The sequence below is a fragment of the Motacilla alba genome, chromosome 3 (assembly GCF_015832195.1).
Source record: "Motacilla alba alba isolate MOTALB_02 chromosome 3, Motacilla_alba_V1.0_pri, whole genome shotgun sequence".
In the NCBI taxonomy this organism is placed as follows: domain Eukaryota; kingdom Metazoa; phylum Chordata; class Aves; order Passeriformes; family Motacillidae; genus Motacilla; species Motacilla alba.
In genome coordinates, this window is record NC_052018.1 from 24,085,944 (window position 1) to 24,158,032 (window position 72,089).

The 72,089-nt window shown below is 41.9% G+C and overlaps 1 protein-coding gene across 3 annotated transcripts; it reads right to left on the reverse strand.

Annotated features, from left to right (window-relative positions):
• Nucleotides 1–17,494: 17,494 nt before the first annotated feature.
• Nucleotides 17,495–54,468, reverse strand: GCLC (glutamate-cysteine ligase catalytic subunit). 3 transcript variants are annotated; one of them, XM_038130498.1, is made up of 16 exons: nucleotides 53,686–54,460; nucleotides 39,563–39,675; nucleotides 38,608–38,790; nucleotides 35,922–36,035; nucleotides 35,129–35,187; nucleotides 34,906–35,042; nucleotides 29,520–29,594; nucleotides 28,506–28,622; nucleotides 27,543–27,681; nucleotides 26,919–27,031; nucleotides 26,157–26,249; nucleotides 25,332–25,436; nucleotides 23,177–23,258; nucleotides 22,976–23,079; nucleotides 22,763–22,883; nucleotides 17,495–19,196 (listed from the first exon to the last, which is right to left on the reverse strand). In XM_038130498.1, exons 1-16 carry the CDS (start codon nucleotides 53,833–53,835, stop codon nucleotides 18,991–18,993), a joined length of 1,911 nt encoding a protein of 636 aa, XP_037986426.1. In that variant the 5' UTR covers nucleotides 53,836–54,460; the 3' UTR covers nucleotides 17,495–18,990. The 3 variants fall into 3 exon arrangements, with proteins under 3 accessions (XP_037986426.1, XP_037986427.1, XP_037986428.1); XM_038130499.1 differs by having other exon boundaries at nucleotides 35,922–36,062; nucleotides 53,686–54,396; XM_038130500.1 differs by lacking the exons at nucleotides 26,919–27,031; nucleotides 27,543–27,681 and having other exon boundaries at nucleotides 35,922–36,062; nucleotides 53,686–54,468.
• Nucleotides 54,469–72,089: the final 17,621 nt, after the last annotated feature.

Below are 72,089 nucleotides of genomic sequence, written 5' to 3' on the forward strand. Positions count from 1 at the left end.
GGGAGGTGCCCGAGGGGCAGCTTGAGGTGCTGATAACATCCCAGCAGATGGGTAGGGACTAATTATTTATGTCACGCCCTCTTCACATTGCTTTAGCCTTAGCTGAGGTGCAAACGTGCCCTGCCCTGGCCAGGAGCAAGTGGCCCAGGCCTCAGCAAGCATCTCTCTGGTGTGCGTGAGATGGGAAGGCAGCACAGGGCTCCCAGAACCGACAGGAGGGGTGAAGTCCTGAGCACAGCTTTAAAAAAGAAAACAAGAACTGTAGAGGAGGTGTCTTGTGTCTTATGAGACTTCTTCAGCAGATCTTCTGGACCTTAAGGAAGAAAATCATTTGGCATTATTCGGAGCCCTCTCTCTGGGCATGGTATTTGTACAGTAGGTGTCATTAGCAGAAGCTTTGCTTGGTGAGATACCTACAAGTATCTCTTTATGTTTAGATGGTTCAGATTTTTGTTAAAATTTGAATTTATTTTTTAAATTCTAGCAAACAATGAGGGATGTGGCTGTCATGATGCCATGCCTGGCACAGCATCTCAGCTTGCACCACTATGGAGACTTGTGCTTATCTGTCAGGAAGGGTAGTGGGCTGGGGCATGTTCTCCCCTCACTGACTGTCCACTGGCTAATGTCTCTTCCAGTCTGTCAGTCTGTGCTCTTCTAACCATGACTACTGAGTGCAGCCTTACAGCCCAGCATGGGGATGTTTGGGCCTTGCTCACTAGAGGAGCACAGAAGTCTCTTTCTTCACACTGTATTTGCATGGTCATGTTGTCACCTTAAATCCTGTGGTTAGGACCAAAGTTCCTCCATCAGACCATGTTTCATCTTTCAGATAAATTCAGATCAGAAAAGCATTCACTCATTGCATATGGTATTTTTTTTCAATACCAGCATTGCTGGCATCTGTCTTCAGGTACTTTCAGAACATCCTCTTTTTCTTCTAAAAATATATACTTCCTTCCTGTACCTCCCTCCTTTTTACATGATATAGTATCACCAAAGTCACAAATATTTATGGTGTTGGTTATTCAGTTTAGTTAGCTGAGAAAAAGAATCAAAAGAGAAGGTCATAAGTAAAACTGAAAGCTAGTAGAACACTGATGAGAAAACAAAAGGAAGTTATCCTAAGGACAGGGCTGAGAAGCAGAAAGAAAGCATGGTGAGTGTGAAGAGATGGTAATGAGGAAATGCTGCCTGGAAAAAAGATGGCAGTTTGAATAGCCTAAATAAACTGTAGAACTATAAAGAATACATACATTCATATAAAATCCATTGTAACATTATCTTTTTTGAAATACCAGTGGCAAAACCCAGAACCATATCTTATTTTAAAACAGCAACAGAATCCATACACTTCACTTGCTTGGAAATATTTGCTAGCACCAGCAGTCCAGCCAGCTGAAGGTAAACCATCTCCCTGGCTTTGCCAAGTACCTGAACCTTCCTCCTGCTAAACAAATGCAGAAAATCGGAAGGGAAAGATGCCAGGGACTGTCAGCACTGCTGCTCAGCTCTCCAGCTGGTCATTGGGCAAAGGGCAAATGGCAGGAGAACCACTCAGCATGGTGGGAAACGCAGCACCCTGTGCTCCAAGCCCAGCAGCAGCTCATCAGATAGCCCCCATCATTACTGATCCCTGGTGCCTTTTTTTGTACAGTGCTAATAATCCTCTTGGCTGTTTTCCAGCCCACATGACTGCCTTCTGCCTGTTGAAATTATCTTCAACAATTTGAGTTAGGTTTGGAGCCTTTCTGCATGTCCTAGGAGTGCTAGGGAGATGTGTCCCCACCCTGTCCTTACTGCAGCTCCTGCCTGAAGGCATGTAGGTGATGCCCTCCTCTCTCTATCTCTGCCTCTTTTTCATGTCTTAGAGCAAGGTGCTTAATAATTTTGCTGGGTTTCACATCACACAACTGGAAATTGCTTTCAAGGTCTAAAATATGGCCCTAGCCTTATTAACAGCTATGTGCTTTCCAGACAGGAGAGACCCTGCATATAAGTGCCATCTGCTTAAGGAAGTGTATGGCCAGGCAGTTGAACAGAAGTGCCCTGTCAGCTTCCCAGGTGACAGCTGGCTTCCATTGCCTGTTTGCTGTCAGCCCACAGGATGATCATGTAAAACCTGATGGCTGCAGGGATGGAAATAACAAGTCTTCTTTCACAACTGCCCCAGGCCGAGAAAGGCAGAGCAGGACTCATCAATGTTAGAAGCAAGGCTGGGCAGCTGCCTGTGGGAGCTGGGGACAGGGGAGCAGTGGGCTGCCTACCTTGGCTGCACTTCCTCCCAAAATCCTGGCACCTGGTGGCTCTGATCCCACTTTGCTCTCTGACCTCTCCCCAGAACCATAAGCAGAGTCTCTTCATGCTTGAATTGTACTTATTCTGCTGAGAAATTTGGAGCCGCTGTCATATACCAAATTACTGAACTTCAACTGACAAACATAAATCTTTAATCACAGTAATTTACCCTCAGTGTGCCACTGCAAGAAAACGGATCAAATTATGCTCCCAGCTCTGTTTGGGCAGTTGCACAATTTCCAGGAGCTTAAGTGAGGGGAGGATTTGGCCCCTCATCTCCCACAAGAGTCACAGTTGCTGCTCAGAGTACCTCCTCCCAAATCCTCTGAGCTCTTGGGCAGTTTTCCTTTCAAATTGCCTTGGAAGTATAAAAAAAATAGAGTAATCTGTTGAGTCAAGCTTGGCTGAATGTTTCATTGTTCCTTTGTTTCTCAACACGTGGAAGCTGATTTACTTCTGCTGCTATCCAGTTAGAGAGGAACAACTGCTTTATAAAAATAACACTTGGGAAGCACAAGGGAAAACAATTGGAGTTTGGACATGCATGGCCATAAGCCCAAAGAGAGTCATGTCTGACAATGAAGAAAAACTAAACAGATTTATTCTTTCTATATATAAAGCAAACTATGTTTTTAAATCCATAAGAACAGATGCCCTTTGTTTCCAATGCATGATCAAAAGCAGTGGCATTGATAGCAGGGGAAAACAGTTTTAATGCTTTGCTGGGGAAAATGGCATTGGCACTTCCCATCTTTGTCAGTGAACTATTCCCCAGCTGTGGCAAACAGCTAGCCATGGCTGGGGCACATTTGAACTTCTCCTGAAAGCCATGTTTACCCTTTTCCCTCCCAGTTATAGAGTTCAGTGCTTGCTCCGAGGTCACTGAGTAAGCCTGTTCGACAAGCTCAAGGTATTATTAGCATTGAAATATTCCTGAGATGCTCTTGTGATTTTTTTTTTACAATACTACCAAAGATATGTGCCTGGTGCCCTCCAGCTTGGTTTGTTACCCGGTCTCACTGCTTCCCTGATTTATTGTCCGCTCCTCCGTTTATCCTCTGGTTTCCCTACTACCTCTGGACCTTGCAATAAATCAGTTGGAATTATTCAGGACTCGAGTGACCCTCCTTCTTCCTGGTGAAGAGAAACACCTAGCCGAGGTCGAGCAGGTGGGCTTCGGACCTCTGGCAATATGCTAGTGCAATATTTATTTCCAGGCAGCAACTGAAGAAGCCAAACATATGATGGTAAGTACAAATGTGTTTTTGCCATCCACAGAGGGCCTTACTGAAAGCACAAGAATGAGCTCTAATGTTTGCACAATCTTGTGCTTGATTTCTTACTCTTTCTTCCTGGATCCACAAGAAATTTAGCTTGCAGCAAGAGGAGATTTTGGTTTTGCTAGGAAAACAAAATAATAGTTTTCACATAAAATCTTAAAATGTGTGGTAATCCTAACTACCAGAAGATGAGAATAATTTAAGAGAAACCACTTAAAGCACTTTGCAACAGTTTTGTGTCCTCTGGTAGTAGGAAGAGACTTTAGAATGTGGATACACTGCAGGCTATTTTATCTTGCCAGAAAGATGTGTGCAGGTACATGTGTTAGCAGAGCAATAATCACTTTCTTCTCTTGCAGTAATTTGAAATTTTATGCCATTCCTTACACCTCCTGCAAAATGGACTGTTAAGGACAGGGCCTAAATGCAGCAGTCACCTACTGTCTCTTCTAGATTTTGTAAAGGATGAAGCTTTTATCAAAATCACCATTTTTGTGGTTTTTGTGTTGCTTTCTTTGTTCTTGTAATTGCACAATTCAAATGCAACATTCAAAAGAAGTAAATGCTCATCAGAAACAGCCTTCTCTCTCTACCCATTGGATACTAATAACTGCTGTAGTGGACAGGACTGGACACCAGGCATACTGTACTCTTGATCTGTCTTCCTCTCCTAAAAATGTTGAACAAAACTTTACCCAAAATATGTTCAATGCATTTGCAAAGGACTCTAGGGGTATTGCCTTCATACATTTAAATAAACCCTGAGTGCAGATTAGGTTATACAACATCACCAATGAGTGGATAAGCAGACAAGAAAAATTAAAGATAATCTGCTTACCCATTCCAATTGGAAAACCTTCCTGCTGGATGGCTCTCTGCTGTCATTTACTGTCTGTTAATGCCAAGGTAACCTCAGTGCTGTAACTCTGCATCCACAGCAACACAGGTGAGGGAACCCATCCATCTAGCAGCCCACCTTGAGTTGATTTTATATGCTCTGGACATGCCCTTCTGTCAGGCAGTGGTTTGCATGGCTCTGCATAGTCTTCATAAGTAACACATCTCTGCTCTGAGGTGTGATATCTTTTAAACAAATGCCATATGGGGTTGAAGTTGAGGAGTGAAATATGAGGTCAGTAGCATTGGAAATACGGAATATTGGTCTTGGAAATCTGTGAAGAATGAGGATATGTGAATTTGTGCTTAGAAGATCAGGAAAGTTTCTCCAATGGCCTGTGAAAAGGGCACCAAGCTAGAAGATGAAGGCAAGCATCAGCAGAGGTAAGGATATGAGGGCATTGTTCATCACAAATTGGAGATATGAGGAGATGTGCATGCTCTGTCAGCTAAAACCAAATTGTTGATGTGACTTCCTATCTGTCATGTGTTACCTGACACAGGTAATGACCTCATAAAACATTCATGGATACGATCAGGCTTTATGGCACAAATTTGAGGAAGCATAACACCTATTAAAACTCCTTTGGTGCTGTGTTTTTCCATGGATCCTGGGTATGCCCCAAAACGTAAGAGTGGATTGGGGAGTAGCAGGGAAACAGGAAGGAGGGATATCCTTCCAGGTGGTGTCTGCCTTCAGAACATCAGGATATGCTCCTTACATCCTGCCCAAACTTCCTGATGCAGTATTTAGAGCCCCAAAAAACTTCTATTTGGAGAAGATCCCCTTCTGCTTTTAGTGTTACACTCTTTTAGTCTGAGATACTCAGAGCAGACCTATGATGCTCCATCACACACAGCAACGTTCTGGCTGCTTAATCTCAAAAAGCAACATCACACTCTGGACCAACCATGATACATTTTCTGATCTTTTCCTCTCTTTTCCTTTCTTCCTCTCTTTTTTTCCTTGTGTGTATCTCTGCCACAACTCAATCATTGTCATTGGACTACATTCGAAACTGGCCTGAAGCTGAATGGTCATTCATTTTGTGCTAGTGAATAGACCTACTTGGGTTGTGTGTATCTTGTACAGATTACTGGATTGGAAAGAAGTAGTAGCTGAGGTCTTCTTCAGGCAAGTCGAAGAAGCCTTATTTGATCAAAGTGATTTGGAATAGTCAGCATGGATTTATAAAAGGGAAATTGTGCTTATCCAAACTCATGACCTTCTACGATGAGAAGAGTGGCTTGGTGGATGAGTGGATGTTCTCTTTCTTGGCATTAGCTGGGGTTTCAAAACTGTCACCTCTAACATCCTCATGGACTGGCAGAGCAGTATGTGCATGATAAGTGGACAATGAGGTAGACTGACAACTGTGGACTTGACAGGCTTAAAGGGTTGTGATCAGTGGCACAAAGTCCATCTGGAGGCCTGTTACTAGGAGTGTACCCAAAGGTGGATACTGAGACCACTATTACTTAACATCTTCATTAATAACTTTGGTGATGGGTGATGGGACAAGCTCAGCAAATTTGTTGATGATTCAAAATTGTGATGAGTAGCTGATTCCACTCAGAAGGACTTGGACAGCCTGGGGAAAGGGGCAGAGAGGAATCTCATTGAGCTCAGTAAAGAAAAATACAAAGTCCTACACCTGGGGAGGAATAGCTCCATGCTTCTGTACAGACAAGAGGCCAACCAGCTGGAAAATAACATGGGAGAAAAAGGCCCTGAGTATCCTGGTGGACAAGCGGACCACGAGCCAGCAAATCTCCCTCGTGGCAAAAAAAGGCTAATAGTACCCTGGGCTGCATCAGGCAAAGTGTTGCCAGCATGTTGAGGGAAGTGACACTTTCCCTCTGCTCAGCCCTGGCATGCTGTGCCAGTGCTGGGCTCTTCTGGATGAGAAAGGTATGACCTCAATGGATTGGGTCCCATGAAGTATCCGAGAGTTGGTTAAGGGACAGTAGCAACTGTCACATGAGGAAAGGCAGAGAGAGCTGGGAATGTTTGGACTGGAGAAGAGAAAGCTCTCTTCTTTTTATTGGATATAAATAACAGATGGGACGATATGAAGAAGGCAGAGCCTCTTCTCAGATATCAACAGGATGAGAGGCAATGGGCACATACTCAAGCACAGGAAATTCTATCTCAAATAAGAAAACACTTTTTTATTGTGAGGATGGTCTAACACTGGCACAGGTTGCCCAGAGAGGCTGTGGAGTCTCCATCTGTGGAGATATTCAAAAGCCATGAGGACATGGTGTTGGGTGGAGTGTTCTAGCTGACCCTGCCTTAAGAAGGGTGGTACGGAGTAGACTAAATGGTCTCTAGAGGTTCCTTCCAACCTCAACTGTTATGTGCTTCTGTTCCCTAATTTCCCAATTGCTATGCACTTGAACTGCACTCTCCTTTATCAGGAAAGCATCCTGCACACATTACAGGTAACAGGCAGTTATATTAGACCCCCTCCATGTATGAGAACCTCTCTTTCCTATTTCAGACACAAAGTGAGGATGTAGCTTTTAAATGTTTTAGAAAAAGTTGGACATGCAGACAGTGTATATAAAAAACATTTGCTATATGAGACTCAAATGCTGCTTGATTTATACAAGGTTGAATCATAAATTTCTGAGGCTTTGCTCTTGCCTGGAGCTGCGGTGCTTGACCAGCCTCTTCATCTGTGAAGGGCTCCTTTGGTCCTGTATAATACATGATTTATCATCAAGTAGTGCTGGATGTAACCCCAAAGGCGTAACATTCCTCTAGTTCTGTAGAGAGTCAGGTGACAAAACCAAGAAAATATTTGAGTACATGAATTTTCAGATTTCATCATGTCTAATTTACAGATATAACCTGATTTTGCCAATCGAAGTTGGTGGGAGGCACATAAGCTACACCTGTATTAGTAATTGAAATAGTCAGGGGAGCTGATTCACCTGCCAGCTTTACTTGTATCCATGTGCTGACTTTGGCTAGGGTAATTTTCTTTACAGTGGCTGGTGTGGGGCTGTGTTTTGGATTTGTGCTGAAGGCAAGGTTGATAATACAGAGATGTTTTTGTTGTTACTGGTCAGAGCTTACACAGAGCCAAGGCCTTTCCTGCTTTTCACACTGCCACGCTGGCGAGGAGGCCAGGGATGCATGGAAAGCTGGAAGGAGACACAGGTGACCCAAGCTGACCAAAGGGATATTCCAGATCATAGGGCATCATGATTGCTATATAAAGTGGGGGGAAGAAAAAGGATGGGGGGGCATTTGGAGTGATGACATTTGTTTTCCCAAGTCACCGTCACATGTGATGGGGCCCTGCTCTCCTGGAGATGGCTGAGCATCTGCCATGGGTAGCAGTGAATTAGTTCCTTGTTTTGTTTTGCTTGCATGTGTGACTTTTGCTTTTTCCATTAAACTGTCTTTATCTCAACCCACAGATTTCCTAGCTTCTACCTTTCTGATTCTCTCCCTGATCTCACTGGTGGGGGAGTGAGCGAGCAGCTGTGTGGGGCTTGGCTGCTGGCTTGGGGTTAGACCAAAACATCATAGAGCTAAATTCTACCTGCCTCTGAACAGTGTGGCTGCATGCTGCCTGTGTGACTTGTGGGCTGTGCCTGCAGAGTGCAGGGGAGCTTGAGCTAGGGCTGTGCAGGGAATAAACTAACCATATATTTTTGTACAAATATGTGACCAGACAGGTCGTTTATGCTTTCCTTAGACTGTATCTGAGCCCCAAATATTTTCTGCCTAATGGGTAGGGCTAGGTATCCATTCCATGATTCCAAGTAACAAGTAATTCCATCAAAGTGTCTAGTTAATATTAACAGGCTCTTAGAAGAGTGTTGCCCAGGATGTGGCCTGTACCCATTAATCAGGTTATAAGACATCATTGGGAAAGTAGTCAGGCTTGAGAAGGAGCAACTAGAGGCAGATTAATACATACCTTAAGTAGTTAGGGAGATGATGAGAATCACTCGTGTTCACCTAAAACAGGAGCATGGAGCAGAACAGCTGAAAATGCGGCTGCATAGCAAAGTCAGTAGGAAACAGCAGGGCTTTCTTTACATTCTACATAGTCAAGGCTGCTAGACAGGTCGCCCTGTGAGAGGCCTCAGTCATCTCAGGAGAGGCACCTGCCTGTTCTGTGTGACTGCTGAGAGGGCTGGGCAGGCTTCACCCTGCTGTCAAGGAACACAGTAACAGGGCTGCAGCTGGTCTGGCTGTCTCCTGGGCAATGCCACTGTGTTTGGAGGGCCCACCCAGAAAGCTGAAGACTTCAGTTCAGTTGCATGCTCAGCCATCTCCAAGGAGGAGCCCCCAGGCATGGACAAGGCTCCCACTGGAGTAGGGCTTGTGCATGCTGGTGACTGGGAGTTTACCTGCTAGGGGACCTCTTCTAAGTTGCTGATTCTCTTCTCTACTCTGCTAGTGACTGCTTGAATTCCAATCCAGCTTCCAATGTCTTCCTGATAGGCTGAAGTCTGTCCTTTCTACTATGCCTGCTTCCCAATTAGCATTGAATTTTGTAAGAACATAATTTAATCAGACCAGAAAGCCAATGTTCTCTCCCTGGCAGATGTGGATGCTTAGGGAAAGAACACAAGGAACAGCTGGTACAAAATGGTCCTTCTCTGACTTATTTACCCCATTCCAGCATCCCATGATTTTGGATTTCCTTGGCAATGGTAACCAGAACACTGAATATTAAGCCAGATAATAACAATAATAGCAATGGCAATGCTATTATCTAACTACTAGCCACATCTTTTCCATTTGTTTGGCTGATCACTTGGAAAACCCTTCTATATTTTCACCTCTTGCAGTGATCAGTTCCACAGTTTAGTTAGATGATTCAATTATGTTTATCCCCCACACACCTGTTTTCAGGAGAACAATTTCTAAATTATTTTGTCTGCATCGTTATGAAAGGCCTTCTATTTTTCTGAAAATTCCCCTTTGGCCTTGGCCATCTCTTGCTCTGTTTTATGTGTTTTGAGATTAGGCAGGAAGAACCCTCACACCGCGCAATGTGTATTATACAGAGGTTTGCAAATATGCGCTCTTTTATTCTCTGTGGTAACAGAGTCCAATAAAAAGGCTGGAGAATTTCCATCCTTTCTCTCCACCAGAGACTCTTTAAAAACTATGTTAAGGAATTGGTTTAGGTACTCTGTGTGGAGATTGTGTATATGTAAACCCTCAGAGGCATCAGCATATCTCTCTTGGGTCTGACCGAGACAGAGTTCACTTGTCCCTCACTGTGCTGTGCTTGGCATCGGTATCTGGAAGGGTGTTGATAACACACCAGTGTTTTGGCTACTGCTGAGCAGCACTGTCCCTGTAACATTCCTTCCCTTCCACTAAGGGGCTTCACCTGGAGCCTGTGGCAAAGAACCTCAGGAGAAACCCAAGGTCAAACATTAGGGTTTTGGAGCCGGAGTTATAGAAGATCAGAGGCCCACCATACTCCAGCTGAAAGGGCAATTTTATAAGGGGGTTTGAGCTGCCTCAGAAGTTGTTGGGGCAGAAGCTTGTCACCTCTTGGCACTGTGATTGCCCATCCTATGCTGGATATTTAAAGGAAACATCCCCTCAATACCTCACACAAGCAGCGCTACATGGAGTAAGTGGATAGCATTGATTACACAAATGGGAAAACCCTATTTCCCAGGGATCCTAGAAGAGCTTAGGACTGGCCAGAAGCCAGAGATTTTGGAGCATTGCTTGAGAAAGTGACTTATGCCCAAGAAGAACCACCATACAACTTCCACTTTCTGAGAAGTGCTCTAACCACAAGGGTCTCATAATAACTTTGAAGCTAAGCCCTTCTTGAAAAACAGAAAGTGACCACTATTGCACTCGGTGGATACCCTGTTGCTTTGAATCCCTCAGTCTGGAATGGGACTTGAGCATTGCTGATTTGGTCAGTGACTGGACCTACACAGGTGCACCCCTCTGTTTGGAGAGGTGTGTGCTGAGATGCCTGGGAGGTCAAAAGTGGGTCTGGAGGTCAGGCCCTTGTAGAGGACAATAAATGAGCAAGGGTCTGATGCCTCAACTCATCTTGGGAAAAAATGTCACCATAAATGGACTTTATCACTCCTGATCTCCACAAAACATTGCTGTAAGTCTGCAAAAGACTAAGTTCTTGTTAGAATCAGTGGCACAAGCAATGTGCCACTTGCCAAAAGCTTCACCTGCTGTCCCATGGCTGATAGCCATCAGCACAGTGAGCATTTGTCATGTTGGACCCAGCTGCTTCCCAGCCTCACCCTCTCTTCAGCACCAAGTCCTGATGTTTCGACTGAGGCCGTTCCTGTTTTACCTCAGTAATGTTTCACTCTTTTTTGGTTTCTATCTGCCACACAGAAAGAAGCAGAAGGAGGATGGAACCCCCAGCTTTTCTTGGGGAAAAGGAATTACTCGGCTTTCTTAGCCTAGAAAAGGGCTGCCAGCTGCATGTCCAAAACTGGTTCCACGGGAGCCAGACACAGAGCAGTTCCTGCCCGCCTCGCTGTGTGCCAAAGCTAATGAGGTAAGAATATTAAGGCATTCCTTGGCAATCACTTGATGGAAGGAGAGGCTCAAAATTAGAGAAGTTTTTTTTAATAGTTTTTTTAAAGATAAAATTCTGCAAACACAAAAATTACGTGCCAGATTTATCTTGCCTGGACCATCAGGTTTCACAGACACTACTAAACTCTCCCTGCTATCTATGTCTTCTCTGACTTTTTCCTGTTCTGCCCACTCTTAGGTTGCCTCCTGACTATCACCTCACTTTATTAGGTGGGTTAACCCTTTGGTGGGTTATTCTCAGCTTCTCACCACTGCTGCCTGTCCTGCTGGTCTCCATTTCAGCTGTCTATTCTCCTGTCTCTGAATAAATGCAGAATTTCCTTTGCCTGTCTCCTTGCAGACAATTTAGAACTCGCTCTCTACACCAGACCTGTCTTCTTCTGCCCACACTGAAATCTGAGCTGCCAGATAAACTGAACTTGGACAAACTGGAGCTCCTTAGCACCTCCCTCTTTTCCTTCTTCCTTTTTTTTTTTTTTGTTTTTGTTTTTGTTTTATTTTGTTTTGTTAACCATATACAAAAAAAAGCCACACACAAGCTTGTAACTTGTGCACTCTGTCCTCAAGTCTAGGCTGCATAAGCCTTGCAGTCTTCCTTTATGATGTTAAGTAATGAGGCATTTTAAGAGGACTGTTGTGTGGCTCATGCCCATGTCTGGCTTCTCAGGTTTTTGGTGTCTCTTCCACCACCTGGGTAGTGGAAGCAGGCACAGCCTCCCATTTTTCATCCCATGGATTGCTGACATGGAGCTGCAGAGGGGCAAGCAGGCAGGGTAAAATCAAGAGGCAGAGCTTGCTCAGGAACAAAAGAAGCAGTCAGTCAGACAAGAGACTCAACCATGAAGATGTGCTATCTGGGGAGAGGAGGGGGTGGAAAGGGTGTGGTCCTGAAGGAAAAGGTAAGGCTGGCAGAGAAGGAAGTAATGATGAAGCTAGCCTTTCCCCCTGGAAAACATCTTTTGCAGTTTCTCTTGGCCAGGTTTAGCTTTGCTTCTTGGAGCAGGCAGAGCTCCTGGGAACACTTGGACAGAGAAGCTGGGATATGCTAGGTGCTAGGTACATGTGATTCAGATTTTTTTCCTTTCCTATCCCACAAAAAACATCAGGCAAGTTTCGAAACTGGGAACTTGGTGTTACATCAATGCTTCCTGCCCCATTGAAAGAGTTTTTGAAATTAGCTGCTAAATCACCAGATCCTGTTTTAGGGCCTGTCATAGCTGCTGATCTCCAATTGGAGGTATGCCATGAAGACACAGCACTAGTGTTCAGTGATTTCTGAAGTGTCTATAACGTCCTCTTGGAGGCACATGCCACCTGCAGTGTCCCAGGACACAGCCCAGAGCTGTTTTTTCATGATAGGTATTGGAGAATCTCCAATCTGGCTGATTTTGAGCTAGTGGGCTCCACCAGTAACAGTTGTTTACGAGGAAGTAGCTAAGACAAACCAAGTATAAACATGCTCTGTATTTGTTGATGATAAAAGATAGGAAGTGGGTGGGCAAGGCTGTCACTATGTCATCTCTCTCAAACTCTAGGCACAGCTAAGGAAAAGTTGTAAAGGCAGTGCGGTTTGATGATAAAATTTATCATAATGCCTTACATGTTAATTACAATTAGAACATCAGAGTCACCGCCTCACATCATCCTGTGGGCACTTCTAGACCCGCACTGTGCCTTTGGTTGCTATATGTCAGCTGTGAGGTGTTGTAGCATGGCATTGCAACAGTAAATGTGCTTGGCACCAAAGTTTTGACACTACAAAACTCTGTTGGCTGCATCAGGAAAAAACGAGGTAACCCCCCCTTTCAGGATGAAAGCAGAGCTGGAAACAGTTAACCCTTTGGTGATGTCTTGACAACTGGTGTGCTAACAGATGATCCCCTCTGGACAGTGTGGTCCTGGAAGAAGTGTTCCTCTTCCCAGAGAGCAGCTTGCTGTGGTATATCTCAAAAACTAACACAGAGCTTTGTACAAACATATGAGTACAGAAGGCACTCAGTGAGAAACACAGCAGCCTGCTGGAATTTTCCCTGGATACTCTTGTTGCACAGTTGTAATCCTCTAAGTTTCCTTTCTGTTCTGTGGATTTTGATTTTCTGAGGCAGGAAAATGTCCTGGCACTGTGTTGAGGTTCAGGGTAAGCATCACACTTTATCAGTTAGAAGCAAGGCCAAACATGCCATGAGTCACAGCTGGAGGGACTGAAGTGGGATGCTTGGCTACCTTCTCCCTTCCTAACCATGCCACCTCTTTGAGTCCCCGTGGCCTGAGTGGGAATGGCCAGATACTGATGACATCACATGTGCTGTGATGAATGGAAAGTGGAAAACCAGAATGAATTTCCAGGGATATGTGGGCACTCCCTTCTGGAGCTCTGCTTTTCATATGCATCTCTAAAAATGGCTGCATTTCTCCCCCACAAGAAGCTGTGGGATGTGTGCCAGTTGGGCTGCACTGGAAGTAAAGGGAAAAAGACAAAAATCTGGAATATGTTGTTTTATGCCATTCTCTAAGGAGTACCAGGCAGATTTTTTTTTTTAAAGAGTGAGTGAAGTTTGTTGTCTGTAAATGATTATTTTAAGAACAAGAGCAAACTGCATTTTAAAGGGGAATTCACCTCTTCACCTCACACGGTTGTTCAGGATGTATCATGTCCGGAAGCACTGGAATGTTAAATGTTTTAATTTGGATCATGGCAGTTTTGCTCCCAGCAATTGTGTGGCTAAACCAAACGTTGGTCTGGACTGCTCTTCAAACACACACAGAGGTCTGCCCTGCTTGTAGGGCATTTACACAGCACCTCTGCCTGGAGGGCTCCCAGCTGGGTTGTCCCCAGCAGCCCTACCACTGGCTTAATCTGCCGTTTGCCCCTTCCCAGCGGGATTGCAGCAGGGATGGAGAGGGATAACCGCTGCTCTGCTGTGTGACCCCACCGGGAAGAGTTCATGGGTTAACCTGTGAGTAGCAACTTGGCCATAAATCCACAGAGGATTTGGACCAGGAATGCCGCTGTGGCTCTGGTTCCTTTTCCCCTTTATTCGGCCGAGAACAGCTGTTTTCTCTCCCAGCTCACTGCGGTGCCTCTTACCTTAGGAGGACACCTAGGGCTGGCTCTGGCCTTAGCAGCAATGAGCTTTGTTCAGCCTCATCCCGTGCCTCGAGCACACCCCAGCGAGGACCCTGCCTAGTTTCTGCTCTCTGTGCCAAGGTTATTTCATTTTGCTGGCAATGGTCAAGCTGCCAAAGCCCAGGGATCGCATCGGAATTTATATTGCATTGCTGTGGTTCACCCTGCCAGGGTGAGAAGTTATAGGCAGAAGTGGTTTGTGCTCAGTGGTCCAGTTTGTGTTTGAGACATAGAGTGCAACAGCCCCATCTCCTGCTCTTCTCAGTCTGGGGGGTCTGGAGAGCTGGCTGCCAGCTTGGCTTGCCTCCACTAACATCCCATGCCATCCTCTGTCCTACTGCTCTTTAGAATCAGATGCCTGTATCTGATGCCAGTGGGATGAATAACACACAGAAACGCTGCAGAGTGGGATGAAAGGTAGGAAATGTGGGTGATGCCAAGTCTTGCTTCCCCTCAGCAGAGAGGTATTTTTTTGCTGGAAGGCTTTCCTGTTTTTCATTAGGCAGCTGTGTGACGGTCTTTGGGCAAGGAGTCCCAGTCCCTTGTGGTGCCAAGAAAAACACTCTAAGTTCTTGGCCTCTGAATGCCCATGTGGTGAGTAAGCTGGCAAGGATTAGATGTCCGGCTCTGCCTGTGCATGCACAGATGGGAACAGACGGGAAGGAACATAGTCCAAGCTAGAAAATGGTTGAAGGGGTAGAAGAAACCGAACTGAAAAATGCTGGAGAACTTGAGGTCGTCTTGGCACAGATGCTTCCCCAGCACAAATCAAAGAGTAGAGAGAAAAATGGAACCTCTCAGGATGGTAATAGGCTTCTCTCCTTCATTCTTTCCTTTTCCCTGACCCCAGTCACCTTTTCTGAACATGACCTGCCAGAGCAACACACAGCAAGCAACTCCTCACTGCCACACAGACTGGCTGTAGTCAAGGCACTGACAGTAAGGCACTCCTTAAGATTTTTCATCAAAATCTGTACCATCCTGTACCATCGGATAAAAATTGCTTACTTGTGATAATTGCATTTAACAGGAGCTTGGACTTTTTCCAGAGTAAGAACAATTGTTGTTGCTTAAATATTTTATAAACTATAATTTTTATGGCCAGAACACAAACTCTTAGAAGTCAATGATGAGGAGCCGTCATGTACCAACACTATTTTTTTGGGTACAATGTGGCTCTGGGTATTATTTAACTTTCCTTCACCGGGAAGTGAAGGAAAATTTACTTTTTACTTTCTCACTGTCAGCATGATTTTAGTTTTCCCTTTGTGTCATGTCACAGGGTTGTAACTTTGGAGTAACTTTGCGATACATAACTAAATTCAATGGCTAAATTAACATTGTTTTCAAAGACTGAGAGAAGAGTTTACAGCCATTTCTTGCTTATCGTAAGCCATAGTATCTTGCCCAGTTATTCAATTCATAAGCCAGCATTTACAGTTACACTTTTCTTTGGGAAAGACATTGCTTTGTTCAAAGGGAGACACAATGCTGCTACACAAGCTGCAGAACCCTGCATTTACTGCTGTACAGAGTGAATCCTCATACTTGAGAGGGAATGTGTAAAAAGCGTTGTAGCCTGCAAAGCCTTCCTCACATTACCTGTGGAGGAGAACCTTATGAGGAGATTCCTATTTCTAAGGGAATCTTATTCCAGGGAACACTGTATTTGGTTTGCATGGAGCCGTTTTGGTATTGGGCGGGCTATAGGGGTGGCTTCTATGAGAAGCTGTTGGAAGCTTCCCCCATGTGCAACAGTCAATGGCAGATGGCTCCAAGATGGACCTGCTGCTGGCCCAGGTTAAGCCCATCCTCAACAGTGGTAGTGCTTCTGGAATAGTATTTTTAAGAAAAAGGGAAAAAACTGCACATCTGCACTCAGCTGGAAGAGGGGAATATGTGTGAGAAACAACTCTGCAGACATCAAGGTCAGAGAAGGAGGAGGGGAAGGTGGTGCTCCAGGTGACAAAGCTGAGATTCCCTGCAGACCATGGTGAAGCAGAGATCCACCTGCAGCTCCTAGAAGAACCCCCAGCAAAGTGGATGGATGCCCAAAGGAGGCTGTGATCCTGTGGGAAACCCACAAGTTTCTGCCCAGGTCCCTGGCACAGGTCCCTGGCAGGACCTTTGGCCCCGTGGAGGGAGGAACCCAGGCTGGAGCAGGCTTGCACCACTGTGAAAAAGGCAAGCTGCTTGCAGAGCTCTGTGCACACAAAAAGGGAGACATTTTAAGGATGCAGGCCATGATAAAAGCATGGCTATAATAATCCAGAAACAAAGACATTTGAACATAAATAGTCTGATGCAAGAGAAAACTGGAATTGGATTTCATAGCATCAAGACCACTGGAGATCACAATGGGATCTCCTAGCTAAAAACTGAGTGGAAAGCATGAAGGGTGTTATTGGGGCTGAACTGAGGCCAAAACAGTGATCACTGAAAGTGCCACAACTGAAGCACAGTTAGTCTTTGGGCAAGGAATCAATCACAACTCACCTCAGGTGCCTGATACTTCTTCCCTTTCCCTTTGCCCACATGATTGATGGGAAGGTCATTATTTCCATGGAAGCATTTAATGACTGCAGAACCAGAAGTCCTGTATGCACAGCCCAAAGAAGTTTCTCATGCTCTCTGCAAAAGGCCAGCCAGGGCTTGAGGCTTGGACTAGGGTTTGCTTCTCTACCTGAGAGTGGGCACAGATAGAGCAGAGCCACCTCTAAGTTGTATTCAAAGATAGTGGCAAAGCTCGCCCCCGTCCCTGCAGCAGCTCTGGTTTGTGCTGACAGCCTTCACCACACTATAACAAACAGGCTGGATCACATACCTGAGCTCTTCATCTAGTGAATGTACAACATTAGACACTGCAACCATGCACGTCTCAAAAAACAGAAGCAGCTCTGTGTTCGATCGCACTCATCCCTTCTGGAAACATGCACACAAGAAATCGGGAGGGAAACTTCCAGCCACAACTTTTAAGGCATCATGACAAAATGTTTTCTATCTTACAGGACACATAGCTGGCCAGAAGGGTGATTCAATGTCAGCTGAAAGGGAATAAGGACATGTATTGAAGCAGTACCAGCAGAAAAGCATTCCAACTATTTTTAAGGGTTTTCCAAGCATAGTGGCTCATGCTGTGCAATCAGACAGATGCTACAATTTTAACGATAGGAAGGACTTCTTTGCTGTAGGAGTGTCAGACCATTTGTCTGAGTCCTGAGAAGCTCCACTGTGAACAAAGTAAGTCTGGATGAGTTGTACCTGCCAGGTATGCAACTCCTCCTTTTTTGAATCTAAAACTGTGGGTTCAAGTCATGCAAGTGACCAACACATACTGCAAATTTTATTTTTATTTCCTTATTACAGAAACTAAATTAGCATATGCCTACATCTTAACTGAAACAAATTCACCACTGCAGAGAAAGAGTATTCTTTTTATTCTCTAAAGCACACCTATGAACACAGAATGAAGTGTAATTCAGTACATAAAAGCTTCTTGGTGTACCTCTCACTGCAGTTTCTCCATCAGTTCTTTTAAAAAAATCATTAGATCTTAGGGATTTTAATATGCTTCCATAAGCTTTGCATCTTCTACCCCTAATGCAATTCACTTTTAGAAATCAGTTAAGAAGCTAAATCAAAAAGGCCCCTTAAGTTTGCTTTATTTACAGATGCAATGGCTGAATTGAAATAGATTACAGTCACTCCCAGCACCAGCTTCCAATTCAAAGGATTAGTGCATTCCAAAATTTCTCTTTAAACTGTTTTCTAGAGGGGATTAAATTGTCCATAACTAGAGCTATGTAGGTAATCTCAGTCACCTACATAAATTACCTTATAGAAAATAAACATGCGGACAAAAATATTTATAATTAACAAAATGAGAAACTCAACCTTCAGGAAGAATGGACAGAAGTTTGGTTTTGTGCTGCAGTCATTGTTGAGTATGGGAACAGCAGCAGGGTGGGAGAAGAGCAGTCAAGCAGGCTGAAGTCCAGAGCAGGCGTCTCTGGTTCCTTTGTGAAGAGAGCTGTATGTCCAGCTCTCATTTCCACCTCCCTTGTGACACATCTCCAATTACTACTTTTTTGTGAAATCATCGGGCAGATTTTTTTGAACTGAGACAGCATGCAGCTTATTTCAGAGGGGAAGAAAATAACTGCATCTGCAGGCAGGCTGACTTGCACCATCTGACTAAAGACAGATCTGTTCCTCTGAGTTTTACAGTTTACAAGTGGATGAAGGTCTTGTGGCATCTGAGAAACTACTGTAAGATCAACAGCTCGGATGCACATATATTTGTCTGTTCTTACATACTTTCAAAACCAAATAGAAGGAAGAAGTATCTGTGATTCAGGTAGATCCAGAAGGATTTTTTTTTTCTTACACAATAAGGTAAATTAGCACATTCCAGGTTAAAAAAAATTACAGTAAACATTCAGTAACTGGAATGCATATAATATACAAGTACCATTACATTTACAAAGCTGTTCATGACAATTTTTCTTTCTATATTAAGCATAAAAAAGTTACAAGCTAATTCACAATAACCTTAGTTACAATGTTATTAAAATACATTGATGTTAATCATAAAAATATTTTACTATTTACATGTATATTGTATAAACCTTAACAATAAGAATATGCCTATTTCAGGATGCCTTAAATGATTATTTAGGCAGATTGGCCCATGTTATAGTGCAGTATCCCTGTTTTGGTCTTCACACCATGAAACTGTACCAGATTCACAGTATCTTTGCTAGTGCTTTGCTAAAAGGCTTAATCTTTTTATTATTTAAGAAGCATTCATTCATTCATTACAAAGAGTCAGTTTTATTTCCACTTTGTTTCTTATTAAATCCCACCCCCAGTAGTTCAGGACACTCTGCCTGGCCTTGAGCGATTTGGTTGCATTTCCACATAAGGCTGTAATTCATTTCATCAGTTATCACGCTGTCTTGCTTGTAGTCTGGATGCTGCGCGATGAATTCCCTCATCCATCGAGCAACTGTCATTAATTCTCCTGTGGGCAAGAGGAAATTAAATTTCACAGTTTCTACACCTAATTTAGCAGCAGAACACCTAGAGTTCTCTGCACTATATCCACAATTAATGAGTAGCCCATGCTTTCATGAGAAACAGATTCCTGAGAAACACATTCCTATACTTTTTGGTTTTCAAATATGGCTAAACTGCAGGCACAATTAAGCTGATCTATCCCTGACAGTCTAAAAGACACTTATCTGGTGCAATTTTCCAACTTTCAGATGTTCCAATGACATAATGCAGAGAGAAGAAGCAACTGGAACAGGTGCTACCAGCAGATTGTACAGCAAAAGGTCTTAAACACTTCATTTAACAGAGAATCTGGCTGAGATGAATCAACAGACACCTCTGCACTACTACGTTTATATAAAGTAAGTTTGTAGTTGATCCATCCAACTGAGCTGCTAGTTTTGATCAAGCAGCCTGGGCTTATTCTTTCTCCCTCTGGCAGCTACTCTAGCACAAAATAGGCTGGTTCCCAATTATACCAACTTCTGGTTTGTACACAGTGCCTCTGCTTCACTCCACAGTTCTTGGGTTGGTCAGCAGGTACCTCAGGGTCCCCAGCACCTCTGCAAAAGGTCACTGAATGACACACACCATTTGCAGGAGACTGGTATCCTCATGAAGCTGCAGCTGGGGGCTGGCTGGACACCAGTGTCCAGGCTGCTGAATCTTGCTCCTAAATGCAGCACATGCAAGTAAACCTTAACCTTAACTACTGCGAGTTTAAGGTAATTCCAACTGTTAAGACATTAAGATGGGCTGATGGGATGCACAAAGAGCCTAGAAAAACTTTCATGACTGGCTACCAGAACATCAGCTTCACTGTGAGAGTGGAAAGAGTCAAGGGCTTCCACTACATAAGTCTTCGGTTTAAGAATATTATAAAAAGCAAGAGGAATCAAGTTAGAGAAAGCATGAAGGAACACACAAATAAAAAGTAAAAATAGTCCAACACTATTTAAAAATATCCTAGCAGTGGTTTTGAACAGATGTACATGAAGACAATTCAGAAAAATTTCAGAAAGTACTGGAAAGAAAAACAGAATAAAAGAGGTTACTAGAAATCAAAATGCGCTTCAAAAACCAGAAGCAATGTTTTAAAGGAATGAGGCCAGAGTTTACACTTCTACATAAGAAGGCAGGAAAAAAATTACCCAAGAGGCTTTATTTGTTGAAGGCACTAAAAACTCAACATGAAAACTTTCTGACATCGGTGAGAAGCAGGGGGCCTGCAAGAAAGTCAGTGGAGGCGATGAGCAGAGTGAAGCTTAGGAAGAGACACATTTGAAGTGCAAGCCGTGCAGGCGCCAGTGCTGCAGGAGCCGGGCAGTGTCCAGTGCACAGCAACACAGACACCTAGTGGCCAGGCAGCCCAGCACTCCCCGTGCTCACCCTGCTGTACCCTGCACACCTTCACGGCAGCACAGCCTGCAGCCCTCAGAAGCACTTGTGGGAGTATGGCACCACTGACTGCCAAAAGGTGAGATACCTTCCAGGCAAGGAGAGGCAAAGGGAATTGTAAGTTCAGGAGCAACAATATATGGAGAGGTCCACACAATTATGAATGCTGATGACAAGTGAGTAGATAAACACGATCCTACAACACAGGAACTAGAAGGTGAATCATGGAGTAACTGTGAAGAGCATTTAAACACGAAAAACTACAGAATTACTTTTTTTTCAAAAACCATATAATAGAACTGTGTAATTTCTTATTATATGACTTTAAGAGCAGCAGAAGTGTAACTGCTTCAAGAAAGGTAAGGCAAAGATCATGGAAATCACATCTGTGAATGCTCATCAAGCTCTGTGATTACTGCACTGCAGGCAGCCAGGAGCCAGGAGAGCACACCAGGACAAGGACCACTTGATGCTGCTACCTCAGTACTGCTTGCATTAATAACTGGTGGTGGTCAGCAGCTGCTGCCTGCCTAGCAGATCTGTAGTCTCACTGAGTGGTGGCAGTCACACACCAGCTATACAGAGACCAAGAGGGTAATACCTTGCTGTGCTGCAGGAGAGGAGGTGACTGAAGCTCAAATCAATTATGCCAGAGCAAGGTTACAGCCACAGCAGCTAAGGTGTCACTGGTCTTAATTCATGAATGTTCACCATTTGAGAAATCTGAAAAATGGCCACTCTTTGTGGATATGACTCATACTAAACAGGCTGTGGACCAGAAACATTTGATTTAAGATCGAGAGTAAACTGGAATAATCCAAAGCTCACAGCTGAGAAATATTGTGGCACAGTAATACAATACCTAATGCTTTTTTATTCTGTGAATTCTAGTTCCTAAGAAGCTTCATTTAAAAGTCATTTCAGTTCGTAAGACCTGAACTATAAACCCTACACTCTTATCTACCTAACTCTCACAGCTTTTAGGTCTGTGTAAATAGAGGAGCTGACTTTTGCAACGACTGCAACTTTGCACCAGGTAGCAAAGTTTTTCTTTGGTGGGGAACACCTGCAGCTGGTCACTAGGCCTTAGGGAAAAGGCCTGCTACAGTTATGGATTCCCTGTTTTCTCAAGACCATTTCTCTGAAGGAAAAAAAAACCCCAAACAACAGACAAGGGAATGTTTAAAAACATGTTACCATTCTGAAGAACTGCTAAAGTAGTGAATTACCAGATAAGACAAAATCCTCATTTCCACCTCAGCTTTGGAAAGGTCTTTACCTAGAAGCTTCTACAGCAATTTTCAGGAACTAAAAGGGAGTGCAGCACTTTAGTTTAAAACTTGGGGGGGGGGGGGGGGGGGGGGAGAGGGGTAAGGAAAAAAAACATTCTTGACTTAGGAGGCCAAAATTAACCATCTAGCTAAGTTTACATCAATGCAGTTATACAGGGGATTTACACAGAAAAAGTTAAAAAGTTGGTGCAGACTGAGCTCAGCACACAGCTCTGAATTAAGTTTAGCCTGCATCTTTTACTCATTATACTGCTGCATTTTAAGAAGAAACATAAAAAGTCATTATGCACCTGTCTTGAAAAACATTGCAACGTGGGTAAGAGCCTGCTCTGCTGTGCCTTGAAGAAGTTCTGCTACTTACAGAAGGACTTTGTTATTAGTGAGCTAAAGTCTAGGTCCCAGGTCTAGCAGACCTGAGTTTACATTTATGAATGCTTTGGAGTCACACCAGTAGTACCAGGCAAGCATCAGATCCAGCCTCAAATACTCTTACAACACTCAAGTGACAGGGCAAAGTGGACTAGTGTATGTATAAACTACTACAAAGTGGACAATACAGTGGCAAAACAGCAGTAATTGGTGTTGAAAAGCAAAATTGAGGACTGGGTACATACCACCCTCTAAACCATGATTGTTACTCTCTATCAGTTACTGTGAATTTAAGTGGATCACTAAACATTAAAGATCCAAAATAGAACAAGATTTAAGCCAGAGAGCACACTCCAGTCCTTTGCTCTAATGAATCAACAGCTAATGAGACATCCACAGGTCCCATCAGTCTTAGCCAACTGAAAGTGGAAAAATGCCAAGAAAGTCAGTCAATGTCCAAAAATATCAAACATACCAGAGGCTCTCTTTTTTATTAGCTTCAGATAGTTTAGGATGGTGCATCTTGTATCCACATCGACTTCCATATTTTCAAGATAGGAATTCAAAATTGGGATCAAACCAGGAAAGACTCCTTCCTGTGTAAGAGAACAGAATCAGCATAAAACACACCCAGTCTGGTTTCTGGGAGGGTAGAATAGAATGTATTCCAGGTAGAAGAGGCTATGACCTTCCCATTGATAATTGTGTCAATGCTCATTAAGGTGTACTCTTCTGCGTCGGTGCCTGTCCCATTCTGTGCAGAGCCACATCCATCCAAAACAGCATTTCCACCTTCATGTGTGACAAAGAGAAAGGAAAAAAATGGTTAGAAGGCAAGACATGTGCTAAACATCCACAACCACGTTAGTCAGATTACTTGATGTGATACCTTTGCATATATCTTTTCTGAAGTAAAACATTCCCTGTCGTACAGCATCTCTTTTCTGGGCCACCTTCATGTTTTCATCCACCTGGCAAAAAAAAAAATTCAAGAGATCTGTGACATTTTAGAAAAGTTAATCTATCAAACTGTCACATTTGTGTTTCATAAGTTGAAATATCTACTATATTTCTTTCTATTTCATCACACAAGGTCAAGCTATGAAGCTAAGTTTTATTTCATTCTTCAGTGTCCAGGACATACCGACCAATAGATGACATTTTATGAAACTGGGTCTCCGGCAGAATAGGTAATGGTATCGTGTTAGAACATGCTATGCTAATTTCACTTTGGATGAAAACACAGGAACAGTTACAATTAACAGGTTATACCCCTTCTGGCAGTCTTCTTTGCATATTTAGATGCAATTGAAGTAAGTATGGAAGAAGAAAATTTCAATTTCCCTAGCCATAATTTGCTGCTTTTATTAACAAAATCATCACTGTCTTTAGAAGAATTATCACTGTATTAAACAAACTTTCAGAAACAGCATTCAAGTACTTAAGTTTGTATGGGAATTGTATCTATTGCATCCCAAACACATTAGATATTTAAACTTAGATTGCTAGCAAAAGAAGTTCTAAATTTCAGGCTACTCAAAAGTCCCCCAAACTACAACATTTGCTCTGCAAATGACATAAGCATTGCTCTGTCTTTCTGGATGGAAGATTTTGTCCAAGTTCTTTGGTTGGTGTGTTCTCAGGGAATTACTTAACATCATACAGCTTTTGGACATTAGCTTTACCATACTGTCTTCAGAAAAAGAGATATAATTTGCTGAATTCTTTGTCTGATATTTAACTAAAGGCTATGCAAAATCTTCACTTACTTCCTACCTTCCAAACCTTTGTTTTCAATTCACTTTATATTATGAAACCTATTTACACAACAGGTTGTTTTGGAAGTTTGAAAGAACTCCAGTCCCAGCTGACGAGTGTTCAACCACATTCAATCAGACAGCCAAGATTAGAGTGAGATTAGCCCCATAACCCCCTATTATTTTACTTGAAAGAGGCAGGCTTACCAATGGTTGTGCAATTCTGTGTTGCATTACCTGCCAAATTGCTTGGCAAGCTCAAGCAATTTTAAGCCCCCCAGCCCTCCAATTCTGTTCAGGTTCTTTCAGCACCTGACCTCTTATTTACTCTTAACTGGTAGTTAAAATTTTTGTGCTTTTGAGACACTCAAATAACAATGTAATTATGTAATCTAGCTGCTAAATTGCTGCATTATTCGTGGAGTCTGAACTCCCTGACATGTCCTTTTAGAAGTCATACCAAATCATACCATATATGTATGGTATGATTACTGTAAATTTACGACTTCAATATTTTTCTCCATTTTAATTGAAAAAGCTCTATGAAAAACCACAGGATACTACGGCTATGCTAGATTTTCCAGCGTAAAATCAAAAGCCTTCTGCCCTACAAGATCTTTTTAAAAGCTAACTATAACATGACAGGAATATCCATCTAAAAAGACATTTTTTGGTCAAGTGCCTCAGAAAAAGGACATGCAAGGACAGTTTCACACAGAACAGTTCAGCAATTGTGAGGCCAAGATTAAGGAAAAAGTACATTTTGCATGGCTTGTCTGTCTAAAGGCAAGCCACAGCTGTGACCAGAATCAACAGTATTTGTTTCCACTCAAATACTGTGTAACACTAAACATACTGAACTCCTCCTTTCCCTCCCCTCTACATACAAACAAAACACAGAATAAGAGCATGAGACACAGGCAACATTCATGTTAAATGAGTCTAAACCTTTTATTTTGAGTTCCACATATTTCTCCCCAGCATGCAAAATGGGGGAAACGTACCCATTCCCAGCCTCAGAACAGCCATGTGACAATGGTATTTCTCAACATTGCAGCAGTGCAATGCTAGTGCACTCTATGTTTAATTCCATGAGACAGCAGTAAAATATTTGTTTAATATTGTAGAGTTTAAATTAATTCAAAGTACTGGTACAGATGAAAACTGACTGGAAGATAAAAATGACTGTTCTGTAAGTGGACAAATATTATTCCCTAGCTTGCAGGGGATAAAAATCCCCTTGATCCATTGCATTTAGCTCTAACAGATCAGATCTTTCACACCTACCTTGGACAAAGGAATGAGAAAATCCAGTTTATATGACAGAATCACTCTGGTTAGCAATACCACAAACACAACATAAGCAGAGTTTTCAAAGTCTGTTAACTGGACCTAGACACGAAAGGAGCAGAGATTCAATTACTTTGGTGGGAACACACTCATGCAAGGACAGCCTGGAAGAGTTTGACTCAGATGTTCATGCTGGCACTTGTGCTCACACACGCTCTACTCGCCGAGGGGCGATCCACACGCGCAGTCACCAGCACTGACTTCCAGCGCACAAAGCACGCACAGGCTGCAATAAACGCAACCCTGCAATTCGATGCAAAGCACACTCGTGTTTCAAAAGACTAAGAACCTGCACCTTCAGGCTCTCTGATTACAGAAGTATAGCAGCATTTAAATTTCCACTCTAAAAGGATTAAATCCAGAGAGCTTAGAAACAGACAACTATAGAATAAAAGCACTTTGTGAAAAAACTAAAACTGTGACAGTGGAATTGTTCAGTACCAGGAAATGTCCTAGAGAAATACAGTCTCTAGAAGCTAAATAGGGCTTTGTTTACTGCTGCTTTAATACAAGCCTAATTCCTTTCCCCATCACCCCAAATCCATTAGCATGCGTTGATGTACTGCAGTGGATTCTCCTGTCAGTTACATTCCCACAGTCCATGTCTGATTAAATACTGCTGTCCACTTCACTTGCATCTAGCAAATCAAAGGGGAGAAAACACAGCACAAGTAATAGGAGTTTGATACTGGATGGCAGAATGCCTGGTACTTTTCCACTTAAAAGGAAATGTGCTCTTGTATATACTGATGTCTTCCTTACCTCCATAGGTCTGAATTCCACTCTCCATCCAATATCTGAATTTGGAGGTGGTGGCTTAAACCTCATTGTCTGCCAGTTTGTAGACTGAATATTCTGAAAAGCACATGAAATAACCTGTCACAATCACGATGCACATTATTCTATAATATAATTGAAGAAAAATGAGCAGATAACTAGAGCCCTAGTGTTTTCCGTGGAACAGCGTAACAGGTTAAAGAAGTGGTTCCAAACTAAGTGCTGTAATTTCCTAAAGCCCACAGTACAACTACCCAGCCTAGGAGCAAATATGTTGTGCCTTCTCATGCTATTTTGGTTGAGTATTATGTACAAGACACTAAGGGACTGGCATGCAGCTGACTTTATTTTTTCACGAGGGGCTGACACGTCCTGAACTAAAAAGGCCTAATATTACCACAGCTATTACCCCATAAAGCTGTAAAAGAGAGATTTCTACATAAATAAAATACAAACCAGGTTTCAGGAAGCTTTAAAAACTGACAGTTCCCCTTAACATTTATATACATAGCTATAATTTTGGCTCTTCATATTTTATTAAAGTATAAGCCATCACCTTCTAAATAAAAGATAAAATAAATAAATGAATGTGCTTATAACTGCAAAGTCATATGCTAAAAAACTACCTGAAGTGAAAAAAAAAGAAAAAATTCTTAGCTAATACAGCTATCCTCCAATTTAGTATTATGAAGATAAGCAATTATATATATATATATATTTATTAAATTCCTCTAAATTAGACATAACCTCAAAATGGTCGGATTCATTTGCATCATCTAGATGTATTTTCTCCTCAAACAAAGTCAATGGGTCTCGAATGAACAAGTGTGCAATATGCTGTGCCAAAAGGTGGTCAATACCTACAAAATGAAAATTCAAACATATCAAAACAGGCTCTAGGAAATTTTTTTTACAAGACTGAAAATATCTAACACTACAGTGCTACCTCAGCCCACCACATCCTGTTAAAGTGATGACTTCAGGAAGGAAGGAAATGATTAAAAACAGCAAAAAGCCAAAAACCAAACAGGTTCTTGTTTGGAAATGGCAGCTGAATATTGGTGTGGCTACCATTCTTCCTGTTTTCTGATGCATTCTGTGCCACGTTTCCTAAAGCAGTTTGTCTCTCTCCATAAAAATAAACCATGAATTCCAGCTTGAGAAACTCAGTTTGATGCATTAGGGACAGTTTCTGTTACAAATGAATCCTTTTAAAAAACCTCTCAAGACCACTCTGCACAGATACTTCCTGAGTAACAATCACTCTGAGGGCTGCACAATGTTTGTAACAAACAACAACAAAAACTATAAATTACCCCCACACACTGCAAACATAATTCTTAACCTGCTCATAATGAAGCAAACACTTACCTTCCTTTATTAGGTGCTCGTAGATATCTTTGTCTATTGTCAAATCAATGTCATTGTATTTTTCACCACATTCAGATAGATAACTGTCTATGGAATCATATCTGGATTTACTGATTCTATAATGGTTGTTCTTCAGTGGCTATATAATTTAAGAATACAATATTTTAACAGCTTGTTAAAAATGTTACCTAAGTTATGCTCACTAATGACACTTATGTTGAGAATTACTATCCTATTTAAAAAACCTTACAAGCTCAATTAAAATTATTAAAAGCAGGAGTCTTATATAGGCTCAATATAAAGTGATTCTGGAATTATGACTATTTTGTTTACAGACATATATATCTGAGCAAAAAATAAGTCATGACACATTTACTAGAATTCTCTAGATGTAGCAATGTTTTCCTGATGTAATACGCCATTACCCCCAAGCACCTGGAAAGCATTAAACACATACCAACAATTTCACTATGTGCACACTGTTAGAGATGCCCTTAAAATAGGTAGTTCAAGAAATATTTCAAGTAAATTAAAGAAATTATTTATTTTATGTAATTTTGTAAGTGCCTTGAATGGAAATTCCTGCTTAGAGAAACTCTGTAAGTTCTGATACCTGGCTCTCTTGATTTAGTTCTAGTTTATACTACTCAGCAGCACCCACTATTTAATCTAGTGCAATTTTTGCCTTTTGGGCTCAAGCATAAATTAGAAAGTTTCATCACTGAGGCTCTTTTCAGCCAGCTGTGGAAGACTGGGATTCCATACCTAATTAAAAATATGTGTTTGTTAACACAAACTGGCCAACCAAGGCGAGTGTTTACACCATCTCTCCTGTATTTACCACAAAGACCATCACATTCCCTCATTAGGGATTCTGATGAGCACAAGCAGAATTTGATACTAAAGGAGATTCAACTTTTTTGCCCAAAACCCCCCAGACACTTACTAGGTGCCATGACTTACCTCCAGCCCTCGCTCCTCGCGCGTTCGATCATCCACGGAAGCCGAGATCACTCCCCAGCGACAGTCAATGTCAGACACGTAGCCTCTGTAGAATGGAGACGCAGCACTCAACGCCATCTAAAATGGAACAGCCTGACATCAAAACAAAGGACAGGCCAAGCAACCAAAAGCAAAATACAACCCCACCAGAAAGGGATCCAGAAGGAGCTGAAGAAGTATATATATTTCAGTTTAACATCCAGCCAAAGCATGAATAACCAGAAATATCTCAACTGCTGCCTCCTGAAAAATGCCTGGGTCAAGGGTTAGCATTCCTGAAGAGGCTTCTGATACTCTCCAAATGTTTCACCTCTACAGATTAGCATTTAAGGAATGCAAAAATGACACTGGCAGAAGCACTTTTGAGACAAATCAGCAAGTATTCTGCTTGCTCACTTCCGAAGTTCACCTGACAATCATTTTATTTTGTTTATTTTTGTTTGGCCAAGCACCTTAGTAACACAGCTGGAACATACCTCACTCAGGGCAGGATCTACTCGACATTCAGACCAGACACTTTAGTTTCATAACTCCTGTTATAAACAGTTGTTTATGACAACATGCTTATAAAACGGACAGATTTAAACAACTTAAGCTGAAATCCTCTGTAGCACCAGAGGGTATTCAACACCAGTTGAAAAATTAAAAAATGTTTTAAGGAGCAAGCTTGTCTTGCTTTCATGAAATCTGCCCAAATCAATTTCTAAAATTATTCAACAAGTCTCACGCATGTGGGAGTGAGAGCAGAGGGGAAGAAATTGACACAAGGGCCAAGAAGGAACAGATATTATCTGTTTTATGGTGTCATTTGCACATTAAATAGGTAACACGCCTCACATGGCAACCTAATCTTCTCCCAGAGCACCCAATACATGAGCTTGCAATTTGGGTATTATTTTTTTAATATATTTCTGCAATTTTAATATAGTTTCTGCTACTAAGGAAGAGTTCATCTGACAGATGTCCATGACTTACCACAATGGGACAAATCGTAGCTAGCTGATCATAGAGATACCTTGCTTCGGAAATGCTGCAAGCCTGAAATGTTACCTGTTGGAAGATGTACAGTTGCTATCAAATTTCTATCATCATACAACAAGCACAGTCTTCCAAGATTTAAAATCAAGTATATAATGAAATTTTTCAAACACTAAATATTTTAGGGTTTTTTGGTTGGTTTTGTATGGGTTTTCCCCTAAGTCTTTGACACATTTCTGCCCCACCTATCAGTAGCATTTATATTACAAGCTTCTTTCCACACCATTTCCATGTTCATTAAAAGATTTCAGACCATAATGCTTCTATGGTGAGGCTGAATATACATACACTTGCCAGAATCAAAGAAAACTGAGTTAACATCTAGAATATACATGGGTGAGTAATGCACCTTCAGGAAGTAAGCCAGGAACCTACTTACTTAGAACAACAGTCAGACACTATTGTAGATTTAACATTTGTTTTATGTGACGCTAATCCTGTTTAAAAGAACATTTCAAGATGCCTTTGATCCTGAAAAACTGTGGGGGAAAAAAGAGTATCCCTGTGTCTACTGTAACTTCCATTTTAAAAAAAGTCCATCTTTTTCTGTATTGGAGGCTAGAACCCAGCAAAAAAATAGAAAAGAAATATTATTTGCAGAAGGCATTAATGCTTTGGAAGCCCTACCACAGATAGGCCACTGGGATAGGCAACTCCTTTGTAATGTTTTTGTGAAATTTACTCAGAGCAGCATCAAACAAAAGACACATTTCTAGTAGCAGACCTTACCCTCTAGACTTTGTAAACCAACACTTTATGAATTTAAAAAATGCCCAGAGTGATCAGTCTCAAAACTCCCTTTGTCTTAGCAGTTTATCTATTCAGAGATCAGAAGAAAACTTAGATGGGAATGTATGCCTGTACCACTATCATAACATTATACAAGAGGCTTCAGCTCTAAATCAACACCTCTGCTTGCTGTCCTGAAGATTTCCACTTGTACAGACTTTCCTTTTACAAGGATAGTAATTAGAATGACCCACAAAACACAAATTTTCTTCTCAACCTGCCACTAAACCAAACTGCACCTCAAGTAAGGACTAAAAAACAACCCAACCAACAAATCCCTCCAAAACTCCTGAGTTCACTGGTGCCTTCAGCGATGGATTTTTTGGGGGGTGTTGATGATGGTGATATAGGGGAAATATGGGATTTGTGTTTGTCTTTTTAAATCTTCATCCAATATTCATTGAAACACCGCAAATTAGAAAACAGCTGTGCTGTGGAGAAAATATTCCTTCGGTGTCTATCCTCCAAGTGGCTTGCTTTGTTTTTTCACCAAAAAACCAACCAACCAACCAAAAACCCAGGTGGTTAAAAGACAAGATTAAGTAATTATCTTGCAGAAAAGCAGCTAAGTATGATTCTGCATCATTAATTTTCAACATCCAGCACTAGGGAGCCAGCCTTGAAGTGGGGGTGGGTTGACAGGACACTTACACTCTTTCCCCAGACAATATTTGCCTCCCCTTTCCTTTTATGTTTATTCCAAACCACATTAAATCTGAGATTCAACATGGTTTCTAGGCAAATGTCCCATTAGAGAGGAAAAGGGCATGGCTGCCCTGCCTTCTCCAGAAGGGCTACAAGCTCTGCCAGTGGAGGCCATCCAAGCCCAAGCTCATCAGGACATTATTTTTACCTCTGGAAATGCATCAAACCAAGTTGCAGCTTAGTGTGCAGTAGAAAAAAAAGGAATATAAACCAAACCAACAAGACCACCCCCCTGCCCCAAACCAGAAAGGAAGTATATATACTACAAACTACCTTACAAAAATAGGTGGGCAATACATGTTTTCTTCTAGTCAGTTATCAGGAATTATCAGTTGATACAGAAGCAGCTGCCAGCCTTTTCATTCTCCCTTTAATGGTAACAGGACTACCAAATTTGAATTTGGCCACTTATTACCAGAATGTAATAATAAAATGTAGCAGTATGCAATAGTAAAATATTGCTTCTTTAATAATGTTTTTAAAGTTCATACAGTGAGTGAATAAGGTTGGATTTCTTTTATTGGTCTTAAGTATGAGAGATGGTATAAAACAAACCATGGCAAACTAACATCTTGTAAAACCACACAGTATTATGTATACTTTACTATCTCATCAGATTCACCCTAATTTGCCCTAGTGACAAGAAACCATATGTAGCACCTGCCAAGAACTTTTATTTATACAGCTTTTGTAGTTTCTCAAAGGGAATGCTTTTTATGAGGTTTTCTGTCCTTGCTATGAAACAAGAAGAGCCCAGAGAATTTCCTTTAATCCTACAGAGAGTTAACACTAGCCTCTTCCTAGCTCTGCTTCCAAGAGAGTGCCAGCAACAGGCACATTTTATCAAGAGTCAAATACACCACGATTACCTCAGGTGTTAGTGCCCAGCATCAGAGAAACATTTAAAGCAAACAGAAAATGAAAAGGATTAAAGCACTCTTAACATTCAGCACCTGGATTTCAAGGGAAGATACTGTAAAACAGGAATATTTCAGGCAAATGACTAAAAAACACAGAAAGTGAGCATGTTCAAATGACAGAAAACAGAATCAAAAACATCTTCCAGCACACAGTCAGAGAACATGGATTTGGTAGATTTGTGGTACAAGCAGTGAGAAGACAACTCCTTAGCAGATAGCTAAAAATACTTAAGAATGAGAAACTTTATATAGGAGTTGATGATGTTTGTAAATGAAATAAAATTGTACAAAAGGAGAAAGTTACTTATTTTTAAAACTATTCCCACAACCTCTTGCCACTCTCTGCTTTTTCTGCTCTAAGGGTGCAGAAGAAGGAAAACACCCAAATGAGTAACTAAAAAACCTCTCCCATTCCTACAAGACAGCTCAGTTTCCACCTCCACAGTGTCCTTTGGTCATGCCTAAAAGATGACCGGAGTGGAGGATGACCTTTCACACTCAAAAAGTGCTGGAGTTTCAGGAGCAGGTGCTCAATGAAATGTGGCTTGACCAGTTTAGGAAACACTCTCAGCAAATCAACCAATTATGTTTGAATATTAGCAGAAAAAAACTCCATAAAGCAAGAGAATAAACCTGATGTACTGGACTGACCCTGGCTGGATGCCAGATATCCACCAAAGCCATTTAATCACTCCCCTCTTTTGCTGGACAGGGAAGAGAAAACATAACAGAAGGCTTAAGGATCAAGGTAAGGCCAGGGAGAGAACACAGAATCAATTAGATTGGAGAAGAGCTGCTCCTCACAGGACTTGTGCTCCAGACCCTTCACCAGCTCCATTGCCCTTCCCTGGACTCACTCCAGCCCCTCAGTGTCTTTCTCACAGTGAGGGGCCCAGAACTGACCCAGCACTGGAGGTGTGGCCTCAGCAGTGCTGAGTGCAGGGGGACAATCACTGCCCTGGTCCTGATGGCCACACTATTGCTGATCCAGGCCAGGATGCCACCGGCCTTCCTGTCCACCTGGCCACACAGTGACTCATGATCAGCTGGATGTCAACCAGCACCCCCAGGTCCTCTTCCATCAGGCAGTTTTCCAGCAACTCTGTCCCCACAGCCTGCAACTCTGCATGGGCTTGTGGTGGCTAAAGTGCAGGATCCAGCACTTTGTCTTACTGAACCACCTACAACTGGCCTTGTCCCACTGATCCAGCCTGTCCAGGTCCCTCTGCAGAGCCTTCCTACCCTCCAGCACACCAACTTGGTGTGGTGGAGATCACTCACCAGTTACTGTCACAGAAAAAACAGGCCTAACTTGGGGAAATTAACTGAATTTATAACAAGTCAAATCAGAGTACAACAATCAGAAATATAAACTAGATCTTAAAATTCACTTCACTCCCAAATTCTCTACTTTATCCCCTCCCAGCAGTGCAAGAGAATGAGGAATGAGGGCTGTTGTCAGTTCGCCACACGTTGTCTCTGCTGCTCCTTCCCCCTCAGCGGGAGGACTCCTCACACTCTTGCTTCAGTGTGGGGTGCTTTCCCTGGGACAGTCCTCCAATGAACATGTTCACTGCTCCAACATGAGTCTTCGTCCTGGCATCCGCTGGGATTATTACTTTTGTTCCTAGCGGCTGGGTACAGTTCTGTGTTTTAGATTCAGTGTGGGAATAATGTTGATAACACAGGGATGTTTTAGTTCTTGCTGAGCAGGGCTTATTATAAATGAAGGACTTCTCAGTTTCCCATGCTCTGCCAGTGAGCAGCTGCACAATAAGCCAAGAGGGAGCACAGCTGGGACCTGAATTGGCCAAAGGGATATCCCATACCATATGGCATCATGCTCAACACAGAAAATGGGGGCATTGGCTGGGAGGGGCCAACTGCTGCTTGGGGACAGGCTGAGCATTTGTCAGCAGGTTGTGAGTAACTGTTCTGCTGAGCATCATTTTCTTCTCAAGTTTTATTCCCCCCCCCCTCTTATTTTCATTACCATTGTTATTATTTTTTATTTTATTTCAATTATTAATCTGTTTTTATCTCAACCCACAAGTCTCACCTTTTTCTCATTTGCCCCCTCGTCCCACCAGGGCTAAGGGGGTGTATGTGTGTATGAGGGAGCAATGGCACAGTACTTAGTTGCTGTCTGGGTTTAAATCACAACAGCCCTTCTCATGGACTACACTTAATTAACTGCTCCAGCATGGGTCCCTCCCACAGGGTTCAGTCTTTCAGGAACTGAGTGCTCCAGCACAGGTACTCCATGGGGTGACAGGTCCTGCCTCTTCATGCATCCACCTGTTTTGGTGTGGGGTCCTCCAGAGGCTGCAGGTGGATCTCTGCTCCAATGCCAACCTCCTGCCTTTCCATGATCTTCACTGCAGGCTCCAGGGGAATCTCAACTCTGTCACCTTGAACACCTCCTCCCCCTGCTTCTTCACCGATCTTGGTGCCTGCAGAGCTGTTCCTCTTACATATTCTCATTTCCATCTTTACCTGCAGTGTCATTGCACAGTTTTCCTCCTCCTTTTTGCTGTATGTACCTCAGAGGTGCTACCACTGTCACTGGTGGGCTCAGCCTTGGCCAATGGTGGGTCTGTCTTGGAGCCAGCTGGCATTGGTTCTCTTGGACATGGGAGAAGCTTCCTTCTCATGGGAGAAGCACCTTCTCACAGCAGCCACCCCTGCAGGCCCTCTGCTAGCAAAACCTGGCTACAAAACCCCAACATACTTGGATTTGAAGACTAGAATACTAGACATACCACTTGTTCTTTCATCTCCCTTTTTGCTATACTGATGTACAATGCATCAGTTGAAGAAAGTGAAGGTAGACATAAGACAAGTCTTGAAAAGGGAAGTGTTGAGAGAAGACAATGTGTAGCAACATCTTAAAAGCAGAGGCACTTTACCTGGAGGCAGCAGTTTCCCATTCCAAAACCCATAGCATCCATATATATGTAGTCTGGCTTAGCTGCCTTTGCTGCTTCTCCATCATCATTAGGAAATGTTTCAATGAAAGGTGATGGCGTGTTCTTATCTTTAAATACTGCATGGAAAATACAGGCACTCAGTAACTCAGAGCACGAGACTAAACAATTACTTTGAACAAGAACAAAGACTGAATTTACTTACTTGGTACATTTATCGCAACCTTCTCTCCTCTTCGGTGTCGAATGTTTCTGGTCAGCGTACTACAACAAAAGAAAAAGTTTTTTGAATTATATGAAATTTTCTCTTAATGCAAATATTTTTGCAGCTACTTTCTAAACAATTTTTAGGGTTTCAGAATGTCAACTTTCTATTTATTTTGAGCATTCTCCTTCAGGATGCTTCTCTTCCTAGTTTTAAGACAAACTGTAAAAGACACAACACTGAATTTGTCTTCAGTAAAGTCAGTCTTATTTTGATGGACTTCACAGTACTATACTAACAAAACAGTAAAAGGCTACAGACCTGAAGAATATAAGGCCAAGTTAAAAAGCATGCTTAGTTTTAAAAGAGAATGATTTTCACTGGCCAGAACCTCACTTTACAGTGAGAAGTACATCATCCATTTCAGAGTAACTAGGGCAAGCTACTGGGTTCAGAGATGTCAGTGTGACATACCTAGAGCTGGATTAACTGTGATGGAAGCATTTACACATAGGATTTCAAACCGGAAACAATTTTGCAGTAGCAAAATCAACATTTTTTGCCCTGTAACAGTGTGAACTATTATATAAAAGTTCCTTTAACTTAACAATTAATTTTCTTACAATATCTTGAAAAGAAAATACATGTCATCACAATCACTTCTGTCCAAGTCCTTCTGATATCTGCAGCGACCAGCTACAGTGCTCTCTAATGTAAAGAATTTGCAGATATGTCTATGATATTTAGGTAGAGATAAAATATTTGATTTCTCAAATTTTCCAAATATTCTTACCTAAATCTAGGATGTTTATTGATGGCTTCATCTGGAAAAAAGAGCGATTTTGAAGCTCCTCCTTCTACTGGTGTTGGCATACAATCCGGCAGTGTAAACCCAGGACAGCCTAACCTATGTAACACAACAATGAGATCCAAGCTGTAATGAAAACAGACTGTGATTTTAGAATGGTCAGATGATCAGAGATTAGAATTCTAGTAGACAGCCAGCCAACAACCACCTTCCACAGTAGTTAACACAGCCTTTTTTTTAAAGAAACCCCACTACTCTACCATTAGACAGCAAACAAGGACATTTTCAGTGGCTGAAGCAGCAAACTTCAGTACTATGTGGGGTACATACACATTTCAGTGTGTTAATGCTTGTTATTCATACTGACATGCAGCTGCATTCCATGCTTCAAAGTTTATCCTGGGGATACAGGTTGGCTACCAAAGAAAGTTATCCAGCCCTACTCTTCACCATCTACCCCTTTTAAAATATATGCTTAACCAACTCTGTAAGAATTAGAGGTAGTTTAAAGAGGTACACATATCCTAAGTCTTATAACGCTTCTAGAACTCTGAAAGCCCCTATGAGATGAAAGTCATAAGCAAAGAAAAATTGCAGCTATTAGGTGTAAAATGCTAGGAGATATGCAAGCTAATCAGAATATACCCCTCCCCTTTGGGAAACTCCATTTAAGTTTCAGAGTCACCTGAAACAAGAATAAGCTCTCAGTACAGCTGAGACAAAGGAACATTTGACAAGGTTGAGGTAAAGTAGCAGATTAGTTTCTTCATGTTGCACAGTGAAAAGGGCAAAGATTGTGTTGAAAGGCTCTAGTATTTGGATAGTTTAAAAAAGTTAGCTGATAAAATTACAAACAAACTACTCAAAATATCAGGAAACACACTTCTGAGAATATTATTTATGTTCAATATTGTTTCTTCTTCCTTGTTTCAGTTGTCCTACAACTTGTAAAGCCTGCTTCATCACTAATCTAAGTGCTACATTGTAAACTGCATCCCTCCAGTCCTCAAGAAAGAAAACAACTTTCTGGCCCAGCAGTCGTGGCTCACAAATTTAGGAACTTGGGACACTTATTTAGTATTTAAGCTATAATTTTTTAATATTTAAGCATTTTCAAATACTTTACTTTTAACTGAATTATTTTGATTTGAATAAGCTTACTTCTTTACCTTTCTTCTGTCAGCACTCTAACAAGTTTTTTTGTCTTTTCAAATGCAGAGATTTTATTATATACATGTGTACATGCCCAGATGTACACAGGCATAGGTACATGTGATTGTAGAGACAATGTGGCAAAAAACTTCAACCCTATGAAACCTCAGAAATACAGGTTAGCAAAACTCCAATCAAACCAACAAGGACTTGAATGGGAAGATAGCAAAAGGCAGAAATAATAACTAAATTAGGCTAGGCTAGGGAGAGCAATCTCTGAGGGATGAAAGTATGTTTGGAATGACCCGTAAGTCTCAAACAAACTACATTTTATTACTTACTGGCTTTCACTGAAGTCCAATGTACTGCTCCTACAGTGATGTAAAAAGTATTCATCTGTATCTACAAAGGAATTAACAACTCCTCCCCCACAAGACTGGGTCCAAAACATTTGTATGTAAAACTTATCAAATGACATAATAAACCTGTAAGACTGCAGGGGAAGAAAACAGAGTTCTCTAATACACTGACAACTACTTAACCACTGGACTTTAAATAAACTCTTATTACATCTAGTGTAACTAATAAAGTGAAAATAAATTTTGTCAAAGAGTGTTCTTAAAACAGCATTTGTAGGGCATTATGCAGATATTTTGGCACCACTGCTTCGAAGGCATATTTTCTATTGTTTCTCCTCTCAGCAAGATTTTTGGGCTATTGCATTCTGTATTACACAAGAAACTAGCCAGTAAGGCCAGCTGCTTCTCTTCTACTGCAGAGCAACTTTTATATCATTATAAGCCTAACTATCTCCATTCACTTCACTGACCAGGCCAGTTAGAACGAATGTAATAAATCTCTGCCTAGAATTATATTTCAAAGGAATGTCACAAAATTTCTCCTAGATAATGAAGTTCATTCTAAATTTAATTTCTTCAAGAACTCCTTTACAACAATAAAAAGGATGAAATCTATCCTTTGTAATGGTATCATTAACCCAGGAGAGATGCTCTCCTTTCTAGATTCAGTAAGTAGAGTATTGTATAATAGAAGTGCTAAGTCCAGGTGCCCTAAACTATTAGAAACTTGCATGTACTGTAGTGAAAAAGTAGTATTAAAAATAGATCACATTGGCCATGTTTTGCAAAACTGCTACTTATAAAGAACACAGTTTGCAAAACAGATAAAGAGAAACCTTTTCTATATAATTTTCTGTATCAACTGAAGGTGGTAGACTACTCTTTACTTAGAGTTAACACTTTATGTTACAAATATTCAGCATTCTCTCCTAAAAAAATCATCACAGGTTAGAAGCAACCTAAAAACGTAAAAGATGCTTATTTGCTTGTCTTGTTGCAATAAAAATTTTAGTAAACATGACTGGAATATAAAAGCCAAAGTACTTTAATCAAATAATATTTTTCTCTATTTCATTGAACAGTTTAGCTATATGCAGTAAGGAGAAAAAGTGTATAAGGACAACAGGAAACATGGCATTACACTTCAACAACCATCTCACCTTGGAAATGATGTCACTGTGCAAACAGCCTCATTTTCTTTGAGTACAGAAGCAGCCTCTTGTCGTCTTTTCCTCATGTTGTCCTGCACAGTGTTGAATTCAGACATGGTTCCCCCATATGGGTGTCCAGGTGTTCCTTCAATCATATAACTTCCATATTCTGGTCTCCAGAGTGTTGGGTGACTATAATGAAAGAAGAGCCAGTGATGAATTATTTGTGAGAATTTCAGAAAATAATACCACTTGCAAGAAAAATCTCCTAATATTTGACAGAGGAACATAGTGTACCTTCCAATGTACCTCACCATCAGGAAGTGGTGAAAAGAAAGCAAAGTGCAGTTTGGCAGTAAATAGTGTTACTGTGTAGTACAATAAGCAGGATTTGCCTACACCAAATTGCAGTCACCCTTAGCATCTGTCTCAAGTTTTCTTGGGGTTCCAACCAGAATCAGAAAATACAGATCACTGCTGCTTTTCCACAGGAGAGGATAGGGAAAAGCTGCCCTACCACTCTTACATCTACATTTCTAGTTCTTCCAAAAATGGGAGAGTGGTCCTACAGACAACAGGCAGCCCTCACTTGCTCCTGTAGTCAAGAGATACAGAAGAAACTACACATGCACATGTACTTTATGGGACATGGATTACTGCATACACACAGACACAAAATCAGAGCAAGACAAAACAAGCACCCAAACTGCAACTTCTGTGGGCTCACCATTACATCCTCCTTTATCTCAAAGCATAATAATTGCAAAGCAAAAAGTGCATGGACTGCCTGCAAGTGTGCTCAAAATCTTTCACTTCCTGAACCCAGATTTATCTGAAAATATCAGTATCTGTGGTTTACAGTTTTACCAATAGCAGGCTCGAATGTTAAGCCAGGTTAACAAAATTTTGCACAGCATCATAACAGGAGCATAAAAAAAAAAAGAAACTGGAAACAGATACTCACTTGGGGTTTACCTTCTCCCCCTTGTCTTGCAGTGTTTGAAGAACTTCTTCACCACAGAGTAACAAACGCACTTTCTTGTTTTCATGGTCAAATTTTACCAACATATATTCCACCTTGTAAATAATAAAAACAAAACAAACAATTAAAAGTAAGTTTTTTTCAGGCACAAACACATTGGCATGCAATTTTAAGCATCAAGTGAAATAAAAAGATATGTCAAACTGAACTTTACAAAGGTTCAAAAACATTACTAACTACAAATGCAGTAAGCAGTACTGGCAAAGATGGCTGCAGCTTATTTCATCTTGAATAAAGACTTGAAATTCTTTGAAATTTCTTTCCCTTCATTTCCAACTGGAGATCCTTTACCAAAAACATCCTGAATTTGTACTTGCCTCCACATTATTTCTGGACAGAATTAAATTATAGAATTATTCAAAATTATTTTAGAATATTCAGAATTATTTCTAGAAGGAATTAAAACTCCATGCAAGCTATATGCAACCCACAAACATTTCACTGTCATCCCAACAGTCTCTGCTGCTGACGAAAAAAAACCCAAACAAACAAAAAACCCCAAAATAATTGTACAAGACATCCATTTACACCCATCACTTGTTGGAGCTCTTAAAGACTATCACTGTGTCTCATTTGCACCACAGAAAGCCCACAGCTGTTGGTGACGGCATCAGTTCTGTTATTATGACACTCCTGCTCTTGGCATAGCACAGTGGTTTTCACTCCTGCTTGATTCAGCTTTGCTGCCACATTTTCTTCTCCTCCTGCCCAGCAGCGTACCTTGTTCCCAGAACTCTCCCCGTCCCTGTTCCAAGCCACAACCCACACGAGATCCAGTAAGCCACTTGTGACAGCACTGCTGCATCCCAGCACTAGAGAATATGTTCTCCTAACAGACATTATCTGAAAGCAGCCAAACCTGGGACACCCCCACCTCAAACTTCCTGATCTCCATGCACACTTGCTGTCAAAGCTCCTGTAAAGACTTTTAGAATGCTACCCGGCTTGGCAACCTAACAACTGCTTGGACCCTCCAATACTTATGAATACACTCTCTTTGCTGGTACCTCTAGCTCAGAGGATCCTTGGCAATGTTCTGGGAAGTGCAAAAGACAAACCAGCCCCCAGCTGTGATGTGTTGCGTACCATGTCAACATGCATTACCAGGATACTGCACTGGAAATGGAAATGCATTCCTAGGGTACTGGTAATGCTTTCAGGGCTTTCAAACCCCAGCTGGACCAGTGGGGCAGTGACAGGCAGTGCCTTTTGTTGGATGTCTTGAACCACTGCCTCCAAGACTTAAAAAATCATCTAATTCAAACATCAACTTAGAGTTAAAAATTCAGATTGCAATTTCACAGCTAGAACTGTCAGAGGTGCACTGTGCTCCTCAGTTTCATTCTCCCACACTGTCTAGAGCTACATCCCTCTGTCTTTAACAAACGTGACTGCTCCAGTCCCAGGAGCTCAGACTCACATAAGATGGTCATGTTAAAGTTGCAGCATACCAACTCATGGCAATTCCTATTTTGTACAGAAGTCCGATGAAAATAAGAGAGCAGCTAACCAAAAGACGGGGAACTTGGGCCATGTTTTACAGCACACTGTGAGTAGATTTGTGGTCCTCATGGTCTTTGGTTGCTTCAGTGTCCGTAGAAGAGTTCTTGCTTACTACTGTGAAAAAAATATAACCCTTGGTTGGGATTTGTGATTAAACCACAAGCAGTATTATCCAAGAGTGTTTGTAACTCTACTGAATCTCATCAGAGACAAAATCTAGAGGGACTCATCCAGCAATTATATACATTTGCTGTATGTTTCCTAAGATAAAATTTTAATCTCCTAGAGAACAAAAAATAATGATTTCTGGTTTCTGTGCAGATCGCACTTTCTCGCATGGTATATTTTGTCAATTGTGTGTATTATGCCACAATAATCTACTTGAGATCTCTACAGATTATAGTCAACCAGAACACAGCTGATCACTGCTTTAATTATTGCCTAGCATCAGTCTCTCCAGTGTCACTTGACCTTGAATATTGGAAAGAAATAGGGACTTCCAGTTTCCCACCACATTCAACATCATCTCCTGCTCTGTAAAAGTATCATTCTCACTAGGAGCTGGCCTAATCTAGAGGGGGTCTGCGACTCCACAGGTCTGAATCATTCAGATGGACACAGAATGAGCATCAAGCTCACCACATCCCTGGCCTCACCCCACCTTGCTTGTGGGAGCGGGTAGCACAAGGGAGAGCACAGGAACTGCAGCTGCTGTCGAGAGACCCAAAGTTGCACATCTGTCCACCTTTACATGAACATGCTACTGTGATTAGCTTCCTGTCCTAGAAATCCCTCTCCAAATGTAGCTGTAATGAGCTGGTGGGAAGAACACTGTATTTCTCTACAAACCAAATTGCAAGTTTAAAAAAACACAAAAAGCCAAAAGTGTAAAGAAACACTAAGTCAAGAAGGCGAACCCCAAAAAATCAAAGTGTTTTATATTTCAAGTACAGTAGTGCATATATTGCATTTATGCATCCAGCTGTAGAAACAACTATTACTTTTGCCTCCAGAAACATTGACTAAATCTTCAAAGCTGTCTTAACACACAGATGATCTGCCATTAATTTTAATAAGAAAAGAAAAAAACTTCAGATGGCTGCCAACAGTTCCAAGTAACCCACAGAGCATCTTGACAACAGAGGCACTGACTGAATGGGCATCCTTAAAGAATGTAATTTAGGCTCATCAAAAGGTTTAGCCTACAGCTACAAAGAAAGAAACAAATTCAGAGTTCACACATTTTTACATTCAACTTCAGGTCATCATTCACAGAATTCTCACATGTTTTTTATCCACAACAAAGTTCAGAGAAATGCAGCCAAGCTGAGAGAATCAGCATGCCTGGCAAAGATTCCAGTCCAAAGGCCAAATATGAAGGGCTTCACCCAACATCCATAATTCATTATTTTGCTGAGCTTTTTAGAGTTCACTTTTCTCTATAATTTTAACTAGGCTCCTTAGCAAGAATCAAAACACACATCAGATCAAACTACTGATGCAGATGGCTGACCAGCAGCCTTGCTTAGAGCCAGCGAGGACGATGCATCCTGTCATGGCCACTTTGGACCCAAGTTTCCAGTCAGTGCGCTCATTGCGCAGCAAACCCTACACACACCTCTGTCTTCTGGCTGGCACATGCTGCAAGGCTGCTGAGGACAAGACGTGGCATCCCAGCTCCTCCCTGCAGACAGACAATGCTCTGCGCAACGTCCTTGGGTGAATCTCTCTGACCGCCCTTGCTCTGCCTGGCTCACAGAAGTTCTGTGGTACTGTACAGGCAAAGGAACAACAGTATGGCCAGCAAAGTTGCAAAGCAAAAGCTGAAAGTACAACCCCCGACCCTGTTCTGACACAGAGCAAGCCTAAACCAAATTATTGTTCACAGTTAAATGCATTAAAAAAGCAAATACAATCTTAGTTAAAGCAAATACTCAGAGTATCAGAACTACTTATGAGCCAACACAAGGAAAAACTGTTCTTTAGAGGCTTCCTTCCTCTTAATTACTGGCTTGCAATGTAAGTGCATCTACACAGTACTTCCACGCCAGCTCTGCTCCACTCCATTGCTGAATCTTCTCAAGAAACATTATGCTACATTAGCTTGCTAGCACCCAAAATACTGCTACTTCACTCACCACGACCTTTTCTCACAGTTGGCTACTAAGAAAATTTCAGGCTTTTGAAAATTCTTTGATATCGCCTCTGTAAATACAAGTGAGACCTCGAAGCCTTTCAACTGTGGAGTACCACAACCACTCTCCATTCATTAAGTCAAACAATTGTGCTGGACTTGTCTGGAGGCAAAATGAAAGATGACAGCTCTCTGGAAATGGGTAAGCATGTCTGAAATTGTTTGAATGCCTGAAGTGTTTGACCATAATTACACATATTATTTCTACATAAGCAATGCTTCTTAAAAGTGAAGGTGTATAAAAAACAACACGTTAGCGGTAGTTCTAAGGAACAAGGAGGACCGAAGTTCGAAGTTGTCACCTATGCCACAGGGTTGTCCCAAATGCGGGTTTGTTGCCCTGTGTGCACAGCCAATGTACACATCAACGCAAGGGACCTCTATTTAATCACAGAATCTTCAACATTAGAAGATACCGTAAGGATCAGCAAGTCCAATTGTCAACCCAACACCACCACCGTAGGTCCTAAATCACTAAATCATACCACTGAGCAAGACCTAGATGCCTCTTTAACATCTCCAGGGATGGTGACTTTATCACCTCCCTGCGTAACCTATCCCAATGCCTGACCACCCTAATGGTGAAACTTTTTTTCTGATGTCTACTCTGAAACATCCATGTTTCAACTTAAGGTTGACTATTTCTTTATTCTAATTTGTGAAAAGCAAGGAGCTAGGTGATAACCAACAGAAGGTTGCTAGCTCCCCTATCATCAAAGCTTTATACCATTTATACATTTTAGCAAAGAAATCACAGTTCACTGACTGCAAGTTACATAGTTCTCTTACTAATTCTACCTTCTGTTGGTTAAATGATTCTCTTGCTTCTCATGCTAATTAGTCTGCATGCTCAGTACTTCTCTTGAGTTGCTGGGTTTCTTAAGTCACCGGACCATGGAGGTGAGAATGTCTCCCTGTTGGAATTACCTTCTACCCAGTTTAACTGATCTCCACGCAGCTGCTGAGTTGGCTTTGTTAGTTTATTACTTACCTTGGGAGTTTTGCCAAATGTCCTTGTGGCCTGTAATTTCTGCTTCCTTTGTGCCCGCTATCAATAGTACATCCTTCTCCCCAAGCTTTGCTAACCTCTCTCCTTAGACCTAAGACCACTGAAGAGTGTTAAGCCCTAAACCTTAACACAGCAATTCTACCGACAAGTAAATTATCTTTCTAAGGCAGGGATAGCAACATTTCATTGTCCAAATACTTGCTTTGGCAGCGGTCTGCTTCCCAATATAAAAACCCGCCCTCTCCCACTCAATTTAACACCATCGTGCTAACTACACAGGGAACAGAACCTATCTAATAGATGGGAGCAAAGTCTCTGCTGTAGTGTTAAATGTTAAAATCCTTTTAACTTTCAAAGTATGTGCCATGAGGTACTTCTGCCTATGAAAACACTGGTAAGCACAGTGTCTGGGCCTTAGTAAGCTCAGAAGTAAGGTGCCAAGATTATATAATAGAAGAAAATAGTTTAGAAGAATGATTTGAAGAGAAGCTTCTTTTTTAAAAGAAAAGCAATGAAAAAAGCATTGCTTCATGCTTTCTGCGTGTAAAAAACAGTACCTGCATTAGCCTTGTACCACACTCCTGTCCATCCATCTCAGATGTGGATGTCCCATTCCAGAAGTGATCAAGGCCAGTTTGGATGGGGCTTTGAGCAACCTGGTGTAATGAAAGATGTCCTTGCCCAGGGCATCGAGTCTGACAAAATGATCTCCAAAGGTCCCTTACAACGCAAACCATTCTGTGATTCTAAATAAACGTTATCATAGGTAACTCACGGACCACTCTGTTTCTCAAGGACAATCTTAACGACAGCTTCTTTCTCCTTCCACTGGGTAGCTATTGCCAAACATACCTGGAACAACTGTTAGCAGTCTCCTCATATGATCCCTCCTTCAGGCCTGGAGCTTTAAGGAAAATTGAAAATTTTTCCTGAACATCCAATGAGGTCTCATGGGTATTGTTTACTGTTAACAAAAGCCACTACCAACATTTAAGTATTTTTGTGCAGTTTGTCTCATATATGCCTATGCCTATTGCCTCATGTATGCAGTAGAAAATACCCTTTTCTCTAGTTATTAAGCTCACTTATGGAAAAAAAAAGTAGTTCTTTATTCATCAGTTAATGCATCATTAAAATACCATTATCATTAAATGACAGTCTAAAGGAGAACAAAGTTTTAATAATCTGACTGTTCATTAAAGAACCTCTGCCACAAGTTTTCAGTGTTAGATGGAAAAAGCAGATTATTTTCTGTAGGTACAAATACTTCTGATGGATGTAGAACACAATACCCAAGGTGAGTTTTTTTGATGCACTTATCTTCTCACCACTGATGTGATAAAGCATGGAGCCACAGAAATGAACAGCTGGTAATGTACCCTTAATGAAAGCTTTACTATCTTACAATAAGTTTAATGCCCTCAGGAGCAAATTTCAGAGGAAAACAAGTCTGGAAGTGCCACAGAGGCTGGTTACCCTGTTTCTAGCCAGCAAGCCTCCACACTGCACACTGGCATGAGGCAAGCATTTCCACACTCATGAGATTACCATGGATGCTCTCTGCCACAGAAATAATTTCAAAAATCTACAACAGGAGAATCAAGATTAAAATGTAATTCCCAAAATGCTTAATTTTGATCAAGCAGATTGGAAGTGGCAATCCAATTTAAGAAGCACCAGCTTTTCTTTTTTTGCCAGCTTTAAACAAAACCAATTCACAGAAAGCATGTCCCAGAAACAAAACACAACTCATGTTTTACATTACATTGACAATAATGAAAAAGTTAAGAACTGCTCTGCCACATTATATATCATCATAGACAAAACAAAGAGGATGCAGAGGCTCTCATCTCAGTCAACACAGCCAGCCACAGAGAAGCACTCTTGCCTGTTCCCCCCTCATGTGACAACATCAGGGCTGCAGATTTTTTTGTGCATGACACAACGTGACTAGAGGACCTTCTGCACACACCACAAACCAGGAAGCTGGGTTATTGAAAATTAAAATTGAGAAGTTATAACCTTTTGCATGATTCTAAAGAAATAAGATGTGGTGCATTTCAGAAAGAAGTGTCAGCTTTGACTTCTGTAATATGTAACACCTGAGGCTAATATTATTAAAAAGACTAGGATCATGTTAACTTTAGATTTCTGCAGCAAAGACAACATTATTTAATCACCTGTGAAACAAAATGCTGCAAGTTTCTAATTCACCTTTTGCATCAGAAAGAAAAATGTAAAAGTAAAAAATCTGAACAACCGAACATCAACAATAAAATCTTTCTTGTACTAATCCTTCCGACTCACTGTTTCTCATACTGTTAACTAAAATAAGGCATCTGCACAGCAAGAAGAGGGAAAATAGAAATTATAATAAAAAATGTCCCATGATAAAACCACAGCAATCCACTTGATATCCACAGGAGGAAATACACTGTGAACAGAATATACAAACAGTAGGTAATTTAAACTTCTCTTATTAAAATCTGAGATTGGGAAGGAGGAAATCAATGTTTACTATGGGGGCAGGTCAATATTTATGACCAACTGCAGCTTGCTTTGCAAAAAACACTACTTAAAAAAACTCCTAAAAAACAGCCCTAAAAACCCCCAACCAACCAAAACCCCAAACCTTCCAAACTGGTTTCCACTGATTACAAATTTAAATCTTCAAAGAGCATGTCAGTATAAAGTACAATGAGTCTTGCACTGTCACATACACAGTGCATCTGGGAGTAGAGCTCTCAGGGAGGTCACTGGTGCTGCACTACAACCTTACACCATACACACACACGTCTTATCACCCAGCCACCGGAAAAGCCAAGCAGAGGGAGATGAAGCAAAATTATCAGCCATCATGGGGCTAGCACACTGTGTACATTTTGAGAGCTAGGGGGTTTAGTTTAGGTTTTCCCTGATGCCAGGATTAAAACGAGGCAGAAAAAGTAGTTTCATGGCAGTCAGTTAAAGTATCCAGGGAAGGAATAAACATGAAGACTCTTCAAGGGGACCTATCTTGCTCAAGTCAAGATTAAGGAGTTACATTTCTGTGCATTAGTGTATTCCTTTTAGAGGTTGTATACATACACACTCATGGCTGTCAAGCAGCATAAGCTGATGCACTAACATCATACCTTCAGACCTAAACCCAGAAAATGCCACTATTTGAAACAACATACAAGAGATACAAAGGAAGCACTAAGTCTATTTGCAAACAAATAATTCTACTGCCCCTTTATATATATGTCCACTTCCCCAAATAAAGCTCTGAAAGGATAAATAAGCAGACACGTGACAAATAACAAAAACATTCACGAGTGCTGCTTCCCCCCAAGCTGCCAGTGGGTGAGCAGCACATCGATTAAGACAGCTCCATTGAGATGCATCCGCACATGTCACATTTGGCAGAGGCCATCATGAGGAAGTTCTGCATTAAAAAACCAAAAATGCATTCTATTTGGGGAATTTAACTAGGGCATGGGGAGACTAAAAGCATTTGTCTTAAAATGACAAGAATGCAAAAAAAGACTTCAGGCTGCCGTTAGCTTTAATATAGGCCCAAGATGACCAAGAAAAGCTTTTAAAAATGCACTTTCTGCACACTGGTATATTGCAGCAGTTTGTACAAAGTGAGAATGTGAGATCATCATAGTACTGATGATGAATCTGTATAATGACTTGGATGAATATTTTTAAAAGATCTTACATTACTGACATTCTGGAAAATGCAACAACTATTTTTTGTGATTCCGTTTTATTTATAACATATAAAACAAAAAGCTAGTTAGAAAGTTTCAGATAAACATCAAAGAAACCCCACAACTCGCTATACAATTATCTAAGTGGTTTGGATAGACGGACAACCATCTTGCATCATGTAAAGTTTAAAGAAATTAATTTTTGTTGTCTATGTAAGTCAATGTCTATCTCAGCATCAAAGCTATCATGTGGCATCTCATTCCACAGGGCATCTAGGCTTTGTAAAATAAGAATTATCTTAAAGGACATCTGCTCTTCTGGCCCATTAGGTTAGCCAAGTTTGTTGGAAAATGAGAAATGAACACTACCTTTCTGTACACCATGATGCTCTCTCAATGTACTCATTCACCAGTTCTGGTCCTTTCTTATCTCTTTTTGAACATTTTTATGCATGTATATCTGTCTCTCACTAAGCCTCACTGGTTGACTTTTCAGCAAAGAGATGATGAAAGCTTCCTCTGTGTACATTAGGGATAGTACCTGTACTTATTTTATGCAGCTGGTGAGCTAGATTCACCATTGCTAAAAAATGCCCTACATTTTGTTCCTGATTTTAAAAGGGTGACAGGCAAACTGAAGCCTCAAACTGTGTGCATCTGAACCCAAATTAATTTCCTGAATATGCAGCAATAATTTTACCAGTCTGAAGTTCTGCAGACTGTAATGCAACATCTCCAATCGTACCATTTACTGGTTGCTACTGCCCTGGAAACACCCTAAAACATAACAGGCTAGAAACTGTAACAAGACACAAATGCAATAGCTAGTTCCCTGGAAAGAATCACTCGAGAGGAAAATACGGCTCTTTTCACAGCCTAGCCTTTCATTAAGAAAAAGGAGAAAGCTTTCAAGAGAGTCATGCATCTTCTAATCAGAAGCAACACCTTTGGGACATTCTGGTAAGAAACCTCTGGCCTCTCATAGCTCCTGAGAAGGGCTGCTTTGCTTCTTGCATGAGGAAGTGCCGATTAGCACATGTTCATTTTAGTTCTCATTTAACTTATTTACAAGGTATAATTCAAAAACTAAAAGATAAGGAGAGGAATTAATTGAGTCTACAGAAGAAAGATCAAAAGAAGTTTAAAAAGGACTGAGAAAGAGGTAAAAGGAAGGAAAGAAAACATGGAACTAAAACCAAACCTGAATTAACTCAGTAAGACTTCAATTTGCAAGCAGTGCAGTGGCACATTTTTCATTCTGCCTCATATACAGCATTATCAAATCTTTATTTAAAGGCCTCAAAATTTCACTTCAAGTTTCCATTACGAAAACAACTTTTAAAAAGCTGAAGATGCTTATTGTGTGCTGGGTCCGTACACTCATGGGAACAAGACTCATACACAACACAAGTGTCATTATGTCCAATTTCACTAAACAAGGCTGAGCAAGTCAGACTCCTACTTCATTCACCTGTACTTTAAAATTGTCATGTTTTGCCCATGCTTGCTTTCCAAATCCCTTCCTTCTGAGATCTTCTGGCACATCTTTCTCAAAATTTTCTTATGCTGAAACAGCTCCTCATCAGTCTTTACAGACTGTGGAAGACAAGTCTTACATGCACATATGAATACACATGTTTTCATAGTAGTTTGGTGTGAAATGCTGTGACTCTACACTTGTGTCCCTGCTCAGCACAAAACAGCAGCAGTGAGCCCTGCCAAGGGCCAGCCATTCCACTTGCCTGATCCGAGTCTCCGCATTAAGCTCCAAAGGGAAATTTAAGCAACATCCGTCAGTTAGAGGAATGCAATCAGCAGACAAGAGGTGCTGAACAGCACAGGAGACTAATAATACACTGGCACAGAAGGGAGCTTTTTGGGACAAAAGCTGGGAAGCAGCAGAATAGGTTAGCATCTGCCAAGCTGCACAAACTAATTGTTTCAGATAATATCTGTTAACTGGTTAACTGTACTGGAGTTCTGAAAATGGAGTACTGAAAAGGTTTTTGATTCTGCTGCACAAAAATAAAAAAAAATAAACAACGATCACAATGTTGCAACGACGTCAAGCATACATTACTGGATGGAAGAGGAAGATGAGAACACAAGGAGATTGTATTTGTTAGCATGACAGGGTCTCACCAGCAGATGTAATTGCTGCCCAAACTTTGAGAGCATTAAGGCAAGGATAGTAAGGCGGAGTTTGATGAGGGATAATGAGACAGTTCACTGTTTTGTATTCTCCACAGTCAGGAGAAGTCAAGCATAAACAGGGAGGTCAACTGTCAGTTTTAAATGAGGTAAAAGGATGATTAAGAGGCAGAAGACCTTTACCTGCAAATGCAAATTTAAAGAGACCTTTAGAAAGCTTTTTTTAGAGCAAGTCTTACTCTGTTATGTATTAGGTAGGCTTTTGTTTTTTACCATTGCAAAGGCTTCATGGTTGCGGAAAATGGAGTAAAAAAGAACTTACTCCAAAACAGACAACAGTTCTTAGTTCTATTAACACTGCAAGCAATAAAAGAGCTGACTTTTCCAAAGGTAGCAGAACCAGTGTTTTGGCCTTTACAGCTCTTTACTCAGGAGAGGATGGGAGCACTAGGGAATGCTACCTTGCAATGTAAGCTGCGATGCTGTCACTCCCTTCAAAACAGATGCCACCATCATGCTCTGTCAGCACTTAGCCTTAACACTTCTGTCTGACACCCAAGAAACAGTACATGACATTTCCCCACAGTTTCATTCCCTTGGAACCCCAAAGAATGGTGTCTGTAGGAGGTTACAAGCACCCCAAGGGACCCCCACAGCTCTGCAATGAGTCTCACAACACACATGAGAAGTGGGAGTCCTAATGAAAACAGAACCAAAGCAAAGGCTGGTATCTACACTCATGAGCAAACACAGTATTTCCTTTTCACAATGGCATCACCTAGATCGGGGACAACCTTTCAGGTATGCACACATACACCCTGAAAGACAAACTCAGTATGTGCTGCAGAAGTCAAGTCTTTTCTCATAAACATTCCTTAAAAAAATTTACAAGACACGTTTTTCACTAAACACGGTCACAGAAACACAAAAGTAATTTTGTTTATTCTGATTTTATCTCTACCACTACATGAGTGCTATCATCTTCATTCTTGATTTCAATCTTCAAGAAGTTTTTAAAACAATTAAACACCCTCAGGCTATGACTTTATACATGAAGGTCAAAGCGCAAACAAGACTTTTTATTAAAACTGTCCAATTAGTCAGTTGATTCATCTAAGATGCATATAAATGTGGCGCCACTTTCTAACAACGAGGTATCTGAGAGGAAAAATGGAACATAAATGTACTGCCCTCCGCATTAGCCTATCTACAGCACAGCTCCAGTAAGCTACAGACCGAGGTATAGTTTTGTGTTTGCACAAGAGCAGACTGGCTACAAGTACCTGGTCCATTAACACACTCCTAAATGCTATGTTACATAAAAATATATAACTGCATAACACAGCAGAACAAAGCTGACACACCTGAGTTTATTAGTATTTGCTAAAATGAAGAGGTAGACAGTGAACCAGGTTACCTGACTTCTCAGAATGCCCACAGACAATTCTAATACAGCTCTCAGCTCCTTATCAAAATTATGTCTGCAATGATAGTGCCCTTAAAATCCTGCCTCTTGCTACACTGAGGCATGGTAGAAGAGAACTGTGAATCTCCTTTGACATTATGCTCCACTATTTATCGAGCATAAACACTTTGCTCAGAAGGGTCCCCAGGCCAAAGGAAGAATGAGGCTCCCAGAGTCCAGTCTCACATGCATGTAAGATTACCAAGTGATCAGCTGCAGGTGCTGCAGGGGCCGGTTGTACTCAACCCCTTCCTCCACACACTCCTGGTACTTTCCTCACATTAAGCAGAGCTTGTTGGGCCTACCTGTGAAAGAGCTGAAGCTCTGCTGAGAAAACCAACCACCCTAAAAAAACTGAAGGGAAGAAGAGATTTCTCCAGGGTCAACTTTTTGAACTCAGCTGGCCAGTAACAACACAAGGCAGGCAGCAGAAATAGGAGCCTGGAATACGGGGAGGGAAGCTGAACCAGCTTGCTAGTAGATCAGCCTTAGCTATCTTGTGAAATCTCACTCTGAGAAAGCAAGGACAACTAAAATCTAACACCCATTGAAAAACGAGTACCATCTCTTAAAGATTAATGAGAAAACCCTCGAGCTAAGTCTCAGAGCAACAGGAAAACTGTCTATATTCCTGGACTCAAGACTGTGAGGCTCTTTTGTCAGTGTAACTTTAGTCATACAAGACACGCGGGAACACAAATGTCAGACAAGGATAGATAAAAGTATTTTTAACTTTCTGAGTCCACACTACTCTAGCTGCAAAACTCTGTGCTGTAGACTACACATACTTCCATTGAACAGATTTTAGAAGCCAAGCCCCCCACTCACTCATGGAAGCAACTTCTGTGCACTGATGCTTGCCCTCCTCTTACGTGAATTATAAAAGGGGTTCATTTAAAGAACTGACTTTAAGAGAGAAGTTCTCTCAGAGTGCACACGGTGAGCAGCATTCTCCTCTGGCAAAGGGCATCTGTGAACAGCTGCTATTACCTGAATGAAGTTTTCTCACAAATGTCTTTGCCGTTAAGAAAGCAAACTGCACATGAGACAGAGGTGCAATGGCCAAGTCCCCACATTGCTTGTATCCTACTCTGCTCTTCCAACTTCCTTGCAGCTGCATCTGGAACACCTTCAAGTGACCAATGCTGGACTTCACCAACACCACGGACAAGGACAGTTTCTAGTACAGCACATGTGAAGCTGCTCCCTGTCTCCTGGGGAACTGATGAACAGAGGAAGCAGCCTTTGCTCCTTGCAGAGTGCTGTTAGGCTGTGGCACAGATGAGTGCAAGTTTACAAGGCAACACACCCAAGACCAGTGACTAAAGTTACGGTCCTCGGGCACAAAGAACCTGTAACAAAGTTCAAGCCGTGACCCGAGCGATCATCCTAAACCTGGTTGAGAAGGCAGGCTGGCGCGTACCAAACGCCCGGGAAACTCCGGGATAAAGCAGGGGTCGGCAGGTCCCCTTCACGCAGGGATACAGGAGGAACGCGGGGCGCGGTGAGAGGGCTGCCACTGCAGAGCCGCCAGCCCACCCCCGCTCCTGCTCCCCTCACTTTCCTCCCAAAAACTGAGTCTGTGTCCGAGCAGGCACTAGCTTGGACTCGAGGCACAGACACGCTTTACTCAGACTCATCGAGAGAGCATAAACAAACTCCGGAGAAGGAGCGAGTGCTGCCGAGCATCACCGCGCCGGGAATACACCTCCCGAGGGGCTGCCCGGGCAACCGAGCGGTGCCGGGCGGAAACGCCGAAAGTTGTTCCAGCGTTTCGGAGGCGCGGGTGTCAGCGGGGCAGCCGTGCTGCGCAACGAGCTGCGGCGGGCGCGTGTGTGCGCGAGGTAAACAAAGCCCCACCGGGCAGCCCGCAACGTCCCCCGCCGCCGAGCGACCGCGGCCGAGCGGCCGGGCCCGCTCCGGGCAGCACGGCCCGACCCGCGCCGCGCCCGAACGGCACCTGCGCCCGCGACACGGGGCGGCGGAGGCCGCGGCGGAGGCCGTGCTCGCAGGGGTCTCACCCACCTCGTCGCCCCACTTGAGCACGTCCTTGTGGCGGTCGCGCAGGGCGCGGTAGATGTGGAGGAACTGGAGGATGCCGTGCCGCCGCACGTGCTCCGCGTACCGCCGCGTCTCCTCCCAGCTCAGCGGCGAGCCCTGCGACAGCAGCCCCATGCCGGCTGGCAGGGAGGGAGGGAGGGAGGCAGGGAGGGAGGCCGAGGAAGCGAGCGGAACCGGAGCGGAGCGAGTACAACCGTGCCTGGTGCGCTCGGTCCGCGGGTGCGCTCGGCGCCGCGGCGGCGGGACCGAGCCCGGCGCCGCACGTGACGGCGGCCGCGCGTCAGGGCCGTGACTCAGCACTTTCCGCCGGCAGGCGCCGCCCCCGCCGCGCCGAGAGCGGGGTGAGCGCGGCCTGGCGGCCCCGGGGCGCTCTCGGCGCGGAGCCGCCGGGCAACGAGCGAGGGAGCGAGCCGGGGGAGGCAGAGCCCGTCGCCGGCAGCAACCCTGAGCGCCGCTACTCCGAGCGCCCGGCCCTCGCCCCGGACACAGGGGAGGACGCGCCGCTCGCTTGCACCAGGCGACATGGCGGCGGGAGGCTGTCCCCCGGCGGGACGGGGCACGTCGGGTCCTGGGGGAAAGGGACCCTTGTGGGCCTGAGAGTGCCAAAATAAAGGTCCTGACTGAAAGGCCCCAAAGCGCGGACAGTGTGCGAACGCTCCTGTGTATTTTACAGATCAGAGCACAGTGGGAAAACGTGATGCGCGGAGTGGGTGAGGTCCAGAGAGGTCGCCCTTCGTCCCCCGTGGGTTCTCCTCTGCGTCTCTCTGGCTGCGGAACCCATATCTTGTGGTGTCAAGCCCAGCTCGTGAAGATGTTGAAAATGAGTTTGTTATCTGGGGGTTGTTCTGGAGGGAATTGCAACAGCATCGTGTCAGGAGAGAGGATGCGGGGGCGTGTGAAAGCGTGTGTTTTACAGTCCGTAAAAAGTAGAAGGAAGGCCTATTAGTGTGAAGTCTTTACTAAATGAAGAGACCAAAGGCTGAACGTTAACATGAAGGGAAAGTTTCTCACTGCTGAGAAGCAGAAATTCATTACTCCTGGACCCTCATTGTTCCATTCACAAAGCTCATCATCGGCCGCAGGGCTGGTATGTGATAAACCAATGCTTTGAGAATTAGTAAGGTATTTAAATTGTGACATAGCCCACTAATGGATGAACTGTATTATTAGATATTTCATTGACTGAATGACTATACTTACAAGAACGGTTTGTCTTATTCCAGGATACGAGTTGCCTAACGGATGGAATAAGCTCCCAGGAGAATAGAATAACAAAACTGAAACACATTAGTGGAAGATACCAAATATTAAAGTAAAACTACTCTAAAGTATTTTAATGGCATAAGTTTCTACACAAAAGGCAGCATTGACAGAACAAGGAGTAATAGTTAAAATTACAAACAATTTATAATGAGCTGTTTTTTTAGGAGCTCATGATTAAAAAAAAAAAACAACGCATGGTTTTGGCAGAAATTGTACAGGCTGGCCTGATTGAAAGCAGTGCTGTTGTTGGTACTACAGTAGATCTGGAGAGGCTGGTTGACTTAGTTTGGTGGACAAGAAAACAATCTTTTCTTCTAGCTAAAAAATCCTATAGCCTTTTTTATTTTTGAAAAATCAAGAGGCGAAAAGTCTCACACTTGGCAATGGTAGTCTGATGAGGCATATCCCTCATGTGAAAGCCAAATTGTACTTTATTTCAGAACTAAGGGGACAAAGCCTTGCATGTTTGAGGGCAATTGCACCAAAATATCAAGATACCATATTTGTGCCATCATGCTGCCACCCAGCCTCAGCTTTTCTACAGCTTTGAGTTAGAGCTGAAGCATCTCAGGAGTCCTGGCAGTGACAAAGAGCACCTGATAGCCAACAGCTGTGTCAGCCCCTTTCTAGCTCTGGGGCAGTGAGCCTGGGTCTGGAGCAAGCCTTGTTGTATCAAATCAAAGTTAACGTTGTCATCTTACGAATCTGAGCCAAGGTGTCTGTATTGTTTAGGGTCCATGCTCTCAGTTCACTTGGCTGACAGCAAGAGCCCTGTGTTACTGAGAAACTTTTCTGGAAGAATTGGGTATTTGGTATAATCCCAGCTGCTTTGAGTGTGCTGGTGTATAATGCACTGTAAACATTTCCAGCAACATACAAAAAATTTGAAATTAAGATCAGTTTTACTATATTGCAGGCTGCTATTACGCAGTCTGTACTCTTCAGCTGACCACTAATGCTACTCTTTGACCTGCAATTCAAGAGCACATTTTCAGTGTCCTGTCTTTCTCAGTATTTAAACTCAGCTCATTTTTGTGTTCTTTTAGTGTCAATATCTGCTGTATTTCCAGTCCTGTGTGCTTAGTCTCGTCAGCTATTGAGCTAATACATTGTTTGTAACAGAAAATCGAGGTATTTTCATTTTGCACCAGTAAAACTGATAAAGATGTAAATTCTTTTCTCACACTGCAATCTCTAGCAAAACAGCGTGACAAGTCAGCTCTAATGTATGTGTTCTGGCAGTGTGGGGTGATCTATAGTGGAGGGCTAAGCCAGTCTAAAGTTGACAGCATCACATGCAGAAATGTTCATTTGCACATCACCTAAAATATGACTTCAAGACAAACCACCATTGTATAATATCTGCCCACATGCTTAATGTTGTATAATTATTTCCAGTACACTGAGTATCACGTATAATTACTTCAAATACACTTAAAATGAGAAAAAGCTTCTCTGAACATACAGGCAGTACTTTGAATGATGTTATTAGTTTACTCTGTACCCATATCCCCAGCCCCAAGGCTTAACTACTTTTTCTAAACAGTCCAAAGGAAATAGTTGAGGGGAAAGGCTGTTGTACCAGTAATTTAGCAGGTTGATCCGAGGAGAATATGTGACTTGCGTCTTGCACAGCAAGGAGCTGTTTGACATGTTCCTGTCGTTCTCCACAGAGGATAACTCATTTTTTGTTTTGTATAGCTGCAAAGCTATTCAAATCAGCTGCCACTAAATCTAAATAGAATAGCTTGGCTCTTTGAGAATATACCCGCTGGGAGAGATGAAAGATATGTAGACTCATAGGTGAGGCCACTCCTACAGAATCCTTTCTTTTACTGGCTGTCATTAAAAGTAATAAGTAACAAGGAGACATCTTGTGATGAGGCTGTTATTAGAAGGAAGAATGATTTGTTTTACTTCATGAATCATCTGCAAAAAATTTTTAAAGCAGTTTTGTTCAAGGTAATTTTTCAGCTGGCATTGCTGTATATTGGGTTATTCTTTGAGTAAAATGAAAAGACTTCAAATGAAACAATTGTCTTCCAAAGTTTTCAAATGGTATGTTTGGTAGGAAAAAAAAATATACTTTTTTTTTTACCAAATATTTTTATGCTTCCAGGTCTATAATTTATGATATGCACTTATGTCCAGTATAATTGACTCAGGTGAGCAGCAGATGCAATAACTGCTTCCTTTTGAGTGAGGAGAGTGAGGAGGCCTCCAGACATTTCCTGAGACACTGACTGTGCTCAATTATTTCTTGATGCAGAAAGTCGTGCTGACTAGCAACTTGGATTAAATGATCTGCCTGGGGAGAGAAGGAAGTCAGGACACTGAAAAGATTCAAGTGAAGGATCTTCTGATGTATATTCCAGTTAAAGTCTTCTTGCTCTGTATTGAGGAATATGACTAATGGGGACTTATTCTGGTCTAACTAATAATGCTTATTCCTCTCCAAGCCAACTTCTCAGTTAGTGTATGAGAGGCACTGGTGTGGCTTGTCAGTATTGCTTTAAAATTTCTTTTTCTTGCTGTTGCCTGATGTAGAAATGACTGCAGTAGCATTAAGTTGTGAGTCTAAGTGGTGTATTTCTAAGATGTTTTTTGGTGAATTTTTATTGATAACCATTGGTTTTGAGGATTGGAGTTTTTTACTTCAGTAAGGATGAATTGTGCATTTCATTCTATAAATTTTCCTGCATTTATCTAAAAAGTGAATATAATCACATTGTTTCACCACTTTGGTCTTCATTGGCATGTTTCTTTTGCAAGGAACCTGAATTTCTCATTTCTGAGTAGCCCACGTATTGTTTTGCTGTGTCTGTGAACAGGACATGATTTTGGTGCCTTGACTGACTTGGGCATATCTAGTCATGCCATGAATGCTGCGGGCAGTAATAGCAGTTGCAGTGTGTGAATTACTCTGTGTGCACATTGCTGAGCTGCTCCCTCTCAGAGTGGTCTGGCATGGTGACTGTTGCCCATTACGTTCTGTTCACCTTTTTGTCCTGCCACCACCAGTTCCCTCGGAAGTGTGCTCTCCTACCACTTCAGCTGTCACTGTGTCCAAATCTGTCCTAAAGAGGCTCTTTGATGACATGCACAAGATACAAAGTATTCCAAAGAAAGCAAGAACTTCCAAATTACCTTCCAGTTGATTTTCTTTCCAGCAAATTCTAAGATGGAGACCCTTTATTACAGGATTATCTTTATATTCTTTTCCATAGGCTGACCTGTGGGGTTATTTTTCTTAGTAGATACCTGTGTAATATAAAATAAAAGAAGGTCAGGTGCTTGATAGCAAAGCTGAAGGCTACCTTCTCATCCTCTCTGCATGTCGAGCTGTTGTCTTTAATGCATCACTTCATTCACTGTGAGTATCAGAGGCAGTGAAATTCTTCTTTAGACATAAGAAAAACAGTGGCTGTGTGCAAAGTCCTTCCAAAGATTCTGTTGATAATTAAGCTTTACAAAAGCCTGAATTGAGAGTGTGCATCTTAACAAAGCAACTGAGCTCCTTGGTTACTTGAATTCCCACCACAGGCAGGAGTGTAGGTGTGTGCACTTTTTTTGCACACATGTATCCTCCTGAAGGACAACACACCTAAAAGTCCTAATTCCATCATCAACATCTCCTGAAAAGAATCCACAAACCCGCAAATATTAGTTAAATGTGGGTTGGAGCATTCAAAAGTTAGTTGAAAAGCAGAATAAATAAATAATATTTTTCTCTTTAGCAAATGTCTCATCTTTCCTGCCATACTCAAGCTGTAGCATATATTTTGCATAAAGTTTAGCAGCTAAGAATAAAGTACTGATCCTTAGTGAAAAAATAGTAGAATTCCTAAGTAAGATGCATTAGTAGCAGCTTTTATATATTTTTTAATATCAGTTTTCAGTCTCCAGTTTTTTTACAGGCTGAGAAAAAAAAGCAGAGCCAGTGAGCTGCACTGCCAGGTAAGAGTTGGAACCCAAACCATGCTTCCCATTACCAAATTCCCCAAGGCTCCATTGTTCTAGTATTTAAGATTTATAGAAAATAACTGCCTGGTTTCTCTCCTGTGCCTGTAAATGATTATAGGCCTCACATTTCTAACCTCTCCTAATTCTGCCAGTAACAGCAGTACAGCCTCCATGTGGTAACCCCGTTATTCACATCTGTAACTTCTTTAATCTTTGTCCAAATTCCCATTTCTGCCAAAGAATGCATCAGGCAGCAAGATAAGACTCAGGGAAATGTAACCCTTGCCCCAAATAACCTGTCATGAACTGTAATGTTTTATCACAAGAACTGTACTTTGCACAGTTGTGTAAAAGAGCAACCATCTGCTTGCCAGACCTGCAGCTCTCCCACGCTCTGTGGCTGGCACCAGGATTCCCAGGTTTTGCCTGTTGGATTACTGCTGCCAGCTGGTTGTTTCCAAAGCCATGGCTGTTGGGTAGCAGCACCAAGGCAGCATCGTTGGGTTTGTGCCCTGCACGGATCCATGCTTGGTACAAAGAGGCAGAGGAGGCTGCAAGGTTCCCTCAGTGCAGGCTGCTGGGGGCCTACAGCAGCAGAGCAAGAAGGAAGAACAGCAGATACAGGCAAAATACTCCATGCTTAAAATAATTCAGTCTAATGCTGGTTATAACCTCCCTTTTAGTGTATGTACGCGTGCAGGTTTGGGTCATATGGATCTACCCCTGAGAAACCTTTGTTCTTCTCAAATTTCTCACGACTCCAGTTCTTTAATCTTTTTCATAAGAGCTGTGTAATTCTGTGGCACTCCACCAAGGAAAAGGCTTTAACTATATCATAAAAGAATTGTTCAAAATCCCAAGTAGAAACCTGTGTATTACTACATGTAACAGAAGATTGAATTTATTAATAAGCCTAAACATGTTTCAGGCATCTCGAGTGAAAAATGCTGTTAGCTAGCTCAGCAAATATTAGTGAGGCTGAACTGCCAATTTGCAAATAGGCTGGCTATATCAAGAAAGATGACATTGGCCTTCCATTTAATAGTTCAGGTATTTGAATAATTTTACATTGCATTTTTATCTTTCTTTGGCAGCTTGTATTTCTGGATAGAGCTTCAGGTACTGAGAAATGAGTGGAATATAACTGAATATGTCTGCTTTTACCCAGTGAGAAACTGAGTTATGTGAGGGAACAGCTCTCAGCTGCTGTCTCCCTGCTGCTTCCACATGATGCATAAACACCACTATTGGAAGTAGCTGTAGATCACGGGCTGCAGGGTCTTTGGTGGTCTTACCACACTTGTTTCTCAGCCTTTGTTGCTGAAAGATGCAGTCCTAAATGACCCAGGAGGTTGTTGAGAGGTAAGGTATAGATTGACAAAGATGCTACAACTAAACAGGCATGTGCAGCTCTCAAGGGCTGGCTGAGTGCTTTGGAAACACCTCAGTAGATACTACTGGACATTTAGGCCTCTAAACATATTGAAAAGGTAGCTTTCTCTTGGAGTTCTTTTTGTTCATCTTATCACAATATTGCTCAGTCCTTTGAGCCAGGCTGTATAATTACTGTCAGGCTGCAGATGGCTATTAGGAGAAGCCTGCAGGACACATAACAAAGGATTAAAGTGTCTGCAGCAAAGCTTCCCAGGTAAAGTTACATGTTTGGGCTTGAGATTTTCTAACAGCTCATTTCCACTTAAAGAGGTTCTGTGCCCTTCTCCCTGTCCTCCTTCTGCCTTGGCCTACCTCCCCTTGCATGCACTGGCTTGTGATTTCTGACCCTGCACCAAGCCAATTCTAATTACTGGAATTGGGAAGAATATTAAACTGGAAAAAAGGTGAATCATTTGTGATAGCATATGGAGTTGACTCAAAGCATGAATGTACTGATGAGCCCAGAGCTAATGCAAAGGATGTTACTCGATCCGAGTCTAGAGAAAGGAAGAGGAGAAAAACGAAACAAGAGTTTTACAGCAATGGAAATGGGGTTAATGTTCTTTGTGGTAAAGTGCCACTACTCCTGAATAACAAATGGCCAAGTGCTGTTCATGCACAGTCCAGCATCATCCTGCATATATATGTTATCCGTGTCATTATGGTTTTGCCTTTCACAGCGTGGGTCTCAGTGGGTAAAGCTAGGACTGCAGTGTGGCAGTGAGGCACCAGCAACAAGGCTTTGCTCTGAGGGAGGGTGGTCAATAGTAGTGGCATATTTTGTAAGCTTGCCCCTCAGCTCTCTCCAGGTGATAATGTCTCTTGCCAGCTCCATGGGACAAAGGTAGGCTTTCTTCTCCTTTTTTTTTCCTCATTTTTAGCTGTATTTTCCCCCTATCATAAATTTTGGAAACAGATCAGCTTTCCATCTTCCTCTCAAAAATCTGTAGAAAAGCAAGACAGCAAATAAGTAAAGGGCAATGAAACTTACTGCCCGTGAAAGATTTGGCATAATTCAGTTGGAGGAAAAGGAGGAAAGTTAATGGTTGGCAGCAACTAGTAATCACTCCAGCATTTCAGATTTTTCCAGATTAACTGAAGACATTTTCTGTTTTTGTTGAAGTGAAAGACAATATTTCCATTGGCTGCAGTTGGGACAGTTTTAATCCCTTAAGTTTTGAACCATTCTGTTTTTCAATCTAAAATAATGAAGTACGATATTCTTTCAAAACTGGGTCAGTTATCTGATGTGTGGATTCATCATTCATTTTGACACTTAATCTGATTATATCCTCATTCTTCTACTGAGGTTAGTTTAAAAGAAAAGGCACCTCCCAAGCTATCCTCCCTTGAAATGTCACCTGAGGCTTTCTTGTTCACTTTTTAAGCTCTGTGGGAAGTACAGCTTCAGCCCTATTATAAACAAAACACAGCAAGAACCTGTCTTCCTCACGCAACATGTCTTGGGGTGAACATAGCAATGACTCACTGTTGCCTCTGGCTCCCTGCTTTGGCTGGGCAGGTGCAGTGCCAGGAACGTGGGAGCATTAATTGCATGGGCAATTCATGTCCAAGGGCAATTCATGCCAAATTGAGTGCTGGGGAACAAGGCCATTGCCTAGACATAGACTGCAGAGGGTGGCCAGGACATACACACAAGGCTGAAGACACAACACAGGACTTACTGGACCTCTGTGCCCTCTGCCTTGTGGCTGGAGGCTGGGTGCAGTATGCCAGGCACTCAAGAGGGCATCTACAAGTGAAAACCTGCATCTTTCTTGAAAGAAACACACCCTAGAGCTGTTAAGAAGTCATGGGTGAAAGAGCTAACCCACACAGAGAAGGTACTTGCTGGTTTTCCTGAACGTATTCTCCTCTGAAACCTTTAAATGGATTATGGTTTCCACTGCTTTCTTTTTTTTCTTTTTTTTTTTTAATTTTTTTTTTTTAAACAAATGGGCTATTTGTGCTGGTTTTTTCCTTTGGTATAGCATATTGGACCTCTTGTCAGCCTGAAGGTCCAGATTCCCATGTTGCAGTTGCCACTGCCTCTCAGCCCAGTGCTTCTGGTTGTACAAATGCATCCCTCATGTTTTGTCTCCTGGAAAACTGGAGGAATGGTCCACCTTCAAGTGGACAGATTAAGCAAAACTTGAGGAAAATTATGTCCTTCAGGTGGACAGATTTCCTTTGAAGAAAGGAGTTATTTTCTTCTTTGTCTGTGCATGTAGGGATTGGATACAGTGGTCTGTCCTGGCATAGATCAGAGGGAATTTCAAGCTTTCAACTTTGTATTTCCCTATGTACCTTCAGGTATGTGTAGTCTGTACCGTGCAAACACATCCAACAGTCAGTCAGTCAGCCTGAGGACATTGGTGTAACTGTGCCCAGTGAGAGAAAAAATGTATATTTTCTGGGGTTGAGCTGAAATATGCAGCTCTCTGAAACATCAGCTTTTAGGGTTGAGTGGAGAACTGTCAATGAGGGTAAGAGCACTGCCACAGTAAATGCAGCTGGATATGGCTATGTCACACAGTCTGGGGACACAAGACATGAAAACTAGGTTTTCACAGCTTGCTTAGTCTGCATTTTGTAGTTAACCATCTTGGATTACTGATTACTTTGATTACTCATAGAACTCAGCTGCAGTTGACTTGAACTTTGAAAATAATTACATAAAATATTACATTTTTAATTTCCTATTCAGAGCTGTACTGGGAGTCAGTTCAGTAAACAAAAGAGGGTGTAGAAGACCAGTGCTAATAAAAATCCTGCCTAGAATCTCATTAAGAAATCTCATCTGTTCCTGTGTACTGAATGAAGTAGGATCTCTTGAAAGAAGCACAATGCAGTTGTCTAATTTAAAAAGTGTATCATCATATGTACACAACAGGATGCCTCGTTAAAGGCAAGCTTAATTCTGGCATTTCATGGTATTAAAGGGATTGACTTTGCAATAACAGTTTTCTTCCAGTGCAGGGCCATTTTTGCTTGGGTGGTGTGTGTGAATAACCTCATAGTTTCACAAAATTGGGAAGGTGAAAATGCAGGCCTCTTATGAATACACCACCCCTCCCACACACAGTTTGCTTTCTGAGCAGCAAAGGCCTTTGTGAGGGGTGTCTCAAAGAAAAGGCTTGGCTGTGGTGTATGGGGGCCTCTGGCCATGGTGGTATACATGGTTGAATACACTACTCATGTTGTCATTTATGTCATTTAACTCAGCAAGTTAGGATGCTTTTGATTCATGACATGCCCTCTGCCCTTTGAACTGCACTCAGAGACAGGCTGCCCTTCCCAGGGAGTCTGTGCCAAAAGGATGCTAAGACATCTGTGTTCTCATTGCCTTTGACACATGATATGCTGATAAATGAAACTTGCTTATTCCCAGCTCCCGAAGAACCCAAGATTGACTGAGCACAGAACTATCTGGTATTTGCTTTTCATAATTTCTTTGTGATAAGTGTGTATCTTGTGCTGATCCATTGGCTCCATGTGCTGATCCTCGCCTTGGAGCCTTCACAAGAGCATGAGGCTGGCCCAGCAGAGCAGCTGCAGCATTACTGTGTGGGGATGGCACATCTGTCAGTCCCTTCTTGGTTCATAAACCTCCACAGACTGGAGGAGCAGGGCCCCCTCAGCACTTCCAACCCATATTTGTTGTGTCCTTGGAATTTGAGGAGTTTCTCGTATTGTGTAACCTCACCTTTCCAAGTGGGAAATTCTTCATCAAATTACCAAAGACCTTCCCAAGAGACCAGTTGTAGTCCTGTCAGCCTAGGAAACAGCATGTTTCCCACCTGGTCATGTTCACAACAGTGACTGAACTCCTCCTAAAAAAAGGTGTATTTTATGTCTTTTCTTGTTCTCAGTAATGACAACTATTTTTGTCAACATTTTCTAACGGCAGGCACTCTTAGTGGTTCCAAGAGTGAAAATTTTCAGCTGTATGGAAATCTTGCAAAGTCAAATGAAGAACTTCAGGGGAGAACCACTGGACACTTTTTCCTGTAAACACTGATGCCAGATTTGTATATGGTACCAATCAGAAAACACTAAATTATTCATTTCAGTCCTGATTTCATCATTCCTTAAGAAATAGAACATGATTTTGCCCACTGTAAAATAAAGACAATAGCTGCTATTCAGCTGCATATTGTACTTCTGAAGGAAGCAAGTTTCTGCATCTCAGATTTCTGCATTTGTTAAGCTGTCCCACTTGCACACCGACTTCTTCAAGATCTACAGAGCCACTCAGAAGCAGAATCCAAAACAGAATTAAACCTGAGAGGAATCAGAAAATAGAAACTGTCCTAGTTGATGGGGAAATATTTGATTGACTGCACTAAGGATGTAGTTTATTTTAAATATTCTCATCCTTTTGAAATACTAAGAGATCTAAAAGTAGATACTGCAACTTTGAAATGGAACATTGCTATTTGTGGGGATGGTACCAAAAGTAAATGTAATTGCCAAAAATAAACAGAAATATTTAGTTGCTTTTCAGCAAGCGCTGACCAAATAAAGGAGCTCCCCTGGATCAAGCTGTAAGGTAATTATTGACCCATCACTAGGGTCTTTGCTTCTGAAAGTTTAACACCACTATTTTATAACAAACCCATAAGATGCTGCATTTTACAAAATACACTGACCACATTCCCTGCTCCCTCTGTCAAACTGAACAATTCCATCTGAACTAAAACAATGTTTAGCTGTTCTAATGCTCTCCTAAAATCTCTGCTCTCTGCTTAGATCTTAGACTGCTTGGAGTTTAAAACAATTAAAATTTGTGCATGTGTTTTTGTATTGTTGTTTGGCCATACTATGGTTATATATATTTATAATCAATATGGGGTGTTTTCCATGGTAAGTTACATCAATACGTGGCAACAGTACTGTGAAAATCAGGTTTCCAGTTCCTTGGTAGTCAGGAATTTTTGACCCAATATGATGCTATTTGAAATAATCTAAAAGGATCAAATATTCTGTAAGAAAATAAATGAACAAATCCTTTTTATCAATTCCTATTGGTTTTCTGTTGATGTGTTACCAAATGAAGCCAGAAAGATAAGGAATTCTCTTTTTTTTCAGAGAAAATGAATCCATTTCTTATCTTTGGAAATATTTGGCTGGTCTCTATCCTTGAGTGATTCCATCTTACTTCTCTGAGCTAATAAAAAGACCAGTGACTCAGCATCTGTAACTTATAATTCAATCTCAGGTAAAAAGTTTGAACAGCATGCCAATATTTCATCCTAATGTTAATGTATTGTCTTCAGGAGAGACCAAGGGGAGCCTTCTGGAATGCAAAGATGAGTACATTTAGCCATAATTATTTTTAAGTTCTCTGCTTGTTTTCCAGGTGGCACCTGTTATTCCTAAATGACTTTAATTCCTCATTTGGATTGACAGATCAAATTTGCCATCAACTCTGCCACTTCCCTACCAAAACTGGTAGGAAACATACTAAAACAGAAAAAAAGGATAATTATGACAAGAAGTGTTTTCTCTTCGTCTGGTGAGTTGATTTATTTTAATATTCTGCACTATCAATTATTTCCAAAATCTTCAAGTGGAAAATGCAGATGTAAACAGAATTATGGAACTCCATAGAGCACAGCTTGCACAGTTTCAGGAGAAAAAGTAGTTTCAGGAATTAAACTCAGGTGACTTTTTTTAAAATTGCACTTCAAAGTTGGGGGGAGAAAGGGGGGTGCACAGAGATAGGAGGCAACCTCAAAGTATTTGTGGGCATGTCACTGTGCAGCAGCAACATTTTCCATGAGTTCACCAGCACAGGGCCAGACTGATTCAGGAGCCCTCTTGGAGCAAGAGCACCATGTCTGGGTCTCTCTTGCCAGTGTCACTGAGCAGCATCACGTGTCATGGTCTGATACAGCTCAAACCTACTAAGTCTTTTTGCAGAGGGAAGAACTAGAGTTCGTCAAGTTGCTTAGTCACTACTAAATTGAAACATAATTAAAATAATAACACAAAAAGCTCTATACAGTTTCCTGAGGGTTGCCATGAGGCTCCCATGCAATGCAGGCAGCTGACTGCTTTGTTTAGCTTTTCACAAACCTGGTGACTTGTCTGAAGTGAACGCTTTCAGAACCTCCTCTCCTGGCACTTTCAGTTTGCATTCCAGCTCTAACAACAGCTGCTCTTGGAGGGCTGTATGACTTGGGTGGCCCCATTGCAGAAGCAGCTATGCTCTCCACATTCTTGGAGAGTCTGAAAAGGATTGCTGTGCTAGGGCTGAGAAGATGGTTCAGGAATGGGAATTGTATTTTTAAGCTAACATTTGCGAGAATTAAAGATATAGTGTTGCCTCCCTCCTGCTCATTCCTACCCTCTCCCTTGAGTTTCCACAAGCCTGTTCTGAACAACAAAGGAATTAATCCAGTTGAAGTCTCAGCCAATGGGAACAAAACCACAGCTGTAATCTGGCTCAGGGTTGTGATGTGGTTTTCCATGCAGCCATGTGGACATGTGTGCCCACAGGAGGCAGAGCTCGAGGGAAGGGAGAGAACTGTCTCTCAGGGGACCAGGGAGGAGGATGCAGGGTGGTCTCAGGGAGCTTGTGCTTCCTCACAGGGTGAGGTTACGTGGAATGGCTGAGCCTGGGGGTGTTAACCTCGGGACAGTGACACCAACCTCCAGCAGAGCTCTCTGAGCATTTGTGAAATTTTTCTGATCCTTACTTCCCTGTGCTGGGATGGTGCACAAATGAGCACCAAGCCCCATGCCACAGCATGCCACAAGCAGGATGGAAGTGCTGGAGCAGCATGAGCAGGAGCCCTCAGACAGTATTTCCCAGGCAGCCACAAAAATTGCAGAGATGGGCATGTGGCAACCTAGGATGAATATGCAAAATGGTGTGTAGGACATGCTGGGAGGTGCCCCAAGCCCAGCTGTCCTAGAATTTCACCCACAAGGTAAGTCATGAGCATTTATTGTACAACTGTGTGTTCAGGAAGGCTTTTCACAACAAAGTTGCATAAAATTTACTTCTTTGTGTGTTGAGAAACCAAGTCAGAGTTGTGGAGAAACCAAGTCAGAGTTGCACCTCTGCATCTACACACTAACACATAGTAGGGATTTTGCTGGCTAGCTCCAGGGTTGGAGAAAGAGGCATGTGGCTGTCCTAAAAAGAGGGCATTGCAAGAAAAAGTTTCAAGGTCCTTTACTAGTAAATTGTTGTTTTTTCTGTTTTGCAATACAGGACAACTAAATATTCTGATCTTGTTGAAACCAATATATCTCTTTCATCTTCTTTCTTTCATCACCTTCTTTCTTTATCTCCGACTAGAAAAATATACATTAATTCCTGGAAAAGCTTACAAAAACCAAAAAGGTAAATGAACTAATTTCACCTTTGCGGAAGAGGGCAACTTGTTGGTACTTGCTGTCAACATGCATTGATTTTATCTGGTGGGAAGATGGTGGTGACACCAGCATTGAGGTGCCTTGCTCTAACAAGCACATGTACAGGGCTGTTGAGCAGATGGAGAGAGCTCAAAAAAGTGGTAGAAATTGTAGCATCTTCCTCTGTGAAAATATGCACAAATATATTTTTGTTTTCTCACTCTTCCCATTGGGAAGATTTTTTGAATTTTCAGCCTAGATGAAGGAAGACTCAGCAATCACAGTATCCATCCATCTGTCCCACTCTAAAAGCTTTGAAACCAACCACGACTCTTTAACATTATGAAGTGACACAGAGCTCAAAAGAATTACAGTAGGATTCATTTCACCTAAGTTTAGACCTCTGCAGTACCAATGTCTTCATCTGAGATAATCCCTTTGGTTGCCCTTACAATTAATGGAGACCAGCTGGCATGTTTAACCATGACTCAAATGGCCGGATTTAGATGTCTATTTTGGGATAGGATGAATCATGGACTACAAGTGCCTTTCTCTCTTTTCTGCTTTGTTAGGATGACCATCTGAGATGAAGAATAGTGAATTTCTACATGACTTCTGAAGACTGTTCTCTATATGAGAAAGGAAATTTAATGAGGCAAAGCTGAAGTGTGTGCTCACCAGCAGTGGTTGTGCCACTCACCGTGGGTATCAGGCTGCAAGACAGAACATGTCCCTTTTCAGGGAGCCCTTCAACTAGATGGTATTTAGAGGTCATGAGAAGAAACATACTGAAGAAATACAGCTGAGGTGAGGAGAAAGTCATAAAGAGCTTTAGGAGAGGTTATAGTGTTGGGTGGGTAAGAAAATAAAACATGAGTTCAAAATAAGCCAGGCTTCACCAGGTTTACTGTTTGTGGAATTAAATGATTATTCCCAGGAACTCACCACAACTCTGTGTGCTGTGACTACTCAGATAAAACAACTTCTAAAATAACCCTTTCAGTATTTAGAGGTCAAGACCTACCTCTGATTAGCTTATGATGCAATTTAGTAATTTTCCATTTCCAAACAGATAATTTTCAAACATGTGCTTTTGATGATTTTTCCAAGAAGCACTCTCTCTTCTCTGAAAAAGTCATTGTAAACACCTCATAGCCACCCAATTATTTTCTCCGAAAGTCCTCAGGCCTGCTAAACTCTTGATGATGGTTGAGTGGTTGCTATACTGAAACTGCTGCCTCAGATTGATTGTTTCCTGTTACTTTCTACCTCATGGCTCCCAGTCCAAGTGCTTCTGGTCAGACCTTTTCTTTGTTGAGCACAATGAAAGTCCTAGTCAACATATCTGCCTGTGTCTATAAAATTTATGATAATGCAAGTAAATAAATTTGAATATATTACTGTACTAGTTCTGTTCTGAGTGTGTGAATGTTAGTGCTGTTCCTTGTAAACTGAAGGGTCTGGAAATTGTTACGACAATGTCTCTAAGACATGGTGAGACCCGCGAAGTTGCCTGGTTAAGCTGGGCACTCAGTTGTTTGTGGAAGGAGATTGAGAAGCAGGATCGAGCTGTACCTGCAGAAGGGGCAGCCATGGACAACAACAAAAGGAAAAACAAAGCTGAAGAAGTTGCCACATCATTTGCCGATCCCTGTGATACTGTTCAATGAAAAGAGTCACCTTAATAACCTTGGTAGCAATTTGTGCTTTGTTACAGTGACTCTCAGCCTTTTGTAAGGCAGGGTGTTATTCAAGACTGGCTTCAGTGAAAATGCAGTTGCTCCCACAAGCATATTCTTGTCTTAGGATCACTTGTTAATGCATATTTATTTAATAATTTACTTTCTGGGAACAATTCAATTAATGTTGACTTTTTCATATCAGCAAAAACTCATTACCCTGTTTTTCAGAAGACACAAATGAGACAGCAAGTGAGCTAGTTGTTAGCTTAAAGCCATGGAGTGGGTCAGTGAGTCATCAGCAGAGCAGTTTGAATGTCAGGCAGGTTTTGTTTTGTGTTTCATTCCAGCAAAAACAAAAGAATGCAGGCTGGGAGAAAAAGTTCAAAAGAAATGAACTGGAACAATCATTCCCAAGCTGATCTTGACCAGAATTTGGTCCAGAGTCCAATGTTGCATGATGATCAGTGAATGCCAGATCCTCATCTCAACCTCAAAAGCTTTGTTCTTCATAAAACTGGCAAGGTTGCTGTCTGTTGTCCATGATACCTCTGTTTGGGTATCCTCATCTTCCTCATGGCACAGTGGAAGGAAGCATGGCCCATGTGACATCCTTGTTGCCATCCTATTGCAGAGGGAGCAGAGGCCTTCTGGTCATAGTATGAATGAACAACTCATCCCTCAGCATTTTCCAGTCTGACTGCTTCCATACATGTCCTTGGTTATTAATACTGACCATTCCTTTGAAGTTATTTTACTGTTATTTCTGATGTTCTTGAACACATTAATTTCCTTGTCACCCATAACTCCCCATAAGTACAATTTTTGTCCCCATATGCTGAAGGAGGGCCACAAGGCTGCCTTCCAGGGATTTTCTGGCAAAACACAAGTAAGCCAGAATTAGGAAAATTTTAATTCAGTCTCTAGAGCTACCTGTGTGCACATGTATTTGTTCTGCACCAGCCTGTTAAGGCTTGAGAATGTGAACTGTTGATGGACATATTTCAGGTGAGTGAAACAAAGCATGAGAGCTTCTAAAATTAAAAGACACAACAGCCTCAAAATGAAACTTCTAGCCAACAAAATTTTCAAGGGCAGAGAAAATATCAAGACGGAGGCTCTTAAATTAACATGCCTACATGTAGGTAAAGATATAAACATGCTTGCTGTCTATATTTTGACTGTGGAGATCAATGGATCAGTGGAAACCAGTGGTTTGATTCATTTGCCTAAATGTTAGTGCCTTTGGACAAATTTAAGAAGTCTGAAATGTTCCCTTAAAACATAAGGGAAACCCATGTCCTTTTGGGATGGCTGGATGCCAGACAGGACACCCACCCAGCACACAGGCAGTGCTGGACATTTATGTGTGAATCTTGTCTCGAGCCAATACAGTCAGTAAAGCCTAAGGAGCAACTTGGGTTATCCTACAGTAGGACTTGTGGGTGACCAAATAAATCACTTTATGTGCCTGCACTGGCTGACAGTGTACCTTTGACTGTACTGCCAGTAACTGAAAGTTTAATATCTAGTGCATATATAGATATCTAAATTTATGCTTCCTGACCTTGGGTTGTCCTCAGTGTTTCAAAGGACCAGTGGTAGATATGAAAGCATTTAGCTTACACAGCAGCTAATACCTGCAACTCCTCAGCTTCATGACTTGCATGACTGCTCAGGCCTTTTTAAGTGGTCTGCCCTTCCAAAGAGATATGATCCTATGGGAATTCTTTAGACACTTACTTCTCATATGAACAGATCCCACTTCTGGGTAGTGACCCAAACTGACATATCCTCCTGCTCTGCTTTTGCTGCATGAACCAGTCTCTTTGCTGTGATTCCCTGCAACAATTTCCATCCAGGAGACAGGTGTATCTTTTGTTTCAAAGGATTTTGTGAGAATTCAAGCTGCTGCTAACATCTTAGGCTGTTATTACTCATGTAACACCTTAAGAGAGCTCTGCATTGAGTTTTAATACATGATTTATGATCTTTGCTTTCATTTTTTCAGCTTTGTTAAGATTCCTTTGCAGTCTCAGGGCTGTGCAGTTCACCTGGCCTGCCACATCTGTTCCTCCTTCAAAAGAGCTGATCTGTTACTTCTGGCAATGTGGCCAAGGTGTGCTTTTGCCAGAACTTGTTTGACACCAGCAATGAAACAAAGGGACCCTGAAATGTCACTGAGAGCCATTTTGGTGGCTTCAGTGCATTTGCTGCTGTTCCACTGAGTGTGATCTAATGGAAAGCAAAATATTCTTATTATAGCAAACCATAATTCACTGGCTGAACTCTCCAGTGTATGCAGTGACCAACATAACAGCTTTAGAGCAGCAGCTGGGCCAGGAATCTGTTGGCTGCACCATTCTCCCAGCAACATAGGAAATAACTGTTTTTCCCATCTGCTAAATGTCAGTAATTTAAAAAATGTGTTCATACTGCAATGGGATGAAAGCAAAATATGTTCTTGCAAGAACTTGTCCAGCATTTAGCAGACTGGCTTGGGAAGCTGAAAAAAAAACGTATTCCTTTCCCTACAAGGGTGGCAAATACTAAGTTATGTATTCAAACTGGAACAGCTCTGACAGAAGAGACTGAAAACTGTCAGATAGGTTGATGGTGAGATCATGTATCTGTAACATGCAAACCAAGTCCCTGGTGTGA

Excerpts from the sequence above, each read along its gene's own strand:
- GCLC (XM_038130499.1), bottom strand. The coding sequence starts at position 53,835 with ATGGGGCTGCTGTCGCAGGGCTCGCCGCTGAGCTGGGAGGAGACGCGG. Across the intron at positions 28,623-29,519 it reads CTACGATTTGTCCCATTGTG|ATGGCGTTGAGTGCTGCGTC; the intron begins GTAAGTCATGGA and ends GTTCCATTTTAG. Across the intron at positions 25,437-26,156 it reads TGGAATTCAGACCTATGGAG|GTCCAGTTAACAGACTTTGA; the intron begins GTAAGGAAGACA and ends TTTCGTGTCTAG.